Source organism: Urocitellus parryii, chromosome 4 (assembly GCF_045843805.1).
Source record: "Urocitellus parryii isolate mUroPar1 chromosome 4, mUroPar1.hap1, whole genome shotgun sequence".
NCBI classification, from domain to species: Eukaryota; Metazoa; Chordata; class Mammalia; order Rodentia; family Sciuridae; genus Urocitellus; species Urocitellus parryii.
Window position 1 is genome coordinate 142,145,439 of NC_135534.1, and position 72,089 is coordinate 142,217,527.

Here is a 72,089-nt window from a genome sequence, read left to right on the forward strand (position 1 = left end):
GGCACCTGGCGGAGGGCGTGGGGCGCAAGCGTTTGTCCCTCGGAGAGTATTTTAGGGACCCTCCCTCTACGGCCTAAGGTGACTTTGCAAGCCAATCTGCAGCGTTTTCTCCAAGGTTTAGAAACTCGTTTACCCAAACGGAGGTAAACCCACCTGCCCATCTCCGGGGGCCGCCAATCCAGCGGGCACCACGCCCCGGCCGCGGGCGGGTTGACCCGGAAGTGCTCGGCGGCAGCGGCGCGCCCAAACTGGCGCACGCGCGCGCGCTCCCCGCGGAACTCCCGCCGGCGGCTCTGCTCTCCCGGAGGCGCGCTCGAGCCGCCGCGGCCAGCGCCAACATGGCCGAGACAAGCGAAGAGGTGGCGGTGCTGGTGCAGCGAGTGGTGAAGGACATCACCAACGCCTTTAGGAGGAACCCGCACATGTGAGTCGCGCCTCTCCTCCGCCACCGGGGGTCGTCGGGGCGGGCGGGAGCGGGACCACGCCTGGAGCCGACCTCGGGCGGCGGGCGGACCGTGGGTTTTGGCCCACGCGCCCTTCCGAGGAGGCTGAGCGAGGTCGGGCGGACCCGTCTGCCCGGGGGGCCGGCCTTATGGGTGTCCGGACGCGCTGGCGGGCGAGTCTATTAGAAATGACCTGGAAAATTAAGAAGGATCGACTTTGTTTGGCATTGTGTCCCCATCCTTTCCCAGGAGTTCTCGGAACTTGAATGACTTCACCTTTAGGTTCTCAACCTACATGCGTTTAAGGTACATGGGTACACACAACAGTGTGGCTCTCTGTGTGCTTTGTAGGCACAACTCTTTCAGCTACATCCCGGCTGTTGCTAAGAGGGCTTACCTATCTTCTTATTCTTAACGGGCCAAAACCCCGTCAGTTTACTAAGTAAAGGTAGTTTGAGGCTGCTTTTGACTTCAGCTTTGCTCATCACAAGATTGTAAAGTGACTCCAATGAAACATTGGGTTTCGAAGGTTAACAGAGCTCTTTGAAGAGTGAGCCTGTAAGCATAATGTACTCTGGGATAGAACTATCAAACCTCGACACTTTTTAGCATGATCTGATTCATAGTTACAAGGAAGCATAATAACTGGTTTTTATCCTAGCACTGCTGCCCTTTTAACCGGACATTACAGGACTGACAGACAAGTTATCTCTTCCTGGAACTTCCTTTCCATTTTGCTTCCAGCACTCTGGGAAGATACCACAAGATTGTACGCGTTCTGACACTTTTCCTTTATTTAACTAGTGAAAAGGAAGCTATTAAAAAGAGTTGTCTACAACATTGTACAAGAGTGAGGGAGAAGCAAGAGTGTAGTTCCTTTTGCATCCCTCCTCATCCCCAGAGAAAGAAACAAAGAATGCAGTTTTGCATTATTTTCACTTTAATTGTTTATGGAGTTTATTTTAAATATTTTATCCTTTAAACTGGGGCACATGAATTATTCTTTTTAAGTGTTCCACCCCTTCAGCTTTTCTGCCTAAAAGAAGTACCAAACCTACATTTTAACAAAGTGTTCTTTTCCTCCAAGGTGATGCTAAAAGAATTAAGAAGCCCTCAGATGTCTTGCTCCCTTGTGGCACACAATTGGACACCTGCAACTGTGCCTCATTAAAAACAAAACACTGCTGACCTCAAAAAACACCTGCCACCTCTGACAGGACACCCTTCCTTTCGTTTATGACTGTTGCCTTTTTCAAAATCAGTATTTGGAATAACTTCCTGGCAGTAACCATAGTGGTTGCTGGGCTTTGTAAAGAATGCTTTGATGCCTGGTTGCATGTCAGCCTTTCAATCCTTATTTGAAACTGGGAGCTTCAGTACAAATAAGACACACCCTCAAAAACAAGTTGGACTAACGAAGATCCTCTTTTCTCGTCACTGGTGTTATTTTTCTAGAAGAAATTGGAGCAGAATTAGGAGTCTAATAAATACAGTATTCACCTTAGTTTCTCTTTGAGGTAGACTAAATGTATCATTTTCTATTTGAAAAAACAGACTATTTCTGATTGAGTGTTAAAGGGTTTGGCAGGTTGACAAAATGCAGTTTGGAACTTGTCCCAATTCTTCTGGATCGTATTTATCAAAACTCATAAAGGACTTAAACCCTTTAAGTCCTAAAAATACAAACCTTCCCTTCATATTTTTCTGTGAAATGTCATTAAAATATCTTGTACCAGTATGCAACTTAAAATTTTATTAATAAGCATTGGGTCATTTAGGATTTAAAAGTTAGCGATAAGTTAGGTGTGAAATAATTTGAAATAATGGCAAGTAACATAGATCTGAGACATTTATATAGCTTCATTAGCTTATTTAATATTAGCAGCTGTATTTTAGCACATATTTCTTACAGTAAAAATAACTTTAATAATATTGTAATGCATCTTTTAAAATTTCTTATAATTTGTTTTTTTTTTAAATTGCTGATACCTGTTTCTGTAATTTAGCCATTTTACTTCCTAAATAAGGGGTTATGTATTTATTTTAAAAAGGAAGAATGTTGTTACCTTTAACATTAGTATCTAATTACAATATTTTAAAAGTTTTATTCTTTTTGTTTTCCTTTTTTTTCCAAATACAAGGTAGATTATAATTTTGTTTGCTGACATCTACTCCTTTGAATATATTGACTTTTGCCTACATAGAAATAGCTAATCAGGAATAGTCAAAGGTACAGTAAATGAGATGTGGATTCATTACCCTCTGTCAGCCTCAGTTTCTTCTTGATCTTGTAAGGCTAATGAGAACACAAGAAAATCATCTCACACAGTCTTACTTAGTTGCCATTAGGCAAATACTAGACTCAACCTGAATCTCTATGTTCTTTGCTGAAAATATAGTGACCAAATGAATGATGAATATGAAATACTTTATAAAATGGAAAATAACCTGGCAAATTTTGTTTATATTCATTAGTTGACTCTTAGAGAATCCTTATTCATTCTCTGTAACTAAAGGCTTGATCTAGGGATAGGCATTAACCCAACATACAGTCCTTATATTAATGTGGAAAACAGCTGTTTACAGTTAATCAGGGTCACATTAAAGTTATGAATAAGACTATTTTTACTGTATTGATTGTTTAACAGTTTTGAGGTGCTAGAGGTACCATCTTCACTGTACGGAATAAGAAGATGTATAAAATAATATTTCTTGTACTGAAGGCACTCAGGAATTTCTGATGATGAAAATGTTCTGTATCTGTGCCATACTAGCCATATGTAACTGTCAAACACTTGAAATTAGCCTAATGTGAATGAGTAATCAAATTTAATTTTTTTTTTTTTTTTGCTTTAAGTTGATTTATGGCCTCATAAGTCCAGTGACTACTGTATTACATGGTCTAGATCTAGCTGAAGGCCTAAGATCTACAGGCTTGAACAGTAAAGTAACCTTGCAAAGCAGTTAACGGTAAAAGCTATATTAACAGTATGGTAAGTACATACTGTGAGTGTTAGAAGTAGAGGGGAGGCTGGGGATATCTGGGCTCTTAGGGGAGGTGGATTTTAAGCTAATTGAAGTCTGGTTAGGATTTAGAGTCTCAGGCTAAGATGTTCTAAGAGCAGAGAAATAACCAACAGTAGCAAAATGAGAAGCTACTGAAGAGACAGATCATGAAAGTCTTTAGCTATCAGGTTGAATTTATTTCATTCCATTCATATGTTCTGCAAAAGAGCACCTCTTTTGACAGACACAATGCTTGTTTCTGGAGGTAGTAGACTAGGAGTTGGGTGTCAGTTTGTCAACAGGCCAGATATGGAATCCTCCTTTAGTGGAACTTAAAACAAATCAGTATATACAGATTATGGAAAGAGGCAGAAAGAGTAATTATAAAGAGTGTTTTGAAAGAATAATAACAGGGAGGCCTTACTTAGGTTAGAAGGTCAAGATGCTTCTTTCTGAGGAAATAGTAATTAATAAATTGAAACGTGAGGGATGAAGGATAGTTGGTTTGGGAAAGTATACTTCTAAGCAGATCCCATTGGAAATCTGTAAGGAAATAGTAATGACAGGCACTTTTAAATTGTCTGCCAGTTGAATTGAAGAATAGGAAACCAAAAGATCTAAAGTTTTCTTTTTTTATTGCTGCCAGGGATTGAACTCAGGGGCACTCTATGACTGAGGCACATCCCCAACCCTATTTTGTGTTTTTATTTAGAGACAGAGTGTCACTGAGTTGCTTAGTGCCTCAATTTTTCTGAGGCTGGCTTTGAACTCTCAATCTTCCTGCCCCAGCCTCCCACACTGGGATTACAGGAATGTGCCACCACGCCCAGCCAGGATCTACAATCTTGTGTTAGGATTTTATATTTAAATTTTGTTTAAACAGTAGTATCATTGTAAAAGTTTGGTTATAGGGTTTGAGAGACATTTATTTACTGACTGCATAAACAAGACTGTTTTCTCATTTGTAAAATGAGAATCAATTTTTGCTGTTCAAGATTATTGTGCAGTATAAAAGAAATCATGTAAAACCTAATACAACTTTATAATAAACAATATACAGTAGTCATTTGTGTACCTTTTTTCTAAGAGTTGTAATGTAATTTTAGTGACAAAGTTGATAGTCCAATGAGAAAGTCTGGGAGGTCTCTGAAGTATCTTAATCACTAGTAGAGTTTCAGTTATCAATTGGCAAGAGTCATTAGATATTTTACTATTATTTGGTCTTTGTGGAAAGAACTCCACATTAATAAAAAAGAATAACAGAAACCAAAGTATTATTAGATTAAAAAGGTATGTGCCATTTTCTGAATACTTAGGCTGTTTTCTGTTCAGTATGCAACATTACAAGGGTTCAGATTTAGTATTTGGAGATTGTCCATCCTTTCTAAGAGGGAAGCTGGTCAATACTTTAGTGAATACTATGTGAATTTATTCTAGTTGACTTATGATGTTTCTGAAGAGTATAGACAAGAAAAACTAAGGGTGGATCAAAGTCAATAGCCATGTTATGTGAACCTTGAACTTCATCAGGAAGCCAGTGGAACCCTTAAGAAAATTTTGTGAGGAAATAACCAGAAATGTATTTGATATTTATAGTACATTCATTATAGCCATTAAAATATAATTTAATTATGTAGGAAAACGTTTAATGTGAATTGCTAAGTTTTATTTAAAAAGAATTATGTCCAGTATTTCACTTTTTGTAAAATACATAGGGGGAAAAAGGGACGGGGGTGAGTACCCAAACATTAATAGTGGTAGAGAGATGAAAGATTGCTTTTAGGTTTTTTGTTTTTTTTTTTCACACCTTTTCCTTGAATATGAAATTAGAATTTAAGCTGCCAGAACTCTAGAAGGAATTGGTCTAAATGCTATTTTGCTTTTCACTCTACTGCCAGGGGTTTGATCTAAGTATTAGGAGGCCCAGATTTTAATTTAGCTGCTAGCCTTAGGTAATCCCTTTAACCCCATTGAACTTCAGTTTCCTCATCTGATAAAATGAGACTAGAGGAATGAGGTCCCTTGCAATTTTAGAATGATTCTGGAATCCTGTTCTAAATTGTCTGAAAAAAAGTGGACTATGACCTAAGGGACTAGGCACAGAAGTCTGAAATCAAACTGTTATTTGGAAGCTGACTGACCTGCCTATAAAGTAAATTTTTTTTTTTTTAAGAAAACATCAAAATCACTGTATATAAGGGTCAGATAACTTGGCAAAGGCTTAATATTCTTTTCCTCAACTTCTCATTATCTATTAACCAAGGAACTTCACTGGCTGACCTCAGACTCTTAAATGAATTAATGATAACATACTTCATTTTTGCTTAGTACTTGGTAGTTTACCACATTCTTCACATTGTATCACTTTGTTTTTATAACAGGGAAGACATTATTTTCCCTGTATTTCAGATGAAGATCCTGATGTCAAGTGACTTAGCAGATTCACATTAATTGTCATTGGTAGACCAATTACAATCTTGGAATTTCCACTGAGTGCTTTTGTCTGTACATGTTTTCCCTATAGCTTTGCATTTAGTATGATTGTTTTCAGTCTTACATACAAATAGTTGTTTTGGGGATGGGGATGTGGCTCAAGTGGTAGCTCGCTCACCTGGCATGCGTGCGGCCCAGGTTCGATCCTCAGCACCACATACAAAACAAAGATGTTGTTTCCGCCGAAAACTAAAAAGTGAATATTAAAAATTCTCTCTCTCTCTCTCTCTCTCTCTCTTTCTTTCTTAAAACAAACAAAAAAAATAGCTGCTGACTTTTTCTGTCATAAAATTTGAAAACTGGATGAGACCAACTCATTTCCTTTACTAAAGGTATAATGCAATTCTATCTCTTTACAAATGAAGAAACTGAGGTCTGAGAGGTGAAAGTGACATTTGACCCATGCTGTTTTCATTACACTATGTTAACAATCAGGGGTAATGTTCCTTTGGAGGGTCAAGAAGTTATAACATTTGTAAATTATGTATTTGAATAATCACTGATGTGCAAGGATAATCAGCCTTTCACTAAGCAATTTTTAAGCACCTGATATCTCCAAGGCATTTTTGTGTTTTGAAAGTATTTCTTAAAAGAAGGGTAGTCAATCAAAGCAATGTGTTTTTTAATTGTGCAGATGTCTTTGTTCTATAATTTAGGTAGTTGGGCATTTTATTTTTGGTACAGCTAGTGAGCAAGGCAGGTTTTTACATTTTGAATTTAAGTTTAAAACCAAAAAACCAAAATCGCTTCCCCATAACAGATTATACCAGAAGCCAGGATTTTTTTTAATTGTTACTATAACATTTTTTTGACTCCTGCAGTTCTTTGAAGTTTTTTAAGTAGTTATTAGATCTTAACAGAATTTTCTGAATAGTTAAGATTGAAGGATTTTTTTTCTTTTACTAATTTTAGCTTATTTTTTATATTCTACTTTGTATGGTAATCCTGAGTACCGTCAATTGTCATATATTACTCCAGTATACAAGATGTGTCTAGTTGTTCTAATAATGAATTAGACACATTTTAGCTTAATATCAAGTATAAATGCAAAACATATTGAAATACTGGACGTTATCCTCAGATGCCTTTTTAGCATTGTCCCCGTTCTTCCTACGTAATTTTATTTATATAACTGGAATGACAGAGTGGTAACATTTTATTATAGATACAGTCACAACTTTTCAAAAAATTTATCTCTTTATGTCTGGGACCACTTTTTAATTCTTATTTGCATTTTCAGAATCTAACAAAGTACTCAGTACACTGTAGGTACTTGGAAAAAAGTATGATAGTATTGACATGGCATATTAGAACACCTTTGAATCTACCAAACTTATAAGTCAGGACAAAAGAATCTTAGGTCCCACAAGCTTCTCAAGAGTTAAATTAGTTAGAATTGTAGTGACTTGCATCCCCTAGGGTACCCTTGTTTATTGATATATCCCTGTGTTGCTAATGAAGTGATCAGTAGAAAGTAGGTTGCCTCTGAGCTCTCTAAGAGTTTCTAGGAGGGATTTTATTTAGATCCACAGCCCTTTACCAATTTGTGATGATGAGCTAACAAAACGGGGTTTTTTTTTTTCTTAAAACCTGCAGTTGAACAGGTTTGCCCCCTGTAGTAGTAGTCTATCGAATAACTATGTTCTTGGCAAGGGAATCCCAGGGACTTATACCATACACAAACTCTGAAACCTAGTTTTTCATTCTGTTTTTTAAAGACACATTTTAAAAATCTATAGATACTCAGGGGCTGGGGTTGTAGTGTAGTTCAGTGGCAGAGCCTAGCACGTGTGAGGCACTGGGTTCAATCCTTAGCACTGAATAAAATAAACAAATAAAATAAAGGCATTCTGTCCATCTACAACTATAAATTTTTTAAAAAAGAATTCATAGATACTAAGCATTATTTATTTCAACTACTTTTGTTATAAGAATTCTCGTTATTCATTGAATAAAGATCATTCTATTTGAGAAAGGATGCTTCATGTAGGCAAGAATAGGTTTAGCAAAACATTTTTTGTTTGCTGGTTTACTATGTTGTTAAGTTAAGTGACCTACATATTGCTTATTAAATCTCAGCTTACATTGTGGTCAAGGAGGGATATTGATGCTACCACAAATCAAAATGATCAAATTCTGAAATGTATTTTGTGTTTTGACTTTTACTAGGGTGTTTTGTTTTGTTTTCAGAAGAGTAGAAAGGGGGAAAAATGGCTTACTAACAACATAACTTTGACAATTTGTGTTTGTTCCATATACATTTATTAGCAGGCAGGCTGAAACAGTTTGTGCAGTTTTTTAAAACAGGAGTAATATAAGTAACTAAACAATTTAAAATATAAAAATAAAATTCTTTCTCAATTCCTTTCTTTCTCCAAAAATTTCTTGATATCCTTCCAAGAAAAATTTTAATGTATCTGTATATTGTTAAAGAAATTATACAAAAGGCTTTGTGCTGTACATTGTGTTTAGCATTTTTAAAAAAATTTCATTTAGTATACCTTGGCAAAAACTTTTCATATCAGCATATTCAAATCTATGTTATTTTTTAACAATTTTTATATGAATGGGCTATTCTTAGTTTACCAGTCTTACATTGATAAACATATAGATTGTTTACTGTTTTGTTGCAATGTTGTAGTGAAAATCCTATCTGTACATTTTAGAACAGGATCATTTGAGCAGTGAAGTTGTTTATAATTTTGAAGACATTTTCAAATTGCCATCCAAAGGTATCAATTTTAACTCCTGTCAACAGAGAGTAATGCAGCATACTCATTTTCCATACTCTTTTCATTGTCAACAACCCGAGGTTTTTTTGTTATTGTTTTTTATTTCTACTAGTCTAGTAGGTAAGCTAAATAATATTTTAAAGGGAAATATTTTTTAAGTATTCTGAAGAATTAGGAAATTTTTGAAAAGCCCAAAACCATCTTTATTTCTTTTTTATGTTTTACATATTAAGAGATGAAATTGGCCTGATCCCATGCCCTGAAGCAAGGTATAACCGAAGTCCCATAGTCCTGGTTGAAAACAAACTTGGTGTGGAGAGCTGGTGTGTCAAGTTCCTTTTACCATACGTCCACAATAAGCTCCTTTTGTACAGAACGAGAAAGCAATGGCTGAACAAAGATGGTAAGTATCAATCATGTGTCTTCCTCTGGTTTTTAGAAGCAGCTTGGAATATAGTGAGAAAAGGCCTCATTTGGTTGTTGATATTCCTGAATTCCAGTTTCAATTCTTCCCTTCACTGCCTGGGCATGTGTGAGGTGAGGAATTTGGACTAGATCGTTAGTTTTCAGATTTTGCAACCACAGTGATTATATGGCAGTGCCTTAAGCAGAATTCTAAGCCACCTGCTACAACTAGAACAGTTTTGATTTACCTGTTAATAATTGAGGTCATTTTAAAGATTTTATTCGAAGATCGAATCTTATGGCTTTTAAATAAAAATTTGACTATTACTGAAGAGGACTGTTACCCTACTCCTGTTACCTTTGATTTCTGATCCTTTAGCATTTCATGGGCAATAGAAATTGTTTTTGTAGCACTGCAGATGAGATAACAGAGGTGTGTGTGGTGGTGGTAGTTATACTGTGAACCAGCCCAGTGATTTATGAATATACCATTGCACTGTGAATCCCAATTGAGCTGTGGCCTTCTGAGTCCTGCTTTTGTGCTGAAATGGGGGTGGAGGAGTCAGAGCATCCAATCTCCAAAACAATTCTTTACTGCAAGAGATAATCCTTAATTACCCAACCTGGGTTTTTTTCTTAGCATTCTCTCAAATTAGCCTCTGTGTTTATCCTTTTGGTCTCACCTTAGGTCTTACTTTGGGGCACAGTAGTCACCTAACACCATGTCCTGAACTGTTTTTATAAAACTTCTTTCTCTTCCCACATACAGCAGTACGTTCAAAAGTGCTCAGTGTGCCTGTGGGCTGATTTTGAATGAGAACTTTGTTTTCTGGAGAATTTTAATTTCCAGTTTGGTAGCCATTACCAAGGGCCTACTCATACCAGAGCTATTCTAAGTACTGTGGAAGATAAAAGATGAATAATACATGGTCCCTTTATTTCAGAAGTTTACAGTTGAGTGACAGTGTCTTTGAGGGTGTGAGATGGAGAAGAGTGTTGCCAAAGGTATCATATACTGATTTTTCTAAATGCATCTCGGCATTAATATATTGTCATAATAGGTTAACCCTTTTCCTGTTAGACCATAAAAAGAGTCTGCTTTGAAGATTTAATAAGAAGTAGTTTCTATTTTGCATTTGATTGTTTCGCTTGATGTTTTATTTAGCTTTTTGTTGCTGTGACCAAAAGAACTGACCAGAAGGAAAAATTTATTTGGTGTTCAAAGGTTCAAAGGTCTCAGTCCATAGATGGCAGGCTCCATTGTTCTGTGTCTGAGGTGAGACAGAACATCATGGAGGAAGGTGTGCATGGAGGAAAGTAGACATGACAATCAGAAAGCAAAGAGATCCCCTCACCATGGACAAAATATAAACTCTAAAAGCACACCCCCAGGGGTCCACCTCTTCCAGCCATACCTTACCTACAGTTACCACACAGTTAATACTTTTACATGGATTAATGTACTGATTAGGTTAAGGCTCTCATTACACAATCATTTCACCTCTAAATTTTCTTACAGTATCTTAACATATGAGCTTTTCTGGGATACTTCATATCTAAACCAGTAGTTCTTTAATATATATTTCTCAATTATATCAACTTAGATATAAATTTTGAGGTAAAAGTTTAGACATAAATGTAAGGGTATTTGTCTTTCGGTAGATCCTCTATAATTGTTCCATTACTATATCATAGGCTTCAGTAACATTGAGGTAAAAGTTAACATCACCAATCCTTCATGTTATTTTTGCCAAACAAAGCTGCATTGTTTGTATTTTGATAAGAAATATACAATTGAGCCAATATATAACTAATTTTGCAGGTGGGGGGTGCTGGTTGAGTGGATTAGAGGGATTCTCTAGTAGAAAAGAAATAGAGTTTTTAAAAGCCAAAGGCTGTGTTGGTTTCAAAGCATTAGCTTTTGCCCATTCATGTATGCTAACTCTACCCACCTCCTTCCTGTGTCCATCTACATCCTTCTTTCCATTTCTGTTTCTTGCCCTTCTGGGCTCTGTGGCTTTGTTCTATCTCCTTATCACATACGTTTAGTCTTGATAGGCCCAGGAGGACCCTTGAAGATTAAATGGTTAAGCTCACTCACTCAAATATCTGGGGTCTTAGCTTTAAGTTCTGTATTGACTACATATGCATGGAAGTAGGTTTTGAGTTTATCCTTATCATGTGTCCTTATGGGAGCAATTTTCAATTTCACTTTTTTTTTTTTGGTGGGCAGGGAGGTGGTTTAATGTGGTATCACGTGTAACTCAGGTTTATATTATTAGTAAAAATAAGGAAGTAAATTTCTGAGTGACAGAAAAAGATCTGAAAATGTTAATATGAATATTCTGCTATTTTTATGAACTGAAGCAATTAGAGCTTTGAGGTAAATCTTGCTAAGAAATAAAATGTCGAAATTGTTTTAAAAAAAGTTATTTAATGGAAATGGCATTCCTTTAAAACCAGTTTTGAAGAAAATACTATATGTATAAAAAGAGTCAAGTGAAGAAAACTGACAACTTACAGAACAGTTTCACAATGTCAGTGTCTGGATGATTGATCAGGCCAGAATTTATAGGCATCCTTGTAAGAATGTATTCTGTAATTCAAGGTGATTTGTACTCCCAAGATAGTTTTTTCCTTCTTGACCAAACTGAATTCATGTTCTTGTTAACATGTCAAGTTCCTTAGGTATTTGGAAAACAGTTAGTTAGCGATTGGTGGGTGTTTTTTTTTAAAGCCTATAATAGTAATAGCCATATTTGCTTTGGGAGAGGAATGATACTATAATTCAGATTTTTTAGAAATCCATGGCAAATACAAAGCAAGAAAGATGAACACATTAGGAACCCTGACTGGGCAGAGCTTTCTACTGCACTCTCTCTGAATGTGCCATATTGTCATCTTTTTTCACTCTTACTTTTCTCACAACCACAACACTCTCCTCCCCCACCCCTGCCCAATCCCAATCCAAAACTGAGCTCATTTGTTTTGCTAGCTAGGCCTTCATTATTTCTGGAGAAATGTTATTACTTCATAACTGGTCTACCCCATTTTTATGCTCTTCAATAATCCATGCCCTTCATGCTACCAACTAATCATTTCAAACAATACTTCTAGTAACATTTCTTAAAAACCATTTGAGAGAATCTTTATTGAAATATATATCTGCTTATCTTATTTCATGATGCCTTCAGTCATTGTAGACTTCAGACGCTTCAGCATAGTATTTAAGGCTTTTCACAGTCTGTTCCTAGCCTACCTCACCAGACTTTTCTTCTACTTGATATTCAACATCAAAGGCTGCAGATTCTCCACCCCCAGGCTGACGCTTGTCTACAGATAGGTTATGCTTTGGCTTGTATAAAGTTTTAAAAATTGTTCTTAATTAATTGAATAAATGTGTAAAAATCAGGATGAAAATTGGGATTTCTGTCATCACTTATAAAATCAGAAGGCTTGGCTGTGCAAGTTTATGCACAGCAACAATTGGCCAAGTCTCAAGACCTCTGCTTTTCTTAACTGAGCAAGTCTTGTGGTTTAGCACAGCCTTTTTACACCCCTCAAGCATTGAGTTTTACTTTGCTGCTCTTTTGATATTCATTTGAACACTTCAGGTATTTGCATATGTAGCCATTTGATATACATGCCCCCCACTGCCTGTCTTGGTCAATTCTTTGATGTGGCTGTGTTGTTCTGCCTTACTTTTCTGCCTTTGCTGAGGCCAGTCTCCTGTCTTAATTTCATCACTGGTGTGGTTGTCAGCTTAAGCACACACATGCATATACACAGACTGAACAATGTGAAGCCTGGTAGACAGGAAACAATAATTCTTTGCACTCTTATGGATAAGAGTCCTTTATTCAGATGACTTGCATAATAGTAACACTACACTATATTCTAGTTAATTATTTGAACACTGCTTTTACCTGCTGAATAGTAAATTTGTTAGGAACAGGGAATATGGCTCCTCTTTCTTTGTTTACTTGTCAAACAAATAATGAATTTGGTAAGCAAGAGTTCTAAACTTGAGTCTGGTTGTTTATTCATTGTGTATTTCTTAGCAAGATTTACCTCAATGTCAAGTTCCTTAGGTATTTGGAAGCAGTTAGTTAGCGATTGATGGGGTTTTTATTAAAGCCTATAATAGTAATAGCCATATTTGCTTTGGGAGAGGAATGATACTATAATTCCTCTTTATAGTTTAATCTTGAGCCTCTCTTCGTGAGATCTGAATATACTTGAGGAAGAGATTAACCAATCCAAGTTGACCTTGGATTTATTTCTAGATGCATGAAAATCTTATCAGAGACAGTTTTCAAATCCAGTTACCATTATGATGTGCTCCTGGCCTTGGACCATTTCTAGAATTGCAATGCAGCAAAGAAAGCGAATGAATTTTCCCTGACTTCTGTAGTATCCTTATGTTCTTTCCTTGTGACAGCTGGAATTTAGCTACTTTCTTATGTATAGTGTGTCCTGACTAATTTTTTCCCCCTATGGGTTGATCATATATTGGAGTGTGTATAAGGAACATTTATTTGCTGGTATATGTTCTGGCATTTGGAGAGAGGTCTCTTTAACTTCAAGAGATTATAAGAATTTCAATACCTCTCACCCTTTGGATAAGGCTACAGAAGAAATGTTGATTATATACATTTATCTTTAGATCTTTGCTTCATTCCTTTGTACAAGGGCAGAATATTTGCTGATGGTGTGCTAATGTGGAAAGAGCATGTGTTTGTAGGAAGACAGACCTGGATTAAATTAAATTAAATTTAGTTCATAAAACTAATTCAAATTGAAAACTAGAAATAAATCAGAATTGCAAGGAATAAAAATAATTTCTCAATAATAACATTGAATGCAAATGGCCTAAACTCATACGTTTGCATTCAAAACGTAGACTGGCAGGTTGGATTAAGAAACAAGACTCAACAATATACTATCTCCAGGAGACTCATCTCATAGGCAAAGACATCCACAGAGTGAAGGTAAAAGGATGGGGAAAAAACATATTCAAATGGATCTCGTAAACAATCAAGGACTTCTATCCTCCTATCAGATAAACAAGCAGGGATATCTATCCTCATATCAAGCCCAAGTTAAAGAAGGGACAAGAGAAGGTCATTTCATACTTAAGGGAATTATATATCAACAAGATATAACAATCGTAAATATTTATGTCCCAAACAGTGCAGCATCCACCTACATCAAACAAACCCTGCTCAGTTTCAAGAATCAAGTAGACCCTGACACAGTAATACTGGGTGACTTCATCTCTCTCACCACTGGATAGATCCTCCAAACAAAAACTAAATAAAGAAGCTATAGAACTGAAAAAATATAATTAATAATTTAGACTTAACAGACATATATAGAATATTTCATCCACGAATGACTGAATATACTTTCTTCTTAGCAGCACACAAATCCTTCTCTAGAATATACCATATGATAGGCCACAAAGCAATTCTTAACAAATAAAAAAAAAACAAAACCAGAGAGATTATAATACCTTACATTTTGTCATCATAATGGAATGAAGTTAGAAATCACAATAAAATAAAAACTAGAAACTACTCTAACACCTGGACACTGAAAAATATGCTGTGTAATGACCAATGGATAACAGGAGAAATCAGGATGAAATAAAAAAATAATATAAATAAAAATAAATAAAAAAAATCCTTAGAGGCAAATGAGAATAGCGACGAACACTATGAAAGCAGTTCTAAGAAAGTTGATTGCATTGAGGTCATTTATTAAGGGAATAGAAAGTCAACAAATAGGTAGTCTAACATTATATCTCAAAGCTCTAGAAAAAGAAGAATAACTAAATAGCAAAAGCAATAGAAGATAGGAAATATTAAAAGCAAAGCCAAAATTAATTAAATTGAAACAAACAAACAAAAAATAATTCAAGGGGCTGGGGTTGTAGCACAGTGGTAGAGCGCTTGCCTAGCATATGTGAGGCACAAGGTTCAATTCTCAGCACCACATATAAATAAATAAAAATAAAGTTCTATCAGCAACTAAAAAAAAAATAGTTAAAAAAAATTTAAAATTTAAAATTCAGATTACTAAAATTCATGATGAAAAAGGAAATATCATGACAGAGGCTACTGAAATAGAATGATAACCAGAAACTATTTTGAAAATTTATACTCTAATAGAAGATCTTGAAGACATCAACAAAATTTGTAGAGACATATGTCTCTATGTCTTCTAGGGCATATGTCTCATATGACCTACCCAAATTAAATCAGGAGGACATAGAAAATTTAAATAGGTCAATTCCAAGCGATGGAATTAAAACCTACCAACATCAAAAGCCTACCAACCAAGAAAAGCTCAGGAGCAGATGGATTCTCAGCTGAATTCTACCAGACCATCAAAGAAAAACTAACACCAGTGCTCCTCAAGTTATTCCACGAAATAGAAAAGGAGGGAATACTTTCAAACTCATTCTATGAAGCTAGTATTACCTGATACCAAAACCAGACAAAGACACATCAAGGAGAGAAAACTTCAGACTAATGTGCCTCATGAACAAAGATGCAAAAATTCTTAATAAAATACTGGCAAATCTCATACAAAAACATATTAAAAAGATGGTGCACCATGATCAAGTGAGGTTCACCCCAGGGATGCAAGGTTACTTCAACATGAGGAAATCAACAAACATAATGTATCACATCAATAGACTTACAGACAAGCATCACCTGATTATCTCAATAGATGGAGAAAAAAAGCATGTGACAAAATACAGCACCACTTTATGCTCAAAATTCTAGAAAAACTAAGATAATAGGAACATACTTCAACATTATAGAAGCTACATATGTTAAACCCAAGGCCAACATATTGGAGAAAAATTGAAAATATTCCCTCTAAAAACTGGAAGAAGATAAGAATGCCCTCTTTCACACTTATCTTCAACATAGTCCTTGAAACTCTAGCCAGAGCAATTAGGCAGAAAAAAGAAATTAAAGGGATCCAAATTGGAAAAGAAGAGCTCAAACTATCCCTATTTCTGACGACATGATTCTATATTTAGAAGCCCCAAAAAACTCCACCAGAAAACTTGTAGAACTCATGAATGAATTCAGCAGAGGAGCAGCATATAAAATTAACACCCGTAAATCAATTCTGTTCCTATAGACCAATGATGATACAGCTGAAAGAGAAGTTAGGAAAATTATCCCATTCACAGAAGCCTCAAAGAAACTAAAAAATACTTGGGAATCAATCTAACAAGAGGTGAAAGACCTCTACAATGAAAACTATAGAACACTAAAGAAAGAAATTGAAGAAGACCTTAGAAGAGGAAAAGATCTCCTGTATTGTTGGATAGGCAGAATTAATATTGTCAAAATGACCATACTGCCAAAAGTGCTATACAGATTTAATGCAATTCCTATTAAGGTTCAGATGATGTTCTTATAGAAATAGACAAAGCAGTCATGAAGTTCATTTGGAAAAATAAGAGACCCAGAATATCGAAAGCAATCCTCAGCAAGAAAAGTAAAGCAGGAGGCATCACAATACCAGGCATTAAATTATACTACAGTATAATAAACAACATGGTATTGGCACCAAAACAGAAATGAAAACCAGTAGTACAGAATAGAAGACACAAAGATAAACCCACACAAATATAGCTATCTTATGCTAGACAAAGGCTCCATAAATGTACATTGGAGAAAAGATAGCCTCTTTAACAAATGGTGCTGGAAAAACTGGAAATCCATATGTAGCAAAGTGAAATTAAACCCCTATCTTTCACCCTGCACACAATTCAAATTGGATCAAGGACCTAGGCATTAGACTAGAGACCCTGTGCCTACTAGAAGAAAAAGTAGGCCCAAATCTTCATCATGCCAGCTTAGAAACTGAATTCCTCAACAAAACTCCTAAAATACAATAAGTAAAATCAAGAATCTATAAATGGGATAGTATTAGCCTAGAAAGCATCTTCACAGCACAGGAGACAAGAACATGTAAACAAGCCCGTGGAATGGGAGAAAATCTTTGCCACCTGCATCTCAACATTAATCTCCAGGATATACAAAAAGCTCTAAAAAAAAAAAAAAGCCCACAAATAACCCAATCAATAAATGGATAAAGGAATTGAACAGGCACTTCACAGATGTGCACAGAAGAAGAAATAAAAATGGTCAACAAGTATATGAAAAAATGTTCAGCATTTCTAGCAATTAGAGAAAGACAAATTAAAACTACACTGAGATTTCATCTCTAGTCAGAATGGCAATTATCAAGAATACAAGTAACAATAAATGTTGGTGAGGATGTGGGGGAAAAGGTACACTCATACATTGCTGGTATGACTACAAATGGGTTCAGCCACTCTGGAAAGCTGTATGGAGATTCCTCAGAAAACTTGGAATGGAACCACCATTTGACCCAGTTATCCCACTCCTCAGTATATACCTAAAGGACTTAGAATCGGCATACTATAGTGATAGCCACATCAATGTGTTTAGCAGTTCTATTCACAGTAGCTAAACGATGGAACCAACCTAGGTGCCCTTCAGCAGGTAAATGGATAAAGAAAATGTTATATACACAATGGAATAATACTCAGCCATAAAGAAGAATGAAGTTATGGCATTTGCCAATAAATGGATGGAATTGGAGACTGTGATGCTAACTAAGTAAAATAAGCCAATCCCCCAAAACCAAAGGCCAGTGTGTTCTCTGATATGTGGATGCTAACACAAAATGGTGGGGGTATGGGCGAATAGAAGTTCATTGGATTAGACAATAAGGAGAAGCCAGAGGGGTATTGATAAGAGAGTAGAATGTATTGGACATAATTTTCCTATGTTCATATATGAATACATGACCAGTGAAACTCCACATCATGTACAACTGCAAGAATGGGATCCTAATTACAATAAATTGTACTCCTTATGTGTATAATATGTCAAATACACTGTACTGTCATGTTTATCTAAAAAGAACAAATAAAAATAAAAAATAAAATTTCAATTAATCAGCCCCCTGAAGTTCCTTAACAGCGACCTTAGGCAAATTACTTAAATTCTTCATGTTTCTACACCAAAAGCAGGGAATGCTAATCAAGACCTCAGAGGGTTTCTGTGAGGATCTGTCTCTAATGATATCCAGTATTACTAAACTAGTTACTTTTCTTTAATTAGCCCTTTCCTGCTTCTGACATTCTACTTTACCCCCACCTCTTGCATTTCAATTTGAGTCATGAATCAGGCAGAGTTGGCAGTGTATCAAAGAGGGAGGCACATGGTTCTGTGTGTTACCAAGCCCATTAATCGTTGGTGGAGGCTGTTGGATATTTTAAGTCCTGAGATTCATAGAAGTTGGAAAGTATTCCTCTACTCCGTGGTCACTACTCATCCCACTTAGGAAATTCTTTTTCTTCATCTGAAGACATCTAGTCCCAGTATGACATATGGAACTGGGCTAGAAGATATACCTTCGTAACAGGATTTTTCATTCAGTGTTTACTGTGTGTTGTATACTGCCTGACACTTAATGGCTTTAATCACTTAATACCCCTCTAAGGTATTACAGTTATTAGCTTTAGTTTACAAATAAGAACACTAAAGCACAGTGAGTGACATACCCAGGAATTTCCACTAAATAGGAGAGCTAGGCTGTGTACTCAATAACTTGCTATCACTCTCCTATGAGAAAGCAAAGCTTTGAGTAAACAAAATGTTACTTTGATCAACCACAAATTGAAAAGTAGAGACTTGAGTATTTGCTGTATTTGTGAGTTTTTGCCTATTGCTTCTATACAGAGATCTCTTTTTAATGAAGGGTGAACTTGTCTTCACTTGTAGCAGTTGGGGGAAGAGAGTTATTAGAAGTATATATAGCAACTACCATTTGTCAGACATTGTCTTGAGGAAGAAGAGTCCAAGGAATGAAGTGCCAGTTTACCTAAGTAGCTTAATGGCTTTTAAAGAGTTGTAGCCATCAAAGAAATTCTGGAGACTTTCTCATCATGCATAAATCTTTCCACATAGCTACTTATTTAGTAAGTATTTGGGTTTTGATGTTGTCACTTCTCTTACAAGTTTAGAAATTTACAGTTTTACTATAGGAACAACTGACTCATCTGATTTGATTAATTGATGTTGAAAATATTCATTTCTTCGTTGGTAAGTAGCAGTAGTGTTTAGTTGAATAAATACTTATTGAGCAGTTATTTCTCCAAACTGTGAAGAAATGGGATAGATCTCATTTTATAAAATACTGTGTAATGTTTATCATCCCCATTTCACAGGGAAGGAAACTGAGGTTTTTGTTTTGGTCTTGTTTTGTTTTTTTTGTGTTTTTTGGGGTATAGGGATTGAACTCGGGGGCACCCCACCATTGAGCCTCATCCCCAGTCCTATTTTGTATTTTTATTTAGATACAGGGTCTCACTGAGTTGCTTAATGCCTCATTTTTTGTTGAGGCTGGCTTTGAACTGGATCCTCCTGGCTCAGTTTCCTGAGCCACTGGAATTATAGGCATGTACTACCGTACCTGGAAGGAAACTGAGATCTTAAAGAAGTGTTGTAGGTAGTAAGTAGAGAGGCTTGGATGCCAACCCAGGTATTGTGTCTTTTTTTTTTTTCTGGTACTGGGAATTTAACTCGGGGGCCCTTTATCCCCAGCTTTTTTTTTTTTTTTTTTTTTTTTTAATTTAGAGACAGGGTCTCACTGAGTTGCTTAGGGCCTCAGCCTCCCAAGCCATTGGGAGTGTGCACACGGGTCCTGGCAGATGTTGTGTCTTTAAGTCTTGTGCTCTTACCGCTCCTCTGTTCTGTGGACTAACATGGAATTTCTTCTGGGCAGAGACCATATCTTAATCATCGTCACCCAGCTCAGTGCCTAGGTTGTTATATATGCTTACAGAATTTTTGAGTGAATGAATAATTTGAAGATGTGTTAGGGAGGATCTGTCTCCCTGATTTATAGTTTGATTAAGAGGATAATATTTATTTAAGTAACAAAGTAAGGTACATAGAAAACAGATGAAACATTTTTTTTTCTAGCTAGGTAGGTCAGGAAAGCCTTTATGGGAAAGATACACTTCAGAGTTCCTGAGATATAAAAGGTTTATTGTTATTGGTATAAATATTTGAACACAGGAGCCCATTTCTGGTGAAAAGAATAGCAAGTAGGTAAATCTCAGTTATGTCCAGAGAATAGAAGGTCAACTGATTAGAGATATGTTCCCAGAATGATGGGGTTTGGCTTTAGGTGGAGCATGGCATGTGAAGGGAAATCATGGAAAGCCAGGCAGAAAAGAAATTGGAACCAGGTTCTAGAAGGCTTCATTTTTCTAATACATATCTCCAGCACCCTGTGGTGTAGTCATACTCTACTAACTATAGTGTCTTTAAGAGCTGGCTGTGAAGTTCATGCATCTTCTCACATGCCATACTTTTCTATGGTCTTCAGTGCCTTTATAACCATATTCATTTAGTCTCCCCTAGGTGCTCCAGTAACTATTAATTTTGCCTTATAATTATTTATATGGTCTTTCCAACTAGTGGGTAACTTTATCAAGGGTAAAATCTGGTTTCATTTACAATTATATCCATTCTTTCAGTTATAAGGGCTAATTTAATCTTTGCATATTGTCAGTACTTATAATGTTTGTACAATTAAATGACTGATGGCATAGACTAATAAATTAAAAGTGTATTTTCCTTAGCAAATATTAAAATAGTGCCTAAAACTATTAAAAGAATAAAGAAGTTAATTTACATATTTATAGGCATATTATGTTTTTGCATGTAATAACATAATAGGAAGAATGCAGGTCAAAAATAAATGTGTATTAATCCTACTGTTTGTTGTATTAAACATTACAGTGTGTTCCATAGTGATGAAATCATGGAACTCAAAATAAATGTTATTCTTTTATTAAGATAGTATGAAAATATAATAATTGATTTTTTAAAAAAAATATTTTTAGGTGTAGATGGACACAACACAATGCCTTTATTTTTATGTGGTGCTGAGGATCAAACCGGGATCCCACCCATGTTAGGGGAGCGCTCTACCACTCAGCCACAATCCTAGCCTCAACAATAATTGATTTTGTTAACTAGAATATATTTAAATGATGATAGGATACACTTAAGTGTGTTTGTTCTTAGATTTTAAAAATTTATCTATTACACACTGAAAATATCCCACTTCATGTAGACAGACATTTCAATTGCAGTATAATTGATTTGTTAAAAGCACTAAGTTGTCAGATATTAATTCAATGTCTGGGCAAATTGCTTAAACTTTGAGTATCTCATTTTCCCTGTCCATAAAGCTGAGTAAGTGTATCTTGGACCACGATTATGAGAATATAGTGAAAGAATATGAATAAAGTGCTTAATATGTCTGGTACACAGTAATGGTAAATAAGTTATAGCAATCATTTTTATTATTTTATTTGGTTGGCACTTAGATACACACTTGGTAGGGTTACCTGATTTAGAATTTAATAATCCTGATTTAATAATCTGAATTCTAGAATCTAGAATTCTCCTTTATCTAAATTTTACTGATTTTATTTTAAAAATAGGCTTATGGAGCTTATTAGAATATGTTGAAATTTTGTCAAGACTATGATTGGTAAATAGCTTATGAATATGAGTAGGCTATTCTAGGTGAACTATAAGTCACAAACAAATGAAAAAAAAGTTTATATAAATAAATATAAAAGTATAAAATTAAAAACAGTGCAGTTTTTAAAATTCATCACACTGATATTTTAAAAACAATTATATAGGTCAGAAATTAGACGGACATAAATACATTTATGTTATTCTTGTCGGTATACATAGATACAATCCACTTGGAAGACAATTTGGAAATGCTTAGTAGGAGCCATACTGGTTTTTATATTGATTCAACATGGTAGTTCTACTTCAGGAAACACATCATAAAAAAAGGATCTATAAGATACAACATCTGTTTAAAATGTTTATAGTAGTTTTATCATTGCTATAGTTATGTAAAAATATGCAAAGAGGGAAAATTTTTGTAGGAAATTTTAAATTAATTATGTTAAATGGGTTGTATTATGAGTGATTTTTTTCCTTTTGAACATTTGCACATATTTGATATTTATGAAATTAAATGAAAGTGGTTAGAAATTATTTCTTTTCCTTGGTAAATATTAGTGCCAAAACTACTGAAAGAATGAAGTAGTTAATTATTTATTGGCATATTGTAAAATTGTTTCAAGGTCTGAGTTTTAGAAAAGGTAGACCTAAGTGGAAAAAAGTCTTGGATAATCTTCAGTTTAGAGCCAGGTATCTGTCTTTAAAATTAATACGACCTGAGATATATGCTGTTATATGACAGAAAAGGAGAGAACCTTAAGATGAAGAAACCAAGATTTAAAGGTCAAGACTATTTGTTTTTAAAATTACTTCTTTTTATTTTAGAATTGATAGATGTCACATGTACCCTGCTGCTTTTAAACCCAGACTTTACCACGGCATGGAATGTAAGGTATGTAGTTTTCATCAGTGATAAGATAAAATTTGTCTAGATTTATTAAGTCTTAGAAGCTCTGTGAGTTGTTAGCTGTTTGAAAAATAAAGTGTAAACCATATGTCCAGGACATCCTAAATTTATTTCTTCAATCCCTTCTTCATAATATCTTCATAGCAATTCTAACACATAAACCATGCTCCTTTTTGCATTTCTGTGTTCAATAAACTTTTGTCTAAAATATAAATGGCCATGTTGAGTTTTGTTTGATGTATGCTTTTACTTTTCTTCCTTTCTAGGGGTCATAGGCAACTGGTATAATTGATTGGATTATAAGGTGTGTGAGAAGCTCTGCAGTACAGTAGAAAGGGCATAGGACGGGGATTCAAAGCCAAGAACTTTTAATCTCAGTTTTATCACTAATATTGAGGGGCATAACATTCAAAAATCTCTGATACTCAGTAGTTGGGTGTCACATTTTATTTATATATTACATTCTTTGATTCTGATTATTGCAGCTTTCAAACCCAAAATATTTGATAGAAATATCACAATTCAGATCAAGATATATTTCATATTTTCCCATAGAAAAGAGCCAGAGATTATAATTCTCTATCTTTAAAGATGGCTTAAGTCATACTTTAATTTTATGTATTTTAAGCAATCACATTTTGAGTTGCTACTGAATTTCATGTGTGCAATGGATTTTTAAGAAGATAAGTTCTATTATATGTCTTTTCACACTGTCCTTTAAATAATTAATAATTAGTTATTTAAAGTATAGAATAAGATGTAAGACTTTACTTTTTTTATAATTTTAAAAATCTGATTCTCTTGTGAAAAGCATTGCAGTGGTAAAGGAATAGATTAATGTTTATTGAGAGGCTACTATATACTTGGGGTTGTCCTGTGACTTTATATGTTATGTCATGTTTCAAACAATACTTGACAACATTTGTTCATTCATCAAATATTTATCAATTAACTTATATACTAGGTGTTAGGTCCTGGGGATAGAACCATGAATAAAACAAACAAAAATTCCTATTCTTGTGGAATGTTTATTTTAAAAGGGGAAGAAAAGCAATAAGGGCATTTATAAGTGAAATATATAGCAGATCACTTGGTGATAATTCCTGTGGAGAAAAAGTAGGAAAAGAATGTAGGGAAGGCCAAACACAGAACAGGAGGAGTGGCATTACAGTTTTAAATCTGTGTCATTTGAGCAATCCTTTGATTTCTCGGGTGAAAAGCCTTCCAAGGAGAAAGAATAGCAAGTGGAAAAGCTATCAGTATTGCCTGCCAGTGTTCCTGGTTGTTCTGGGACAGCAAGGAAGCCAGTGTAGCTAGAGGATCATGAATGAATGTTAGTGTAAGACATGTGCTCAGAGAAACAGGCCAGCTCTCACAAGGTTTAACTGTTGTAAGGACTTTGACTTTGGATAAAACAAAGTCATTCAAGGTTTTCAAGCTAAGGAGGGACATTAACTTAGGTTTTAAAACTCTGATTCCCGGGGGTTGGGGTTGGGGTTGTGACTCAGTGGTAGAGTACTTGTCTAGCATGTGTGAGGCACTGGGTTCGATTCTCAGCACTGCACAGTAAAAAAAGGTCCAACAACAACTAAAAAAGAAAAAAAAAGTACATATATAATATATATACATAATTGAGAAGTGAAAAATGAATTGAGAAGTGAAAAATGAATTTTAAAAAATCTCTTGTTTCCTGTGTGGAAAGTAGACTATAAGGAGTGTAGGGAGTGGTTGGGTAGTTAGGGAGTGCTTCCAATAATTAAGGTGAGAGATGTTGAAGAACAGCTCAATAGAAATGGTAAGAAGTAGTGAAATTTTAAGCTTTAGAAAATAGGAAGAAGGGAGACAAGTCTTACTCTGTTTTTTGCTCTGAGTTTACCAAAATGGAAATGTGTGGAAGACGAGTATATTTGGGAGGTAGGGGTAGGGGTAAGTGCTAGTTGGCAGTTAATAGTTTCAGTTTAGAACATGTTAGGTTTGTGTCCATGTATTTCTATATTATCTGCAGTTCAGGGAGGTGTTCTGGGCCAGATATAAATGTGGGGATTGATAACATATAGATGGTTTGAAAACCATGAAACTGTTGGCATCTTTTTTTGGAGTGGGTATAGATAGTGAAAATAAGCAGTCCAAAGATTGAGCCCTGGGACACCATAGTATTTTAACAGTTGCATACTCCAATACAGTAGCCATTGGCCACAAGTGGCCAAGTAACCCCAAAGTGAAATATATCAATGATTTTTATATTGATAACTCCTTGAAATTGTAAAATTTTGGATATACTGAATTAAGTGAAATACGTTTGTATTTATTTCTAATATAACTTAGACAATTTAAAATCTTACATATGCTTACTTTTGTGACTCATTGTATTTCTATTGGATAGTACTGTTTTAGCATTTCAAGATGAGGAAAAATCAGCAAAGACGACTTTTAGGAAGGTACTGTGGCCTTACAGTTGAGAACTTTCTCATATGAGGGGGCCATGTCTTATTTCTTTTCCCCTTATATTTCTCTAGTGCCTGGCACATAATATATATGCGATTTGAAAGCTGGGAACTGAAAATAAGTCATGTTAAGTGAAAAAGACATGAAGATAATAGGGAGAGGGGAGTATTACATTTTTATTCACATTGTGATATTCCTCATCGTTTGAGAAGAACTGAAAATCTCAGCAAAAAATTAACTAGCATAACATATATACAGATCTGTATATATGTGTATACACACATACATATATATATACACACACATATATGTGCACATACACATTATTTATTGTATATTTTTAAGGCAGTGCAGTGTAGGAGAAAGAACCTACTCTTAGAGAATTTCTGTTTCATCAGTTATCAGTCAGCTTAAGACAAAACTTTAAATTTCTCAAGAGTTTTATTTTCTTATCTGTGAACAAAAAGATTTTAAATTTTCATGTTTCTTTTGAAACTTGTTTTTTTTTTTTTTTCATTACATGTGATTGGTCTTATGAAGGGCCATTGTCTCCTGGATGAGTAGAAAGGGAATCTTGATTTTTAAAAAGTCAATTGCAGGTATGTGTTCTAGTAAATTTTATTTATTAGTATAACTGATTGATATTTAAAGACATAGAATTAAGGGTAAATTTTACATTCTGAGTAGAAATCAACCAGCTTTGGAAATAAACTGGTCTAACATGTAAGGTCTGTATTACAAATCAAATACTCTGCACTTTGTTTACTTGTTTATATATTTCTTTTGCAGTAACCCTGGGAGACATTGGGTCATTTTTTACTGTATTTTACAAACTGGTAAAAGATAATACTCCTCTAGTTCAGTTTGTAAGTGCTGTGGTCTTAGGGGGAAAATTAGGGCATGAACAAGTTTTTGAGCTAGCTCTTATAGTGAGTGATGCATATGCTGGGCTTTGTGGCACATTCTTGTAACCCCATCTATTCCAGAGGCTAAGGCAGGAAGATCACAAGTCGGAAGCTAGCCTCTGCAACTTGGAGAGATCCTGTCTCAAAATTTTATAAAAAAATAAATAAATAAAAGGGATGGGGCTAGGGATGTAGCTCATTGGTAGAGCACCCCTGAATTCAATTCCCAGTCTAATAAATTAATTAATTTTTAAAATTCTGCTAGTTATAAAAAGCTATTTTTTTCTACTTTCAACATTTGTGGATTACTTAATGAAAGAGGTTGATTTCATAATAATATCCAATTTTTTTCATTAGTTAAAGCAAAACATCTTTGAGCAACTAGAAGAGCCGACACAAGGCTCCAGGGATTCAAGTTCTTCATTCAGCATATTGATTTAAATTTGGTAACTATAATTTGAAGATTTTATGTTTGGTTTTGACACTTGGAGCTAGGAAACCTTGAATGAGTTACTGAACCTCTCTAAGTCTCAGTTTCCTCATCTGTAAAATTGAGATAATATTAGATTAAACCATATGAAATTGGTTTTTTTCTTTTTTTATTTATTTCTTACATACATGGCAATAGTAGAGTGCATTACCTTCATAATTTTTCATTCACAGCACAATTTTTTTGTAACTCTGTATATAAAGTATTTTCACACCAAGTTATGCCATTATACATGAGCTTTCTTATTTTTTTGCATACAATTCTTAATACACTTTTATACCACCATTTATCATATCTCTATTTGTATATAAGGTATGTTAACACCAAATTCACATCTTCATACATGAATTTTGTATAATGATGACCCTCTCCTTCCACCATCCTAGCTATTCCCCTTCTCCCTTTCTTTCCCTCCTACCCCTATTCTCTATCTAGAGGTAATTTTCCTCCCATGCTCTCCCTCCCTATCCCACTTTGAGTCACCCCCCCTTATATCAGAGAAAACATTTCGGCATTTGTTTTTTTGGGATTGGCTAACTTCACTTAGCATAATCTGCTCTATTGCCATCCATTTCCCTGCAAATGCCATGATCTTATTGTTTTTTAGTGCTGAGTAATATTTCATTGTGTATAAATGCCACAATTTTTTTATCCATTCATCCACTGATGGACATCTAGGTTGGCTCCACAGTTTAGCTATTGTGAATTGTGCTGCTATAAACATTGTTGTGGCTGTGTCACTGTAGTATGCTGTTTTTAGGTCCTTTGGGTATATTCCGAGAAGAGGAATAGCTGGGTCAAATGGTGGTTCCATTCCCAGCTTTCCAAGGAATCTCCAGACTGCTTTCCAAATTGGCTGCACTAATTTGCAGTCTCACCAGCAGTGTATGAGTGTACCTTTTTCCCTGCATCCTCGCCAACACTAGCTGTTGTTTGTCTTCATAATGGCTGCCACTCTTACTGGGGTGAGATGGTGTCTTAGCATAGTTTTAATTTGCATTTCTCTGATTGCTAGAGATGATGAGCATTTTTCCGTATATTTGTTTATTGATTGTATATCCTCTTCTGAGAAGTGTCTGTTCAGGTCCTTGGTCCATTTGTTGATTGGATTATTTGGTTTTTTGGTGCTTATCTTGTTGAGCTCCTTATATACCCTAGAGATTAGAGCTCTATCTGATGTGTGAGGGGTAAAAATTTGTTCCCAAGATGTAGGCTCCCTGTTCACCTCACAGATTATTTCTTTTGCTGAGAAAAAACTTTTAGTTTGAATCCATCCCATTTGTTGATTCTTGGTTTAAACTCTTGTGCTATAGGCATCTTATTAAGAAAGTTGGGGCCTAGCCCCACATGATGAAGATTAGGGCCTACTTTTTCTTCTATTAGATGCAGAGTTTCTGGTTTATGAAACTAACACCATTCTCTAAGAGAAGGAATTGGTTTTCTTGGATAAATGGCTGATTCTAGGATCAAGGTAGGAAGTATACAAGATGAGCCTAAAGCATCTTATAAAGGAAGAAATGTGTTCAAAAAATCAGCATGGTAAGGGTATGCTAAAGGAATATAAAACCTGTTGAAAGAGTTTTCAATAAGGCACTGAAATTATTTGAGCAACAAAGTAAATACATATCCACCCCCTTATCCTGGGGAGGTATGTACCAAGACCCCCCAGCACATGCCTGAAGCCAAGGAGAGTTTGCTTTTTTCCACCAAGTGACTAATGGGCATAGATAAAGGATGATTGACATCCTGAGCCATACAGACGAAATTTCATCCTGCTACTCAGAATACATGCACTTTAGAATTTGTGAATTATTTCTGGAATTTTCCATTTAAAATTTTCAAAACTACAATTGATTCTGGATGACTTAAGTTGCAGATAAAGGGGATTATTGTAATATAGCAATGGTTTAGACCCCATATCCATAAGTCCATACTGATATAAATGAATCAATTAATAAGTAGGGGACAGATATCTTGTTAATTTATCTTATTTATCTGGATGGTTCCCTCAAGGATTTGGAGCTTAATTCCAGACACCTTAATTGTGCAGTGTGCACTGAATAAAAAATCACAGTGACTTCCTTCCTAAAAGTACTAAAGAAATCTGACATATATTACCTCAGCCCAGTAATCCAAATCAGCATCAATAGCATCTTGATACTATGTGTCCCTACTATGCAGACATGAGAATGACCCTTTAGCTGTGTGGTCATCCTCTGCCAAACCCATAACACTAATCTAATCACGAGAAATACAGTATATACAATACCTGACCAATACTTTCAAAACTATCAAGGCCATTAAAAACAGTGTAAATTTGAAGAGCCTAAGAAGACATAACAACTAAATATGTGGAATCGTGGATGGGACTTTGAAACAGAAAAAGGAATTTGGTAAAAACTAAGGAATTCTGAGTGAAGTGTGGACTTCCACTAATAATATATCTTTATGAACCATCAGTTTTGATAAGTGAACCACAGTAATATAAGATGTTGTTGAGGAAAACTGGGTGCGAAGTGTACAGGAATTCTCTGTATTATCCTTATAACTTTCTGTAAAAATCTGGAAGTTATAAAATAAAAAAGTTTATTTTTTTAGAAAAGTTGAATACTAGCAGTTTCATGTAACTCAACAAATACTTACTATAAGATTGTTGTGGTAGTTATTAGGTAACATATGTAAATCACTTAAAATAGTACCTGATTCAGGAAATGTTCTGTAGATGATAATTTTTACAAGGATGGCTGTTATTATTTTTGTTGCTTCAGACAGAGTAACTGAGATTGAGGGAAAAAAGATGGCATTTATTTAGTCAATATTTATTATGTGCCAATTACTGAACTAACCAGTGGAGATCATAATCAAGATACAGTTTGAGATAAAAAATAGAAAAACCTAAAAAGTAAAATAAACTTTGTGGAAGTATAAAAAGTATAGTTATCTCCTAGAGAAGGGAAGCATGCTGCTTACTTTAGTAAACCTCTGAAGGTTCCTATGGGCCTGTTTAACTATAGAGAACTAGCTGATTTTCATAATGATGAACAGGAGGACTTGAAAGGAAAGTGATGAGTTTTTTTTTTCATATATTCTTCAGTTATTGAACGAAATATACAGCAAAGATTAAGATATTGTTTGAAAAATCTGCTTTGTGGAAAATCTCATTCCTTTTATAATTCTTTTTGTTGTTTTTTTAAAGTCCCTCATTCTTTTTCCTTCTCACCCTTTTTTAGAAGGCAGCCCTCATAATTTCTTTCCACAAAGATTATACCTAAATTATGGTACTTTCTTCACTAACTCTGTTCTCTAATCTCCAAAAAATACCAACACCTTTTCCCCTTCGAGTTAGTTCTCTCCATGATTATTTGATGATCCTAGCTTCATTCCTCCTCTGTAAGCAGTGTCTCATTTGGGAATTTTAACATTATTTATATCAGTGACTATCATCACAACAGCCTTTTTTTTTTTAAGCTATCTAGTCGTTTTCCAGAGCTTATCATATTAATATCTTAACTTGTTTGAGTTAGAGTACTTTTTGAATCCTTGAATGAATGGAAATTTTATCTCCAGCCATATTCTTACTTGAATCTCAAATTTGTTAGAGCAATTATTGTTTTTTAATTATATCTATAGGATATGCAATTGCCATAATGTAACCACTTAGTATACTTCTTTTTAAGGTGTCTTTTAAAAATTTGTTTACAACAGTATACAACCACTTACAAGTGTTCAGTCCTGCCTCTAGGAATGTTTATTAAATTGATATTTAAATTTTGCTTTCTTTTTTATGATTCTATGGCATTCATAGATATCATTGATTAAAGTTGTTTCAGACTATATTATCTTCCCCAAATGCTAATTCATTGTTCAAAAGAAATTCATTGTCCATAATTAAAGAAATTTAGTAAAGAGTTAGTTATTTATTTAGTTAGTTAGTAAAGAGATGACTCCCTCTTTTCTGAAGAAAAAATTTATTATATCTCTTATATCTGGGAATAAAGAAAAGCAGTTGCAAATAAGGGCAAGTCTTGAATTTAGCAAATGGAAATTAAGGTTAAAAAATAAATTCTCTATAATAGTGGATTTGAACTTTAATATTTCTCTCTGAAGGGCTATTAAAACACAGATTACTCGCCCACTTTTATTAAAATACAGATTACTTGCCCACTGTTTCTCATTCAGTGTGCCCAGGTGAGGCCTGAACATTTGCATTTATCCTAAGTTCCAGATGAGGACTGATGTTGGAATCACATTGAAAAGCACTGCTCTACAAAGTAGTTAAAATTACATAGAACAATCTTTTACCTCCTTTTTCTTCATAAATATTCCTACTTATTGTATACAAAAAAATATTACTGATCTCAAAACAGAAAACATCTAAGACTATAAAAGCAATTGACTTGCATTACATTTCTTTTTAATGATAAATAGGTTTCCTGTCCATTGAAAAGAAAATAGTCCATAAATCCATTTATTAAAATGACTATAAACCTTCTGGGTGTTGCTTCAAATTATAAAATTACTAACCTTAAAACAATTATAAAATACAAGTATTCATTGTCACTAATTAGTGTTTTCATTAAAAAGGAAGTTATTTTCCTTATCAAATAAAAATTTAGAAATAGTTTATTGCTACTAAAAAGAATTTTTTGTGGTATTTAGGAACCAAATCCATCTAATCCAATATAAGAGACTGACTCTGGTTTTGTTGAGTAGAAACTTCTCTAAAATAAATTAATAATCAACTCTACCCCAAGAAGGACATTTTAGAATTAATAAGTAAGAGCAAATGATTTGATTTTATTATAAAATAATAGATATATTGAGAATTAATTGGGGAGTATAATAAAAAATACCAGCATCTATTATGCAAAACTTATTCAAGAAATTAAATGTTAAATTTTATTTAGTGAAAAATATGTACCAAATACTTTTGTGATGTTCTTTATAACTGCACAGAAGCTTTGGTTGGGCTTGACCATCTTTAAAACAACAAAACCTTATATATCTATTACTTCTGTTTATATTCAAGAAAGAGTGGCCCAATATATCAGGGGCCATGCAGCTATTTCACCTGGTAATACCTCTTTTGGAAACTTATCCCAAATAATAGTACAAAAGAAACAAGTTACAAGCACAAGGGTTTTTGGTTTTTCCCCACAATTCTTTTAGAATAGCAAAAAGTTAGAAGCAACCTAAAATGTAACAGTGGGAGAAAGGACATTAAATTACATCACAGCTACAGAATTAAAATTATGATCATTCACAGTGTTCATTACAAAAATTATATGGAACTGTAGGAGAATTCTTAAGATGTGGTGAGAGCAAGCTATAAAATATATTTGCATGCAGGAAAGAAGAAACTATTCAAAAATAAAAATAATTCTATTTATTAGGATAATGATTCAACAGATTTTTTTTTCCTTACATTTCAATCATGTTGTGTTTGGGTTTTTTTTATATGTATAGTTTTTCATTGTTGTTTGGGGGATTATTTATTTTTTGATAATGAACTAGACCATATCAAGTTCTATTTAAGAAGCTAGAGCACTTCTTGAACACTGTTGGATCTGCCTTAGAGATACTGCTCTCAGGTCATGTAACTTTTAGAAATGAGATAGGCTAGAAAACACCTTTACTATCCCAAATACTTCACTAAAGTTCTGTTGTTTATTTAAGAACTTCTTTTTCTGCTTATTAGTTATTTTGAGATTATGAGAATACATTCTTGACAACTGTGTATGACATATTTATGACAGTTTTATATGCCACAGTGGTTTGAAGTATTCTCTTTCTCTCCAATTCTTAGAAATTCACTTCACAATGAGGTTATATTAAAAGTCATTCAGAATGTTTGAATAGAAGAATAAAGTAATGTTTTGTTTTGTTTTGTAATTTTTCTTTTACAGGAAAGAGCTGATTCTCTCTGGCACTTTAAATCCAATTAAGGACTTACATCTAGGAAAACTGGCCTTAACTAAGTTTCCAAAGAGTCCAGAAACATGGATTCACAGGTGTGATTAATTTACAGCATAGTATTCTTGTTTAGAATTAACAATGACTGGAGGAAGAAACAGCATTGTGAAGCAGGGTTGTGTGTTGATTCAAAGCATGAATTCTAAAGTCATGTTACCTACATTTCCAATCTAGGGCTATCACTGGCTACCCAAGTGCTTGTAAAAAATGATTTCTTTTTAATTTTTTTTTTATTGTTGGTTGTTCAAAACATTACGTAGTTCTTGATATATCATATTTCACACTTTGATTCAAGTGGGTTATGAACTCCCATTTTTCCCCGTATACAGATTGCAGAATCACATCAGTTACACTTCCATTGATTTACATATTGCCATACTAGTAGTGTCTGTTGTATTCTGCTGCCTTTCCTATCCTCTACTATCCCCCCTCCCCTCCCCTCCCCTCTTCTCTCTCTACCCCCTCTACTGTAATTCATTTCTCCCCCTTGTATTATTTTTCCCTTTCCCCTCACTTCCTCTTGTATGTAATTTTGTATAACCCTGAGGGTCTCCTTCCATTTCCATGCAATTTCCCTTCTCTCTCCTTTTCCCTCCCATCTCTCATCCCTGTTTAATGTTAATCTTCTTCTCATGCTCTTCGTCCCTACTCTGTTCTTACTTACTCTCCTTATATCAAAGAAGACATTTGGCATTTGTTTTTTAGGGATTGGCTGGCTTCACTTAGCATAATCTGCCCTAATGCCATCCATTTCCCCCCAAATTCTCTGATTTTGTCATTTTTTAATGCAGAGTAATACTCCATTGTGTATAAATGCCACATTTTTTTTATCAATTCGTCTATTGAAGGGCATCTAGGTTGGTTCCACAGTCTTGCTATTGTGAATTATGCTGCTATGAACATCGATGTAGCAGTGTCCCTGTAGCATGCTCTTTTTACGTCTTTAGGGAATAGACCGAGAAGGGGTATAAGAAATGATTTAACCTCTTCAATTCTCAGTTTTCACATTGCTAAATGACAGTAATTATTATACTCATGTCATAGGGTTAATAGTTCAATGTACGTGGGAACACTACACATATAAACACTACCAAAGTGCCTGTCGTGTATTAAATACTTAGTAAACATTAGCTACTGCTAACTGTGGTAATGTGAAGACTGCATTTAGAGATTCAACTACAATGAGCATCTTGCATTTGAATGTGTTAGGTTGCATTCCTGGTAAAGAAGTTGGTGGTGATTGTTATGGTTATTCAAATTAACTTATAAAGGAAGCTAAAGGCAGCTAAGACAAAGGGTGCATAGGCCTAGCTATAATTACTAGAATCACTAATGCAAAGAGTAATTTTAAAGACCTGAGGTAGTGAGATGGAAATAAGGACCCTCAAAATCATGGCCAGCCAGAAGCTTATTTGTCTTATTTATAACTGCTTTTATTTGACTACAATTGAATGAAAAAGGTTTGTTGCCTGGTGGTAATGGAGAAGTTACTCTGTAGTCTATTCTCACTAAGCCACTTATTTTTAATTGTGGGCATTTTTATTTATTTCAGTATAAGGAATTTAGGTATAATTGTTCCTTTGGCTAGCATTTCAAGTCAGCTCCTCTCAAACCACAGTTGTATTTTCTTATTTACTAGAAATTGGAATAGGCCTTAGAGAGTCATGGCATTGTGTAGGGGCTTAAAAAGGGATGGGGCAGGGCAAGGAAAATATTAAAAATGCATTCATCAATTATTGGGTGTCTTTAGTTTTTTAATGAAGTAATAATTTTGTTAAACAAAACCTATTATTTAAACACGATGAATTGAGTTTTCTTATTCAATTTTCTGTACCTCTGGGTCAGAAATTTTTAGTATAAAAGAATGCTTTCATAAGAGAAAAATGTTTGTACAACCAAAAGCATTAAGTAGTTAGAAATGCTTTTTACAGCTTTTGGTTTAAATGTATGCTAGTACAGATCTTAAATAGACAAAGGGAAAAATCTATGGATGAAGACATTTTAAAACATCTTCTGATGGTTTAAATTATATTGTATTCTTTCTAGATTTTATGCTGCAATATAGAAATTTTGCATAATGAAAGCTTTCCAAGTGCAGCTTCTCATTTGCACACAAATATACACAGGGGTGAGGCATGCACATGTAATTGAAGATGTGAACCATGACTCTGCTACTAACATTTACCAGCCATTAATTAATACTCCATAACCATCACCACTACACATAAATACACAGACTAGTTCTTTTTATATTTCTTGGCCAAATGGAGTTTGGGAGTTGTCATTCAAAACTGATGATATTCTTTTTTTTGACAGATTTTAAAGTTTTAGAAAGTATTTCCTTTCCTGTTTGTCCTGTTTTTAGTCATACTCCTAAATTTAATTGTCTTCAAAACAGCAAGCCCTTCTTACTTCTCTCAAAATTAGGCTTATAGATAGGACTATTTTGCATTAATAAATAAATGCAGAGAACACTGAACAAAGAATACTGTCTTTTTTCCTCTCTGGTTTATGTTCTTTCCTCGTTTTTCCCAAATGCTTCCTTAACAGGCGATGGGTGCTACAACAGCTAATTCAGGAAACTTCCTTGCCTTCCTTTGTGACCAAAGGAAATTTGGAAACAATCCCTTCAGAGAGGACACAGCGACTAATACAAGAAGAGATGGAAGTCTGTGGTGAAGCAGCAGGGAGATATCCAAGCAATTATAATGCCTGGTCTCATCGCATCTGGGTGTTGCAACACTTGGCCAAGCTAGATGTCAAGGTAGGGCTATTATTCAGTCCCAGTGGGCAGACTATCAGCCTGCCCTTTAAATTTTCCTCAAAAGAATTTAAAGCTCTAAAGGAGCGGAGTAAGTAATGGTTCAGTAGCATGAACAGATCATGACTGCTGATACCCCTAGAGAACACCTGGCAATTATGGAAGTGTTTTCATTATCCACTAGTGTGGTTCTGGGGCACCAGTAAGGCTAGTGCATTGATAGACAAAAGGAGGCTAAACCATTCAGGGAAGGTTGAGCACTCACTTTGTCCTGAAACAAGAAAAGATTATTAAGCCTTTTAGAATTTGGAACTATTTTTTGGTAGTCTCTAGTTATATGCTCACTGTGCTGAATCAACTGGCTATCTTTTCCCAATATCCTCTCCTGGAAGTTGGGGAAGAAGAGGAGGTACAGAAGATACCACCCAGGTTTTCCCACATTTGACAGAGCCTGTAAATTATCTGAAGTTTCCTAGGTTCTATTCCAGGCCTAAAAATCAGAATGAGGTTGAATCCACAGATTCAGAGAATTATTTGGATGCAGTGTGGTTGGAACCTCTCATAACCTAATTTCAGTTTTAAAATAAGGAGATGGAGGTTTCCAAAGAATTTTAATAGTTTAGAGTTAGCCACAGTTGTACCATATATTATTCATCACTGAAATCCAGGTATCGCTTGTGCTCCTTTTTATATACTACAGCATCTCAATCCCCCCCCTTTTTTTTTCTTATGGCATTTTAATGCCATAAGAATCTCGAGTACTTATCTCCTTCTTCCTACATCTCCCTTTGCATGTTCTCATTCCCTATTTTATTTCCTAGCCAGAGATTCTTCCAGAACAAATAAGAGATTTTTTACTTTTAGGAGATTTTAAGCTAACAATTTTGGAAGAGAATCCCTTTTCCTTTCAGTTTATATGGCTATGAGTTTCAGGAGTGGAGTCCACCTGCTGGAGTAGAAAAAAGATCAAAACTTAGACTCCCATCAGCCTGAGTCCAAATTCTGCCCTTACCAGCTATATATAGGAAAGTGAGGCTTTAATGTTTTTACTTTTGAAATGAGGAGTCTACTCTCTGCCTCTGGGTTATTTTGAGAATTATTGCCTGAATTAATTTGTGGAAAGTACTGGGCATCTCAGAGAGGTTTACTAAATTTTAGTTTTTTATCTGCTCTCTCATGAATAAAAAAAAATTAGGTAAAATTGGCTATCAGTTTGCTTGATCAATTCAGTGTAATGTATTCATGAAAAAGTGCCAACCCCCCCATCATTCCCAGCCACTCTCCTGTGTACTGGTTGTGATAGTAAAGACAAGAACTTGCTATCAAAAAATTGAAACTGGTTCAGGAAGCAAATCAACACTTACAAAGCAGCATGTACTTGAAGGGACTGGGGGAACTCAGGATACATGTAAGAACAGAGAAATGGCTCTTCGTCTAGGTCTTTGGAAACAGCTGAGGCTGGAAGCATGCATACAAGTTATTTGATGTGTTGTCAGTGTTATGAAGTACTTTAGAGCTGTTTATCTCAACTCCACAGTTTGATAATGGAGAGAGTAGGAGTGGAGGATAGAGTGGAGGTTTGTGGGTCCAAAGGAAGGCAGACTCCAGGTGAGCTGAGAGGTCTTTGGAAACACTCCCGCCCGCCATGTTGTAGACTGTTTCAAGTAGCATTTCATAAAATCAGGAATAAGGGACCAAGGTATAATTTTTGTTACTTGAGTCCATCATATGTTAAAGATGACAGCTTATTAGTGGACTCTGGCTGAGCTGCCTGGATTTACTCATAGGCTCACATGTTGTCAGCCTTCCTTGACCTACCTTGGAGGTGTGGAGGCCTGCTGTTCTTCCTGTCACTGCCACCACTGCAGCATCTTTTGTTCTCATTGTTTTCAGGAAAGAGTGCTGAGTTTTCAAAATTTCTTTTCTGTTGTTAAAAGCCATTGGACCCAGCTAGGATAACATGTTCTGCTATGCTTTGTCTATTAGAGGAAGCAATACCAAAAGTATTAGTAATCTAGAGCAACTTAAAAATACATAAAAATAAACTGGCATTTTTTTAATTAGAAAATTGAAAATGACTTTTTAAAGTGCTAGTATCCTGTATGACATGAGTATGAAAATAAACATTGTAAAAATTGTTATCTTAAACAGTCCTGCTTCCAGGAATTCATCATAAAGAAATAATTGGGATGTGGTATTGTGTAATGATAAAAGGTTACATTCTGTGTTCATGCAGGCTAATTTGCATCCTGACTGTACCTCCAGTTTGCTCTGTAACCTTGAGGAAGTTAGCCTCTCTTTTAATTTTTGGCTTCCTTTTCCTGTCTCATCCACTGATGCACATTGAATGGACAGATTCACATGAAGTGGCTCTTACTAAGAGCCCAATAAACATTGGCCATTATATTAAATATGAAGGTCTGATATATAAAAGTAGCATTTATAATGGTTAAAAACTTGAAAAACTAATTCTCCAAAATTGAGGGACTAGGTACACATTACAGTTTATCACAGATTAGAATATTTCATTGCTCCTAAACACAGTACTTAGATAATTATTTAAAGATTGATATTCACAGTAGGTTAAGGTCATAATAAATATGTGGGGCACTTCATATAATTTTAATCTATTAAGCATTGAATGAGATAATAAACACTTGTAAGTGTTTGGAACATTGCCTGGTATATAGTTAATGCTCCGTAGATATTTTTATGTACATATATAATTCATGGATATTATTCTTAATTTTATAATAAGGATATATTAATTTTTTAGTCAAAAAGATCACAGAATAAAGAATGGCTAATAGGGTTTTTTTATATTTCTCTATGATGTCTGTGTTTAAATGAACATGTATTTTAGTAAGTTTTAAAATCTTATTTTTGAGGGGAGAGTAGGAGGGAAACTTGTTGTCAAACAGAACTACTAATCGATTTTTTAATGCTGATGTGGTATGTCACCTGAAAAAACACATGGAGTAGTTTCTTCAGAAAAGATATACAGCTGGCCATGGTGACACATACCTGTAATCCCAGCAATTTGGGAGGCTGAGGCAGGAGAACTGCAAGTTCAAGACCAAACTCAGAAACTTAGTGAGGCCCTATCTCAAAGGACTTAGTGTGACCCTGTCTCAAAATAAAACATAAAAAGGAGGCTGGGGATGTGACTCAGTAGTTAAGTAAGACTGGTACCAAAAAAAAAAAAAAAAAAAAGATATACAAATGGTCAGTAAGGACATGAAAAGCCTTCAGGATCATTAACCATCAGGGGAATGCAAATCAAAGCCACAGTGAGTGAGATACTGTTTCAAACCAACTAAAATGGCTGAAAGAAAAACAGATAATAACTATTGTTTATGAAGATATGGAGAAATTAGAGGCCTTTTTGTTGCCAGTAGGAATGTAAAATGGTACAATTCCTGTGGCATTTCCTCACATTAAACATGGAATTTTACATATGCAAAAACGTAAGGTTAAAACCCATATATTGTATTCTTGAGGGGAAAAATAGTTACCATGGAGGACCTTGAAGTTCTACGCATAGATGTATACCCAAGAGAATTGAAAACGTGTTCATACCAAACATTTGCAGCCACATTATTCATAGTAGCTAAAGAGTAGTAGCAACCCAAAATGTGTTATCATCTGTGAAAAAGAAAAAACAAAATGTGGTATGTTCATTGAATGGAACATTGGCCATAATAAAGGAATGAAATACTGGGACACCCTGTAATATGGATGACTCTGGAAATGTTTTGCTGATTGAAAGCAGCTATGTAATACATGATTCCATTTGTGTGATCAGAATCTGCAAAGCAGATTATCGAGTGTCAGACACTAGGAAGGAGAGACTGGGGGAATGACTCATTGCTAATACGAATGGGATTTTTTGGTTTGGTTTGGTCTGGTTTGGGGTTTGCTTTTGGGGATGTGATGAAAATGGTTTACATTAGATAGTAGTGACAGCTGTACAACTCCAAGTATACTAAAAACCACTGATTTATTTTTTAACTTAAAAAATTGACTTCAGAGTTCATTTGAAAGAATAAATCTTAAGAAATAAATTGTTGAATAAAAGAAGAACACTATACCACCAGATGTTTTAAATGTTTAAATAATTAAAACTATGGTACTGTTTCAGAAACTTAGTAATGGAAAGAATACCAAGCCCTGAAACAAATCCCATTGCATACTATGTACAGATTTCATCGATGATGACTATGACATTTCTCATAATTAAAGAGTTTTTATCCAGTTTGTTGATAAAAACTTACTTTGTGGAAAATAATTGGGTTTTTACTTCATACTACATAAGCTATGTGCAAGTGAACCAGGCAAATACTTCATGATATCACTTGTATGTGGAATTTTAAAAAGTTGAACTCATAGAAACAAAAAAGTAGAGTGATAATTGTAGGAGTTGGGATGGGGAAAAGAATAGGGAGTTGCTGGTCAAAGGTACTAAGTTTCAGTTAGGATAAATAAGTTTTGGAGATAATATATTTAAAATTTGCTAATAATAGGTCTTTAGTGTTCTAACCGTGACAAATATGTGGGGTGATAGATAAATTAATTAGCTTGATCATGGTAGTCATTTCACAGTACATACATAAAACACTATATTGTACACCATAAATACATAACAGTTTTTATTTGCCAGCTGTATCTCAGTAAACCTGGTGGTGGAAAAGATTAAAAAATTAATTGCATTAAGATATTGACCAGAAAAAGTGACAAATTGAGACTTAATATCTCATTAATATATAAATATCTCAGAAAACTGTAAAACATGACTATTACAAATATAAAGTTAGGTAACTCATAAATGAAGAGAATTAGGCAAAATAGGTATTTCATAAAGAAGAATCAAAGGGAAAATAAACATACAAAAATATTTAGCCTTTATTATAACTAAAGAAATGTAAGCTAAAATGAAGCTTTTTTTTTACTTAGTGAAGATTAAAGTATTGATGAAAAATTTAGGATATAGGCATTAATGTACTTCAAATAGAAATATAAATTATATAGCCTTTTTAGAGGGTACTTTGACATTATATATTAGTGTATTATTAATATTAATACTATATAATATTAATAATACATAATATATTAGTATATATTATATATATTATAATAACTATTACACGGTTGTTCTCTGTTCCAGCAAGTATACTTGTAGAAATTTATCCTAAGTAATTAGATATGCACATGGATTTATATATAAGATTGGTACTCATGTAAGAGTAGAAATAAATAAGGGAATAGTTAAATTGTGCTGATCTTTAGGGTAAACATTATGCAAGAGTTAAAATTGTTATAGAATAGTATTTAATGTCATGAGAAGTGGAATAAACTCAGTACAAAATAATATCCTGAGTTTGTGTTAAAAATAAACTTTGAGAATGGTGTGACTGATTTGTTAACAACCAGAGACATGAAAAACTGTGCTCTGTATTTGTACTATGAATTGAAATGATTCTGCTGTCATGTATAACAAATTAGAATAAATAAATAAACTCTTTGAGTGATAATGAACTGCAGTCGATTTCCATGCATGTATGAGTTTGTTAGGATGAACCAAACTACTATATATAACCGTTAAGCTCTTAAAAAAAAAAAAAAAAAAACCTCTTTGTAAAAGCGTGAATAGGGAAAAAAACCTGAAAGATTGGTTATATATCAAAGTTTTAAGAGTAGTAATTTATGGCTCATAGGATAATAGGTAATTTTTTTGTTTTTTTAAAATAATTTTTATTATTTAAATTTTCTATAATAATCGTTATCAATTTTATAATTAGAATGAAAACCATTGTTAAAAAATTTACAAGATTGATGGCATTTGTATTTTCTGTAGTCTTTCATTTTAAAACTGTTATTCCTCTAATTCATAGCCCTACTTTAGTTTTATTTTATTTACTTACTCATTTTTTAATGTGGCAGTTAGAAAAGAATACGTTCATTTAAGGTTTATCATATAAAGGCATTCATATTGTCAATATCTTAGATTTAATCCATATGTTTATTATGTCTTCAAGATCATTTAAAAGTAGTTCATTTATTTTTGGTTATTGCCTTTATACCATTTCTTCTGGTAAGAAAATGACCCAATGTTCTCATTAAAGTTTGTTCTTTGGATTAATAATGCATCATTATATATCTTAAGGAAAAGAATATGGTAGTTTTTTTTTTTCTTAAATGGTGTAAGGTTGTTTTGTTTTTGTTTTTAAGAAATTAATCTTGGGCTGGGGTTGTAGCTCAGTGGTAGAACACTTTTCTAGTATGTGTGAGGCACAGGGTTTGATTCCTAGCACTGCATATAAATAAACTAATAAAGGTCCATTGACAACTAAAAAAATTTTTTAAAAATATTAATCTTTTTGAAAACCTTTTATATATGGTATTTTTGCCTCAAAATCAAACAATTTCATTTTTTAACATAGAAATATTCTATAAGAAATGATCTAAAGGATTTTCATGAAGTGGAGTACTCTTTTCAATCCATATTAAGATGCCAGGCTAAAAAGTAAAAAGCTGCTGTGTTTTAGCCTAATGTCCTACAGACTGATTCTTCAAAAAAAATGTAATGACCTTAAAACTAATTTTCCTGGTAGAAGTTCAACTGGCACTATTTTTGCTTACTTTTTAAAATAAAAAATATCTTGTTTTCAGAGACTCGCCAGCTATCACCTCTGTAATAAATTTAGATGGTGATTAATAAACTCATTAGAGCTTAGAGAAAATATTTAAAACACATCATTGATAAACCATGAATGTCCTACTTGGAAGTAATCTTACTCCTTTGTACTTGTCATCTCTTTTATTAAATTGTTCATTCATTCATTCATAAAATATTTATATATCCATTACTGATGACAGTGGGTATGAGGTAATGGACATATCAATTAGAAATGAATAAGCATCTTACAGAGTTTAAAAACAAATAAAGCACCTTCAGAATTTAGTGTGAATGAAGACATGCAAAGAATTTTTTAATGTGCATGCTGGGTTATAAAAGTACTGTGGAAGTTCAGAAGAGGGAAAGATTTCTTGTAGGGAAGAAAGGGATGTGTGAGGAGTGGAGAAGAGATCATAATACAGGAGAAGGTATTTGCTGGGGACCTATGACAAACAGATAAAGGCATCGTTTGGCATCGTGCTGTTTCTATTATTTACTGTTGACAAGTGTATATCTGGTGTTCTTTAGCTGGTCTGAAAATCCCCTGATGGATTGTGGTAGGCCCTTGATAATTCTGTTCATTGCTCAAAATTCTTGGACTACCTGTTCAAGACCGTGCCAAAACTTACTTTCCTTTTCTTTCTTGTCCCCACCCCGCCCTGCCCCACAAATGCTGCTTTGGTTTCTATCATTCTTTAATTTACAAGGTTGGTTATACAAAGATTTGAACATTTTACTGCTGGATTTTATTTATTAATTCACTTTAAAACCTCATTTATCATTGATGGCGAGTTGGAAACAAAAATAGTCATGAGCCCTTACAAAATCCTATATTCATGCATCATGGTTTTGTACTAAGCTCTTAGAATTAAGTAGTGAACAAAACAGGTATACTGTTTGCTTTCATGACACTTATAGATAATAGAAAAACAGATAATTATATTTAATCTATAATTGAACAGATATAGTATATTTTCATGTTAGATATAATGCATATTAAATAAAATAAAGTTTAATCAAATTAACCTGCATTTATATTTTCCTTCTATATTAACATTACTTGTAAGTGACTGTCTTAATGTTTGACATTATTTTAAAATTTGGCTTTTCTCTCCATGTGCCCATCAGAATGTGAATAGTCAAGGTCAAGGGAAAGAAAGATAGATCTTTTGGTTCTGTGGTTTTAAAACAAATTCCTGTAACTTTATAAGGGAAGAGAGAAACCAGCATGCATTAAACTTCTAAACGACAGCACTGTGCTAGACAAGGTGTACAAAATATTGGTGAGAATGGTATTGTTTAAAAAAAAATCAAAGAGAAATTAGAGGTGCTAATAGAGAAGAAAAATCTTTAGAAAATTCCTCTTCTCACTTTTCTTTTTTTTTCCTTCAAGATTCTTCTTGATGAACTATCTTCTACTAAACATTGGGCATCCATGCATGTTTCAGACCACAGTGGATTTCACTACCGCCAGTTTTTGTTAAAATCTTTAATGAGTCAAACTGTGACAGACAGTTCTGTATTGGAGAAAAACACTTTGAGAAATGAACCAGCCCTAGTTCTTCCAAAAGATGAAGAAGCAGCTGCTTCAACAGAGGAACCAAGGATGAATCTTCCCCATCTCCTAGAAGAAGAAGTGGAATTCAGCACAGATCTTATTGATTCCTACCCAGGACATGAAACCCTTTGGTGTCATAGGTAAGAGAAGAGAAAAACCCATTTCCTACATGAAATTGGCATGTCTTGATGAGAGCTGCAGAAGGTGTTAAATCTGACTTCTGCCTGTTTAGGTATTCGTAGGCATCTGATTTTGGAGCTTTGCCTATGTGAGTAAGAAAGGGTTTATGTTACCATATCATTATTATTAACATAAGTTTCTGGTGCAGTTTTTTGCCTATGGCTTAGGACAGTAGTAGTCAGCCTTTACTTTGCAACAGAATAATCTGTGTTACTTCCAAAATAAAAGGAAAACAAGACAAATAAAAGTTTGTGGACTCCCTCTTTGGAGACCGTGATATTTAGCATATCTGAGATGGAATTTTGTTATTTTTTTTGCCATTAATATGCCTAAACAAATACAAAATAGAACAAAAATCTTCAATATCAAAACAATCTCAAGTCCCAATCTACCTTCTCTTGAAAACGTAGAATAAGGGTGTCTTAATTTTAAGAGGAAAAAATAATTTTCAGCTGGGCTTGATGGTGCATGCCTGTAATCACAGTGAATCAGGAGGCTGAGGTATGAGGATCACAAGCTCAAGACTTGTTTTGTTGTTTTTAAAAAAAAAAAAAAGACCACAGGGTTTAATCAATTTTAATGCATAGTCAGAGTTAAAACTATTGATTAAAGCCTGAGGGAAAAAAGTAAGTTTTATTATTTTTTTACCCTAATGATCTACAAATTAACGAAGTGTAATATCTTGATGCTTTTTGTTTATTTAAATTTTAAAAAATTTAAAGAATTTCTCTTGGGATACAGAGAAAGACTAGTAGAAAGGTGTGAAACAGAATATAAGACTTACTTGTGTTAGTCAGGAGGTAGGTGTTTTAAAAGTTTGCATATTAATAAAATTACTGAGATCTGTCCATACTCTTGTCCAGTCTGGTTTTAGGCTGTTTGAGGAGATGGACACCTGCTAGTCTATGCTCAACCTACTCAGAAAACAATCTCTCCTTTTTGGCACATTCATGAATAGAGAATTATCTTTCACTTATGTGTTTCGTACTAGGAAATGAGCCCCTTGCCTCTGAGCTACTTCCCCAGTGCCTTTTTTCTTTCCTTCCCTACCCTGCCCTGCCCTGCCCTTCCCTTTCCTTTCCCCTTCCCCTTTCCCTTCCCTTTCCTAGTTCTCACTAATTTGTTGAGATATAACAACTTAGAAGCCATGTAGTTTATCATATTGTCTACCAGAAATGTTTCCCTTACCCCAAATCAGTGTTTTGAGATTAGCAACAGGGATTTCATTTTGACAAATAGTTCCAGGTGATTTTTTAAGGACACGAGAACTGCTCTTCTTAGAGAAAGAACAGAAACTGTATCTTTTAAAGTGTTTTTCTTAGAGTTCAGCACAGATCCACTACATATGGATGTTTAAGACTAGTGATGGATTTACAAGATAGTGATTGATTTCTAGATCATAAGACCAACTGCAACAGATGTGTTCTTTTAATTAAAAGGATTGGATAAAGGCTATGGACTAATCCTCTGGATGAACCCTTTAATTCCCCATTTCTAGAATCTCTTGTCTTCCAAGATATCAACGAGATTAGTTTTTTATTTTGTTATATATAATATTGATATTATATAAAACAGATATTGATTGAACTAAGACCTATTTCTATTTTCATGTTAAAGTAATAACTTCAAGTTGTCATCATTCAGTAAATGCTTATTGAAAAACTTTTAATAGTGTTCTTTCTCACAAAACAAACAAGTAATCTGAAGTATTTGTCCAAATACCCAGACTTCATGTCAACTGTTTTTCCTAATTCCTAATTCCTCTGTTTATTTTGGGGTTATGAAGTGGGCCACAAACTCAGCACTGTGTATATGTTGATATGATCACAATTTTTTTCCCCTGAAAAGCTTAACTTTGCCATGAGATTTTCTTTATTCTCTTCCTCCCCCTCCCCCATCATAGGCGGCATGTTTTCTACCTTCAACATCACTTAAATGGTAGGTTTCCTCACAGCATGACCCAGCTGTCACCTGCAGACAGTCCTGGAGAGACTTTGAGTGATTTGCACCTCATCCCAGCAGATCCTCGGCTGTCTCAGGCAATGGAAGTAGATGGATTGAATGACTCAAGCAAGCAAGGCTATTCCCAAGAAACCAAACGCCTGAAGCGGACCCCAGCTCCAGATTCTTTGGGCCTAGAAATGGAGCACAGGTTCATTGATCAAGTATTGTCCACTTGCCGGAACATAGAGCAAGCCAAGTATGCCAAAGCATACAGGAAATGGCTGGTCACTCTGAGTCAATGAAAGTGGATTAATCCTGTAAGGTTCCCCTTTTAGTGCAATATTGCTTTCCTTTCTTATTGACATAGTTGCATGAACTGTTTGCTATTATTGGCTAATATGTTCCTCATCTTTAGGTTAAAAGTCCATAGGAAACCTTACATTTTATTTATTTTATTAAGAACTGGCATTCCTTTGGGGATACAGTAATTGTATAGCTCCTTACTAAAAAATGAGTCTTAAATTCTTTCTTTTTAACTCCTCATCCTTTATATTTCTATACATGGGGTTTTCACTCAGTTCTTATAATTGGGTCACATATACATCCACCCACCTCATTTTGATTGCTATATAGGCAAATTTTTTAAATCAAAAATTTTTGTTGTAGTTCAGCTTAGAAACATTAATACAGATGCAGAAGAACTTAATTTATTTTCAGAATCAAATGGCTAGATGTTTGGATATGTGAAAATATAAATCAGTTCTTTTTCTAGCATGTTCTACTCAAAAGTATAGACTAATGTAACCAAAGTCAGAAGTATTGAAATTTATATTAAAAAAATGCTTCCAATGTAATCCATTTTTAAATGATTATTTAAAAACAGAATCTAATTTAAGAGTTTATGTAAGTGTAGTACTGGAAAATTATTTTTATTACTAGCTTTGATAGGTTGTTTTTTACCTCATATTTGGTATATGCCAAAACAGTCATATCAGCCCTGATAAAATAAATTTTTAAAAAACCCAGAATGCCATTTTTAGTTATTACTACTTTTTCTTTTCCAAAATCATTCATGAAAAATGGAAGAAATATACATACAAATGTATTCATACAAACTCCTTTTTAAAAAATTAAGTTATTGAGATTATACTGGATAAACTACAAAATTTTGTGGACTATGAAAAGTTTACTGGCTAAAGCCAGGAGGAAAGAATAGTTCAGGAGATTAATTCTTCAGTTTTTATTTAAAAACAGAACACTTTGATACAGGATTTTATCAGGGATGAAGTACCAAAGTATCTACATTAATGCTGTATCTTAATTTTCAATAACAAGGGCTGAGTTTTTCAGGTTGATGAAGTGGGACTAGGGAAAGAGTCAGCTAATATCTACTTTCTTATTATATTTTCTCCTTTGTAAATGGTCTGTATTTCTTCTTTCTGTATACTGTTTTCTTTATTTCACCACTCCATTCCATATTTTTTTGTCACTTTGACTTGTGTATAATTTTCCTCATTTGTCTTATTTCAGGAATGCCTACTGAAGATTTTATGTTCTCTGTTTCAGTGAATTTCATTCCCATCTAAATACACACACACACACACACACGAAATATGAATAGAAACTGCCCCTCTAAAAGTTTCTCTAATGATGAAGCTGTTTCTTTTCCTACGTGTATACAAATGTGAGTAATAGTTATAGAAATAAGTATGACCACCATGCTTTGCCTCTTCTCCTTTTTACTTGCTTAGTAATCTGTAAGGTGGGGAGAAAGATGTAGGGAAAGGCAAACCTCTCCTGTCTCAATCTTGTGAATAGCCAGGACTTGAGTTAGAAGTACTATTTTAAGGGAAATGGAATAGGTCCTTTATTTGGGCATCATGGTTTTGTTGAGCGGTGAACTGTCAAACTGAATGATATACTTGTAAGAACACCAGGAAAATTATCTAGCCTGGCCCCAGTAGACAGATGTTGCTCTTATCTCTTGGGGCAAAAATTACCATTTTTATACTTTATATAATTTTTAGGAGAGAAAATAATTGCCATAATGAACTTAATTCCATGGCCCTTTGTGTACAGAGCTTATTTTGAATCAGAATACCTCAAGGTCTATGTAGATTTCTGTGGATAAAACCCATTAGATTTATGATTTTCAACTCCTGCAGGGGTTGAGTAGAAACTGCACAGAGATGACATGAGAGGTTCAGCACATTCCAGTAATACATGTTGCCAAATTCTGGACTACTCAGTATCACTGTTTTCTCAAGCATAATTTTTAGTATCCTAAGTAATAGGGCTTCTTTGATGTGAGTGCAACTACTTTGATGTGAATACACATCAGGACATGAATATAGATAATATCCTGAGAACATTAGTTAAACTTTTATAGTGCACTATGCCTTTTTATTCCTTACACCCAATATCTTGGTCATCTTTGTTGTTAACTGCTCAAACCCACCACTTTTTGAAGCAATGTAGTGTTTTAATATACCTTGGTCTTCTTTTCTTAATAAAGTTTTAAATAGAGAATGAGAATACAAACAGTATGAGAATACAAGTCAGTATGTGACTTTTGTATGCTACTTTATTTTAAATTTGCATTTTTCAAGTGTTCATTCACAGGAAAACTTAGAATTGCCCTATATGATTATTTTTGTTTTGCCCCCCCCCAAGTGATTAACATTTAAACTGACTAGCATAATATGTCTTTGCCTAAATGAGCTCATGCAGTAGAAAAAGTAGGTCTGTTTTCAGGGGCTTGTTAGCCTTATTTTTCTTCAAATATGTCATTGTTTAAAAGGGAAAGATAGTTTAGATTTGACATGTTTCATCACATTTTCACTGAAAGAGTAATAGTTCATTATCCTGTGGATCAAGAATACTACTGACAAGCAAAAAAGCAGTAGGTAACTAACACCTTCATAACACTCTTCACCCTGCCTTTTTAATGTAGACTTATTTCAGTAATATAGTATTTCCAGACTCTACTGTGTGTGCCTTGCTCATTGTGAGGGCTCACTGACTACTTATTAAATGAATGATTGATTAACTGAAGAAGGGAAAAGATTGGTCATGAGTGATGGATAGAGTGATGATTGAGAAATTGTTTGTGAATAATACTTAGGGAGAGCTGTTGCATATAGAAAAAGTTAATTTAAATTTATTTTCTTCATTACTTTGTTTAAACTCATTAAATTCAGGCCAAGAAATGCAGCTCTAGAATTATCAATGAGCTATACCTTAATCTGCATTAAACATTTATAGAAACCCACTTGCATTAAGGATACTACTTTCTGTTTACTTATTTAAGGACACATATACAAAGCTTGAACCATTTGAGAACAGCTGAAGAAATTCTTTGATTTCAATGTCTTGTTTATTGTATCTTCATGAATAGTTATTTTATGCTTCTCCTTTTTTCCCCATTAATTTGAACTGTGAATCTTTTAGTTATTTCCTAAACCTGAAGAGTTGTTTTTTAAGCTTAAGTATCTGATAAATATTAATATCTACTATTATTTCTTTAGAAACTCCAGGCCCAGACTTTCAGTCACACTTCTTAATTCTTCTAGTACAGTTCTAATTTAAATTGAGAGCTTCATTAATTTCTTTCTTTTTTTTTTTTAAGCACTGCTAGGCTAGGGATCATACTCCACTTTATTAATAATTAGTAGGATTAAACATATACAGGTTGTCACAAAAAACACTTAGATATTCAAATAAGGAGTTTGGTGACATGTGGAAACAAAAGTTTTTGGATTTTTATGCAGCAGTCTATAAGAAAGCATATACATTTGTGTGGTTTTGATATGTTCAGTTCATACCAGTTTGTACTTGGTGAATGAATATATGTGTAAAAAGAACTTGTAATATTGCTGCAAACATAATTATAATTTTCTCTCATATAGCATCACATGGTCTATGACATGGGCTAAATGCAATTTAGGAGTAGAACTACCACTTGCTATACAACAATCTCTACCTTAGAACCCTTGAATTATAGAAGATGCTGAAGATCTAGTTGCAAAAGAAAGTAGCACATGATTGGAGGGGCAGTGTAAAAAGCTGTTTTAAGTTTACTGTTATTTTTTTACTAGGAAATTATATTTTAAAACTAAGATATTTAAAGTATGCTAAAATTTTTGAACACCATTATAACAACTTAATCTTTTGTCTTTTGAATGAATTCCTCAAATAGACCTGCAAACTCTAGCATTCTATGTGCTGCTGCCTCCCTGTGCTCTGTAATGATCTCCTATTTATTTGAGATGTGTGTTGAGGCACTGGAAAGTTTAGGCAAATTCAGTATCATAAAGGCAGAGAGCCAGAAAAATCAACCCGAAGAATTCTACTTTCTGTCACACAGTGTCTTTTTAAAACCAACTGTACATACTGTGTTAATTTGAGTGCCTTTGTAACTTGGGGTCGGAGCAGGATCATGTTACTTTAAACTCTAATATTTAGATAGAAAACAGGGACATAAAACAGCTGAATATGACTCATGATTTTATTTATTCCCTTTGTTAGACCTGGTCCTATCTTATCCTTTGATGAGATACTGATACAAGAAAGTAGAGTCCTTTATTTCTATTTCATTAGTTCTCTTTTTTCCCCCTAAATCCATATTCGATTTTTTTTTTCCATTTAGTGGTGTTGGGGATTGAACCCAGGGCCTTGTGCATGCAAGGCAAGCACTGTACCAACGGAGCTATGTCCTCAGCCCTCATTAGTTCTCATTTTTAAGCACCCTATAAAGAATTAGTTCTTTCTGCAAAGCAACTAACATTTTGGGGATTACATGCATTGCATTCAGAGGTTTGTGTGTGCACAATTTTGAGACAGCCTGAAACCTGTGCAGACTGAGTCCAAAGGGAAGCTGGAACCTCTCCCTAAAATAAATGCCAGATGATTATCCTAAATGAATCCTCTGCCTTACTCTAAGGACCTTCTTTCCCATCCACATTCAGGCTTAATGTAGGATAGTTGAAAGGGGGAAAAGTAGGACTTTTTTTTTTTTTTTGTCACATATAAGAAGAAAGGAAGTAAATTCTAAGATGAAATCTAAAATGTGTCATTTATGTATTTGTTTTTGGGAGTAGGAATTTCACATTTCATGATAGCAAATAATTCCTCATAATTTCAGAAAAATATATAAGTAAACTTTCAAAGTGCTTTATAGAGAATTTTTCAATAATATATTCTATAGGCAGCAGTATGCTATGTTCAGAGTAGAGTCAGAAAACCAGTGTATCCATTGTGGATCTGGGATCAGAAGGAAATCTCAGGCTCCCAACTTAGAATTCTCTACTCTTACCAGGTTATGTTAACACTGTAAAACCAAACTCTCTGCTGAAAAACAACAACAAAAAACACCAAACCAGCTTAGTCTGCTGGTAAAACATGCTTCCAAGAATATTAGCTATATGTAGTTTGGACTTTCTGGATAATAATATCCATAAAGCTAACTCTGATTTTTCTTATATTAGTCTATTGTTGATCCTCAGGGCATAGAAGATTTAGTTCAATTTAGGATATACTTTTTTTATTCAGTGGCAAATAAAAAAGGATAAATATATTACTAGCTCTTAAAGGTTTAGTATATATAGTATTTTTTATAAATCACTACCAATGCAATAGCTAGTAGATGATCTGTGACTGCCTCAATTCATCTCTCTGCTTTAGTTCTTGTGGCTGTGTTATGAACATTCTTTTATATATGTCTTCTGTAGAAATGATTTCTGAATTATATTTTCATGTTTGAGGAGGTGGGGGAGACTATTTTGCATTAACTGACATCATTCTCAATTTTTAGAAATTCTGTTGAGGAAACTGATTACTGTTGGCTTTCAAAACCATGACTACTTTGCTCTCTTAGACATCTGTTTCCCTGAGAATGTTTTATGTGCAGAACCTATGCATGTTCAATACATTGCATAATACCTAAAATGTTATGGGAATTCAATAATTGGTATAGGCTCGATCGGTAAAACTAGCTCATAGCAGTCTTATTGTCCACATTGTTAGCTTTTGGTAAAATACACCAGTTTGCGTGAATACATAATCATATTCAAATATACAAGATAAATATAACAGTTGTACACCATTGCAAGTGAGGTTTAGATACTTTTGAGATTATCTAGGTGTGTATACAGATGTACATGTATATGAAGGATTTGCAGCTTGAATTTATATGGTGGCTTTTACAAAGAATTTTATCCAAAGAATTGTTATTTTTGTATTTGCTTAAATGCTACTAGTTCAGGCACTTTTTAAAATTAGACCAACTCCCTCCAGCAAAGCTGGAAATCTAACAAAACAAGTGCCCATTTGCCCTAATTAACCAGATATTTGTTTGGGTAAACTGTTTATGTTAAGTTTTTGATGGTCTACAAATTAAGACATTGTTTTTTCCTCTCATACTTATAGGGAAATTGGCCTTAATTTCATGTCTGGTAATCAGTTTCCTCAAAGTACTATGCAGCACACAGTAGATTATTTATTTATCTTTATAAGGTGGTAATGCATTGAGATTTTTCATTCTGTTTTGGGTCATAGGGATGTACCATTGTATGTAACTAAATATTGACTCAAGCAGCATTCTACCAGAAATGTTCATATGTTGTCCTCCCTCATCAAATGTCATGCTTTTGAAGGAGGTATTTTATACTATTAGTTAAAGAATGGGCCTAGACTGAGTGCAATCAAAGTAAGTGCTCAATAAACACCTAGTTGATTATTAGTCTGTCATATTAACAATGAACTTTCATCAAGGAAACCAGCATTATCTTTTCATTGAGAAGTATATATTTAAAATAATATATGTGTGAAACTGAAAAATTATATCATTTCACATTAATTATTAAGCTTATTTAGGCTAGAGTTAGTGATTTGTAATAAAAATATTGTTTATATAGAACATGGTCTGAAGATAGGAGATGTAAAAAGATTAGATAATATCTGAGGCATATTAATTGATTAAAAAAATAGGTAGCTGGACTCTAAGGAGAACTACTGTAGTCTTCTGTAATCATTTTATATATTGGTATATATAGTACTATCTGGGTTAGTTTTATTTCTCCTTAAATTTTAGTTTCATTCCAATATCTTAAAAGTGGTAATGGTAAAATACAAATTTATGCTAAATAACTCCTACTTAAACATCTTTGACATGAGGAGGAAATTTTTATGAATAATATAGTAGTTTCACTATGTGTATTGTGGCTTTCAGAGCATTTTTGTCAGAGTTCACCTGATGTAAAAAAAAAACATTAAAAATTTTGAAACAAACATTCCTATGTGAGCTATGAGGAAACAAATGTATAGTACAAGTGTAGTTAGGCATTGATGTTTGGTGAGATTCTTGATGCATGACTATAATGCTGGCTTCTGACTGAAATGACCGTGTCAGTATTGTATTTTGGGTTTATCTTGTTCTAGGAGAAAAATGGAATGTATACTAGATTAACTTAATGTTTTTAAGTTGGAAAAAATATGAGGTATTATAAGTATGCCAAATGTTTATACACTCTACTACAATAGGAGAGGAAGGAAAAAAATTTTAAAGTAGTAATTTTTTTTTAATAGCTTCTAATTTCTTTTTTAACCCAAGATCCTTATACACTAGTCACTTGCCTGGTTTAACACTGAGAGACTGTAATTTAAGGGAAAGATTTTAGATACTATTCTGCTATTAGAATATCGTGCATGTTAATATTACAGTGCTTGTAGATTTCCCAAGAAGAATATTTCCATAAATTGACGTCAATATTGTTTTTTTCTTGTAACTTATGTTCAAATGGACAAGTTACATATATGCTCTGTGGTACAGAGTCAGATCCTGGGCATTAAAGATTAGTTTGGCTAACTTTACTGAAGATACTAATTGTCTTCACTGATTGCACTGCTGTGTTTCTTAATCCATTTTCCCCCATAGAGCAGTCTGTATGGAAGTTTCTTTTGCTCCTACCATATACTAATTGATTTTTGTTTAAGGCTTAAATATTTTATGAATTCTTTTTACACTTAAAATGTATACCTTACAGAGGGATAAGGATAAGATTTGCAGTAAGGTATGTGCAGAGTGTGCTTTCACTGTTTGGGGAATTAGTACCACAGAGTACTTAAGGCTAGTATAATGATCATAGATTATATATACTTGAACTCTTCAATAGAAATATAATATGTGGGCTGGGGTTGTGGCTCAGCAGTAAAGCGCTCACCTACCACATGCTAGGTGCTGCGTTCATCCTCAACACCACATAAAAATAAATGAGTAAAATAAAGGTATTGTGTCCAACTATAACTAAAAAAATAAATAAATAGATAGACTTTTTTTTAAAAAAAGGAAAGAGAGATGAGCCACAAAGTAATTTTTAATTTCCTTGTAGTCAGTTGAAAGAGGTGAAATAAACTTTAATAATATATTTTATTTAACCAGCTATTAAAAAAATTACCATTTCAACATATAATCACTGTAAAAATTATTAATGAAATATCTTACCTTTTTTTCTATATTAAGTCTTCAAAACTCAGTGTGTAATTTACAGTCACTACATCTCAATTCTGACTAACCATGTTTCAAGTTCTCAAGTCATGTGTGGCTAAAGGGTATTTTATTGGACAATTCATGTGTACATGGTACAAAGTGTGACTATTTTAAATTCAGAGATGATGAGGCAGACATAAAATTATGGTACTTCAAAATAATTTAGAAAAATGTCTACTAGAATTGTCCACTTGTTTTCCTTCATCTTCATTTAAAATTTGCTCTCAACATATGATCAGTTGATTCCAATTTGCCAGGTGTTATTTAAGGAGAAAGAAATTCTATGCCATGTAAGATGCAATGATGTACTGATTATAACAACACATTTTTTCAGTTTTAGTCACTAAATTCTGTCTTGTTTCTTCAAAATAATACCTTAAATTGCATGTTAATTGTGTATTTGCACCTATTTTGGTTTTGTATTATTCTTAATGTATAATGATGTATATTAACAAACAGCCCTAGGATTCTTTCTATGCAGTGGTCTTCCAGTATCTTATTGGTACACTTATTTATGATAAATGGCAGAGAAGTAGAATGAGCCATTCTTTTTTCCATTAGATTTATTTTTAACATGTGACCATGTACCAAGCAGCTACAAATTATTGTATTTCTGTAGAATATGGAAAATAGTGTTTGTCTTATATTTGCTAAATATCTGCAATTTCTAAGTAAATTTTTCATCTCCTAAAATGTGTTAGATGTGATTTTATTTTTACTTCTGGTGGTTGATGCTTTACACTTTGATTTAGCCCACCATACTGCCTAGTTAAATTGCTTTGATGTTGGTTAAGAAGGAGTGGTATGAACTGTTATCTTAAGTGAAACCAGTGATTTGATTACCTATATTTGTAGAAAGAAATTTAAATGTTACCATGTCTAGAACATAAAAGAAACATTAGAAATTAGCAAAATTGCCATTGTTGTCTTTAAATTGCATTAACAATGACTAATTGTCCTGACTATTTATGCTTTTCCCCATGCATTTCAAATGAAGGTACAAAGTAAGGAACTAACTCAGTTTAGTGTTACATCCTTTGTTTTCTATGTCTGAGTCTCAGGTCTGTATGCTATGAACCAGAGTAGTAGGGTTACTTAACACTGTATAATACGTAGACAGACTCTATAAAGTATTTATTGGATACATTTACTCAGATTTTAAATATTTCAAGAGTGTTTTGTGGGGAAGGACTTGATTCCTTTGTCCCTTGACTATTGGATTATACTTTAAAGAAATTTTTTTTAAGTTGTAGATGGACACAATACCTTTATTTTATTTATTTATTTATTTTTATGTGGTGCTGGGGATCAAACCCAGAGCCTCGCACATTTGAGGCAAGTGTTCCACTACTGAACTACAACCCCCACCCTAGATTGTACTTTCAATAATACAATTATCATTGTATATTTTGAGTAGGAAACAGAATATGGAGTTTATTTTGCATCAATCATGTCAAAGCATCAGAAACAAAATTTAAAATTGAGGTAGTGTTTTTGCACTAATGCCTAGGGAAGGAAACTAGTTTACTAATGACAGACTTAATTTGAATTAGTAAGTGAATTATCTAAGTTTGGCAAAAATTGATATTAGCAAAGTGCTTCCTGGAAAATCACTTTGCTTAATGGCATGCTTCTTGAAATGAAAGATTAACAGCAATAATAGATTTAGGATAACATACAGCCCAGTTGAATTTAGTAGTATGGTAACCTTTTTGTCATTGGTCTACATTTACCACATATCACCATTTCCCTCATGGTGGAAACCCAGTTTTCCTTTTTCATGCTGTATTAGTTAAAAGAAGAAGAAAGGATATGTTTTTTTGAATGTCATGTGCCTGTCTACTAGTAACTCATCCCAAATGATCAGATTGGGCATCAACTTCAAGTAAGTACAATGGCATTGTGTCCTATGATGATAGTGATAAAAGTGGAAGGCCTCCCCACTTTGAGCTTTATAAAGAAGCAGCAATAATTGGCATAGTACCTTTTCTTTCACAGAAAGATTTTTAGAGTAATTTTGGCAGCCACAGTTCGGACTTCCATACCTCCTGTAAAATGATATGAACAACAAAGTAGTAATTCTAAATTTATGAATTTAGTTTTGAAGTATTCTGATATACAAATATCTTTTGTCAGATTCCTCATAAATCTCTCAGAGTAATTATAGCATAATCAATGAAAGTTCTACTTCTGTGTAGGGGGGCTAACTGGATACAGTGGCCCTCATCATTTTACTGTTATATTCCTATACTTCTTAAGTTGCTAGTGATTCCACCAAACACTATTCAGAGAGTACTCGAAGATGGATAAACAAATGGGATTGGTGGAGCACCAGTCATTCCAATGGTCAAAAAATTTACAAAAAGTAAATTTTGTAATCTTAACCATGTACAAAGGTTCCTTGAGACTACAAGTTGAGACACATCTAACTTGTGGCATTAATTTCACACAAGCCTTGGTGTTGTTTTTTTTTTTTTATTTGTTTTTGAGGTGTGGGGGGGATGTTACTAGCAATTGAACTCAGGGGCACTGGACCACTGAGCCACGTCCCCAGCCCTATTTTGTATTTATGGACAAGGTCTTGCTAAGTTGCTTAGCACCTCACTTTTGCTGGCACTGGTTTTGAACTCTCAATCCTCCTGCCCCAGCCTATCAAGGTGATGGAATTACAGGCATGCACCACTGCACCCAGCAATGTTAGTTTTTTCATATGGGAAAAAAATAAATCATCTTGTGCTACACTTATTATAATAGAAAATCACTAATGTGCAACAATAAATTGTGTAAATGTTTCCTTCCTACAGTAGTATACCATGTACCCTTAAAAACAAGAGCATGTAATTACATAGAAGAAAATGTCATAATATAATTTTGTAGAATAGGTTATAAAGTAGTATGTAAAGTCCTAATTTCATTAAAATGAATTTTAAAATCTCATTTTCAGCTATAGTAAGACTAACCTTTTTACTGAACACAACTAAAAATGTTGGAAAAAACAAAAGTTTTATTTTTTGTTTTTCAAAGCAGGATAAGTAGAAAATCTACATCATACTGAAACTTAATTTTTCTAAGTTAGGAAACATTACTGAACTAGAAAAGGGAATCAAACCCAGAGCAAGCAAGAGAAAGAAAATAATAAAGATGACAATTAAAATAGAGTACATTAAAATATAATAGAGAAAAAATCATTGTGACCTTTAGAAGATGAACAAAATTGAAAAATCTTAAATTTAAGATGAAGAAAATAAATACACTAATTACTAATTTAGGAATGGAATAAAGAGATATTACTACTAACCTTTTAGAAATAAAAAGGAATTTAAGGAATACTGTGAACCGAAAGTTGTATGAATTCCTTAAAAACACATACACAAATTACTTGACACTTGCTCAAGAAGAAATAGATTTATTTAGACTAATAAATCTAAGTAGCTAGCTGAGTAGTCAAAAAAACCGTCAGATGACTTTACTGATGAATTCTACCAAATGTTTAAGAAATTAAAACCAATCATTCAAAAATACACATCCTAACTCATTCAGAGGCTGTTAGTATCCTGATAAATCAGGCAATCTTTTATGAATAAAGACAAAAAAAAATTCCAGTGGCAAAATAAAGCAAAGTGAATCCATCGACATATAAGAAAGTTTGTACTCAATGACCTGTGAATGCAAGGCTGCTCAACATACAAAAATAATCTATGGGTATAATATATCCTAAGAATTTAAGGAAGGCGGAAATTATATGATCATTTCAATAAAGAAAAACAACTTTACTAAATCCAAAACTTTTACCTGATAGAATAATCAACAGGTAGGCCTAGAAGAGAAATTCCTCAAGCTAATAAAAGGAGTATGGAAAGCCACTGCTAACATAGTTACATGAAAGCTTGAAATCTTTCCCTGTAAGATTGTAAATACAACATGTTGCTCTTGCCACTTCTTTGACATTGTGCAAAAGGTTTGGGTTAGGGCAGTTGGCAAGAAAAAGAATTAAAAGTCATCCCAGTAGAAAAGGAACAAGTAAAACTGTATTCACAGATGACATCATCTTAATAGAAAATTTAAGGAACTTCCTAAAACACTACTACTAAAAAGTGAATTCAATGGGCTACAGGATACAAATTAATTGTATTTTTAAACCTTTGCAAAAATACAAATCAATTGTATTTTTAAACATTTAAATAACCAAAAGTGAATTTAGAGAAAGTTCTTCACAAAAACATTAAAAAGAATGAAATACTTAGGAATAAATTTATTAAAATAAGTGCAAAACTTATTCTATACTATAAAATCTCTAAAACATCACTGCAAGAAATCACAGAAGTTCTCACTGAATGGAAAACCTTATCATGTTCAGGGATCAGAATACTCAACATTGTTAAGATAACAATATATCTGCTATGGTATGAAGATGGTTTGTCCCCCTTGAGTCATGTGGGAGTTTAATCCCCAAAAACATACATTAATGGTGGTGGAAATCGGATTCTATAGTGTTTACAGGTGCAGCCTTTGGGAGGTGAGGTTAGGTAAAGTCATCAGCGGGAGTTCCCATGCTTGTATGCAGTGGTGTGAGAAAAGAGAAACCACACATGTCTCTTGCCATGTGAGGCTCTGCACCACCTCAGGATTCTGCCTACAAAAAGGGACATCAGGATAAAGCCCCTAGATGTCCCTCCAGAACTATGAGGCCAAATAACCTCTTTGCTTTATAAAGTAGTATATCTCAGATATTTCATCATAGAAATTTGAAACAAACTGATACACTGGGTGCAGAGACACATGCCTGCTATCCTAGCCGTTCAGGAGGCTGAGGCAGGATGATTGGGAATTCAAAGCCAGCCTCAGCAATTTAACAAGGTGCTATGTAACTCAGCAAGACCCTGTCTCTAAATATGTGGCTTAGTGGTTAAGTGCCCCTAGGTTCACATTTCTCAGTTTCAACACCTACTACAAAACTATAGTATTCAAGATAGTATGGTACTGGCAAAAGAATCGATATACATACAGATCAGTGGAATGGAATTGAGCCTAGAAATAATTTCACACATCTATTATCAAGTGATTTTTGACAATAATTAATTCAGAGAATTGAAGAGTTAAAACTGTAAACATTTTCCACAAAAACAGATATAAACTTTTATGCCCTTATGTTAGGCACATTTTTCTTAATTATGATAATATAAGCTCAATTAAAAGAAAAAAATAGGTGATCATAAATCTTTTTTTAAATTTTATACTTAAAAGGACACTATCAAGAAAGTGGAAAAACAGCCTGTAGGATGGGATAACACATTTGCAATTCACGTATCTAATAATCAATTTCCAGAAAATATAAAGAACTTTTACTACTCAACACTAAAAAGGAAATGACCCTGTCTAAAAATGGGCAATGGATTTGAACAGATGTTTCCCTAGAAGATATATCAATATCTCTTAACCATATCATTAGTCATTAAGGAAATGCAAATCAAAACCATGCTGGGATACACTTCATGTCTCCTACAGTGGCTAATTTTTAATGTTTCATCAAGTCAGGGGCAGTGGTGCATTCCTATCATCCCAGCAACTCAGGAGGCTGAAGCAGGAGGATTGTTTTAAGGCCAGCCTCATCAATTTAGTGAGGTCCTAAGCAATTTAGCAAGAAATTATCTCAATCTAACAGTCTGGGGATATAGCTCAGTGGTACAACGCCTCTATGTTCAATCCCCAGTACCCCCCCCCCAAAAAAAGTCATTAGGTACATGGAAATGTGGAAGTCTTTACATTTTATCTTTCTTGTGATATTCATTCATTTTAATGAACATGTATTTAACCAATTTTTTAAATGTTCTCATTTTAGAGGATAGGACGAAAGTTTACTACCACTAACCAAATTGAAAGCTGATGTGTCACTCAAAACATAACAGGATTTTATTTCCAAAAATACTACAAATGGGCATAGTATACCCAAATTGGATATCAGAGAGAATGATGAATATTATGGCTTGGCTGGAGAACTTCATTACAAGTTCAAAATATAAATAAGAATAAACATACTTTGTGATTTTATTGAATCATTTATGCTGTGCCAAGTAGGCAAAAGAGCATAAATAAATATGTAACAAAAAAAAAAGAAGTAAAAGCCCAGAGCAAAAAATGTCTAAATCAAGGAACTGAGATCACTTTTCCTAATCTTGGTTAAGAGATTAATATCCAAGTACTGTAAGATGCAGTCCAAATAAGACTACCAAGACATAACAGGACTGTCAAAGTTCAATGACCCTAGGGAGAGGACATCAGTATGTCTGGTTTCAAGCCATATGTCATTGTTGCAGTAGGGACTGTGAGTTATTTAGTCATTGAATCACATTGGCTTTTGTAAATGATACTTTTCCTACCTTTATCTGGATGTGTTTTGTATTCATTATATACTAGCCTGTCATTTGTATAGATTTGCTATTTTTTGTCATTAAAAATGACATTTCCATGATACCAAAAAATAAATAAATAAACAAATCAAATATAAGGGCATTTCAATAAGGCTAGTAGTGGATTTCGTAGCAAAAAACCTTACAGACCAGGAAAAGTGGGATGACATAGTCATTGTGCCAAAGAATCACCAAAGAAGCAAAATGTACCCAGCGAAGTTTTCCTCCAGCAATAAAGGGAGATAAAGACTTTCTCAAACAAACAAAAATTGAAGGAGTTCATCACCAAGCCTGTCTTATAAGAAATGTTGAAGAGAGTTTTCCATGTTGAAAGAAAAGGACACTGATTGTTAACACAAATACTTATGAAAATATACAACTGGTAAAAATAAGTACATAATTAAATTCAAAATACTACTATAATGCTGTGTAAATAATGTCTTTATTATGAAGGTTAAAAGATGAATCTATTGCAATAATGCCAATAATCTATTAAGGGATACACAATATAAAATATGTAAATTTAACATCAAAAACATGAGATGTGGAGGGGGGAAGTGGAGCAAAACTGTTGAGTTTTTTTGATGTGATCAAAGTTAAGCTGCTATCAGCTTAAAATAGTCCCAAAATAAATACATGCTTTTATGGCCAACTGATTTTCAATAAAGGTGCCGATGACAAACAACAGGGAAAAGACCATCTATTTAATAAATCGTGTTGGGAACAAGAAGAATGACATTAGACCTTTATTTCACACCATATGTAAAAAATGTTCAAAATAGATTAAAAATTTAAAAGAAACATCTGCAACAGTAAAGCTACTAAAGAAAACAGGGTAAAATCTCTGTAACATTGGTCTGGATGATTTTTTTTTTTTTTTTTTTTTGGTATTACCCTGAAAGCACAGGCAACAAAAGTGAAAATGGACAGTTAGGATTAAACAAACTAAAGAGCTTCTTCACAGCAAAGGGAACAGAGTGAAAAGACAGCTTGTGGAATGGGAGTGCTATGGGTCTGAGTGTTTGTGTCCCTTCAAAATTCATATGCTGAAATTTCACCCCCACAGTAATGCTATTAAGAGATAGGGCCTTTAAGAGATAATTAGATCATGAGGATTCCATGGTTCCACAGTCATAAATAGGATTACTGCCCCCATAAAAAGGCTTGAAGGAACCTGTTTGCCTCTTCTGCCCTTATATCATGTGAGGACACAGCAACACAGTGTCACCTTTAAAGCAGAGTGAAACTTAACCAGACACTGAATCTGCTAGTTCCTTGGACTTCCCAGCTCCAAAATTGTGAGCAATACATTTAAATTGCTTGAAAATTATTTAGTCTAAGATTTTTTTATGGCAATCTGAATGAATTAACACAGGGAGACAACATTTGTAAATCATGATTCTTACAAGGGGTCAATATCCGTAATAGATAATGGAAATGCTCAATAACAAGGAATCAAATGACCCAATTAAATACTGGCAAAGGACTTGAGTAGATATTTCAAGACATACAAATGGCCAACAGATGTGGGACAAAATGTTCAACATCACAAATCATCAGTTTAATGCAAATTAAAACCACAGTTTATCACCTCACACCTGCTAGAATGATTATTTCCAGAAAGACAAAAGAAATGTTGGCAAGGAAATGGAGAAAAGAGGACTCTTGTATATCTGCTGGGAGAAAGTTATTACAGCCATTGTGGAAAACAGTGGAGATTCCCTAAAAATTAGACCTAGACCTACCTATTATCTAGCACTCTCACTTCTCGGCATATATCCATCCAAAGGATGTGAAATCAGCATGTCACAGTCCCGTATTCACTGTAGCATTATTTGTAACAGCCAAGATATGGAACCAGCCAAAGCGCCCACAAATAGATGAGGGAATAAAAAAAAAAAAGTGTAAAACAGACACAATTGAATACTCTTCAGCTTTAAAAAAGAAGGAAATCATTTCAGATAACATGAATGAACCTGAAGGACTTTAAGTGAAATATGTGACAGATAAATACTGCATGGCCTCACTTATATGTAGAATCTAAAAATTTCAGACTGAAAAGCTGCTGTAAGGGCTAGGGTGAAGAGACATTTGTCAAAGGATACAAAATTTCAGTGTGACAGGAATAATAGCTCAAGAGATCGAATGTATAACACATTGGCTATAGTTAACAGCAACGTATTTTATTCCTGAAAAACAGATTTTGAATGTTTTCACCCCTCATAAGTGATCAGTATGTGTGGTAAGACAAATCCCAATCAGCTCAATTTAGCCATTTCATAATGTAGATATATTGGCTCTCCAGATCTGTTGAGTTCCTTCCTCACAGATTCTATCAACTGTGGATTGAAAAAAATTAGGAAAAACTATTGCATCTATACTGAATATGTACCGTCTTTTTTCCTTAACAATGCAGTACAACTGTTTACATACAAAAAATTGTATTAGGTACTTTGTGGAATCTAGATATGATTTAAAGCATTTGGGAGGTATATGTAAATGCTATGCCATTTTATATAAGGGGCTTAAGCATCCTTGAACTTTGGTGTCTGTAGGAGGTCCTGGAACCATTCTCCATGAATTCCAAGAGATAACTGTATATGTTTCAAATCATCATGGTGTACATGATAAATGTATATTATTTTTCCTTGTTAATTCAAAATTTAATTTTCTGTTGCAGTACTTGGGATGGAAACCAGGGTCTCATGCAGGCTAGCAAGTGGTCTACCACTGAGCTACATCCCCAGTCCAAAAATTAATTAATTTTCAATGGAGCATTGTGGTAAGGTAACAAATGAGCCAGTGGCCTCCATAACCTCATAAAGACAACCTGTAGATTTCAATTTTCAAACCTTGGTCAAGTGTACAGTAGATTCCTGAGGAGGCAAAACATACAGAGACCAATTAACAGAGCTTGACTTAATTTGATTTATTATTTTAAAAGGCATTTGACAGGCATTCACACATACAGGTAGGCGAAGAATATATAGTAAATTGGAATTGTTACATCAAAGTGAAGCTAGCCAATCCCTAAAAAACAAATGCCAAATGTCTTCTTTGATATAAGGAGAGCAACTAAGAACAGAGCAGGGAGGAAGAGCATGAGGAAAAGATTAACATTAAACAGGGACGAGAGGTGGGAGGGAAAGGGAGAGAGAAGGGAAATTGCATGGAAATGGAAGGAGACCCCTCATTGTTATACAAAATTACATATAAGAGGATGTGAAGGGAAAGGGGGGGGGGGAAACAAGGGAGAGAAATGAAGTACAGTAGATGGGGTAGAGAGAGAAGATGGGAGTGGAGGGGAGGGGAGGGGGGATAGTAGAGGATAGGAAAGGCAGCAGAATACAACAGACACTAGTCTGGCAATATGTAAAAAAGTGAATGTGTAACCAATGTGATTCTGCAATCTGTATACGGGATAAAAATGGGAGTTCGTAACCCACTTGAATCAAATGTATGAAATATGTCAAGAGCTTTGTAATGTTTTGAACAACCAATAATTTAAAAAAAACTATATCACCTTTGCCAGGCATAATAGCATACATGCTATAATTCCAGTGGCTCAGGAGGCTGAGACAGGAGGATTGCAAATTCAAGACCAGCCTCAGCATCTTAATGAGACCCAGTTTCAAATTAAAAAATAAAAATAAAAACAGGGCTGAGAACAAAGCTCAGTGGCAAAGCACCCATGGGTTAAATTCCTAGTACCAAAAAGTGATAATTGACAACATTGATAAAAACCAAAAGAATTTCAGTGTGACTTCTTGATCTGCTTATTTTGATTGTATTTCAGAAATAGTTAAGTATATTTTTGTGCACTAACATTCTTTTAAACATGCATTTTAATTAATAAAAATAATAATAACAAAATGTTAAACTTTTGCTATTTATCACTTGACATTACATCACATATTTTTTTCTCATAATATAGTCTTTATAAATAGCAGAAAATGAATTGCAAGGGTAGGCTGTGGAACCCTTAAAAAACAATCATAGATGAGGTTCGGAAAAAACACTTAAAATCTTTTGAGGTTGGAAAAATGAACATTTATTTTAACCTGGAAATAGGTTTGGGATGTTTTTGACATTTAAAAAATTTATTTTGCTAGCACATTTGATAAAGTTTCATTTAAGGAAAAAATATATTAAAGAGATACTACATTTATTTCATCAGGATTGTTGTTTAAATATTTTTCTCAGTGAATTCTTTTTGTGTGTGTGTGTGTGTGTGTGTGTGTGTGTGTGAATTTACTTCTTAATAGACCTAATCTACTTAGCACAGATTTTAAATTTGGTAAATATTTTAAAAAATAAAAATTATTTTTTATTATGATTATTTCACCTTAATCTTTTATTGTACTGTATACTATCACAAAGAGAAATCTCAAGGGATGTCATTAGGTTATGAAGTTTATTACTGTGCCCTGACTTATTCTACAGATGGGAATCAGTTCTAGGCCAGCTGTATGAACATAATCTAGCTCTAGTGAAGAACCACACCCTATGTTGTACCACTGTAAGAGTCAAACTATTTTTCCAATAGAATAAGATAGGGTTGCTTTTAGTTTGTTTTTAAATGAAACTACCATTTGGGGATGAGTGATGCAGCCACATCGATGTTTATAGCAGCTCAATTCACAATAGCTAAACAATGGAACCAAACTAGGTACCCTTCAAAAGATGAATGGATAAATAAAATATGGTATACATACACAATGGAATATTACTCAGCCATAAAGAAAAATGAAATTATGGCATTTGCCAGTAAATGAATGAAACTGGAGAATATCATGCTAAGTGAAACAAACCAATCCCAAAAAAGCCAAAGGCTGAATGTTTTCTCTGATATGTAAATGCTAATTCACAATGGGTCCCCGGGGGTAGGGAAGAATAGAAGTACTTTGGATTAGACAAAGGGGAATGTGGATAAACAAGAATGAGAAGTTATACTCCATTTATGTATAATATGTCAAAATACGTTCTACTATCAAATATAACTAATTAGAACAAAATTTTTAAAAAGGAAGTGTGGGCCCAGACCTGCCTTGCTGAACTGTGTGGGAGCTCTGGCCCAGGGTAGGCCCGAGTCCATCCTGTCACTGGCAGACACCACCAGAGCTCAGGCTGGGCCCAGGACCACCTCCGACCACTGGCAGACACACACTGGAGTCAGGCTCAGCCCACACCTGCCTCACTGACCTGCACCGGAGCCAGGGCCCAGGGTAAGTTTCAGTCCATCCCCCCCACACCACCACCTGGGAGCCCAAGTCTAACCCACTTCCATCTTGAGACATTGCAGCAATCCCCATAGTCTTCCCCATGCAGTAGCCTCTACCTTAGGACAAATACAGGGCCTAGAAACAGCTGTATCTTGGAGCAGGCATCCCAAAGCCAGTGTAAGGCCCACCCTATCAGCTACATCTCTGAAAGATATTTCATCCATCTTGGGGCACCTCTACTGCTATCTCGGGTTATCTCTTGCTATTGCCACCACCACGTATTGTTGCAATAGCAACTATCCTGGGACACCAGCAGGGTCTGGAAGCCCAACACCAAAGTGAGGTACAGATAATCTGCACAATTACTACAAGATTATGTGGTAGAAAATGCAATACCTCAGATCCACACTGCAAGAAAGGAAATCACATAGACAACATGAAAAAACAAGTGAGGAAAGTGCCCCAAACAAACCAGGATAGTATAATAACAGAACCCATGGACAGTGTAGTTGATGAAATGTTAGAGAAGGAGCTCAGAACATTCATAATTAAAATGATCTGTGAATTAAAGAATGATCTAAATGAGCAAATACAGGTAAAAATTGATCACTCCAACAAAGAGATAAGAGAGCAAATACAGGCAACCATTGATGACACCAATAAACAGACAAGGGAGCAAATACAGGCATCCATTGACCACACCAACAAAGAGATAAGGGAGCAAATACAGGTAGCAAAAGATTACTTCAAGAAAGTGAGAGAGATTCTGAAAAAGAAAAAATCAGAAATCCTTGAAAGGAAGGAACAATAAACCAAATAAAAAACTCAATAAAAGCATCACCAAGAGTCTAGATCACTTGGAAGATAGAACATCAGATAATGAAGACGAAGTATACAATCTGGAAAATAAAGTTGACCACACAGCAAAGATGGCAAGGAACCATGAGCAGAACATTCCAAGAATTATGGGACAGCATCAAAAGACCAAATCTAAGAGTTATTGGGATAGAGGAAGGCACAGAGTTTCAAACCAAAGGAATGCACAATCTCTTCAATGAGATAATATCAGAAAATTTCCCAAACATGAAGAATGAATTGGAAAATCAAATACAAGAGAATTACAGGTCACCAAATGTAGAAAATTACAACAAATCTACACCAAGGCACATTATAATGAAAATACCTAGCATACAGAATAAGGCTAGAATCTTAAAAGCCACAGGAGAGAGGAATCAGATCACATATATAGGGTGACCAATTCGTGTATCAGCAGATTTTTCAACCCAGATGCTCAAAGCAAGGAGATCCTGGAACAGCATATACAAGCTCTGAAATAAAATGGAAGCCCAACAAGAATCTTATACCCATCAAATTTAAGCTTTATATTTGATGATGAAATAAAAACCTCCCATGATAAGTAAAAGTTAAAAAGAATTTACAACTAGAAAGCCTGCATTATGGAACATCCTTGGCAAAATATTCCATGAAAAGGAATAATAAAAAAAAAAAAATGAAAATCAGCAAAGGGAGATATTACACTAGAGGAAAAACTAATCAAAGGAGAAACCAAGTTAACACAAATGGCTGGGAATACAAATCATGTCTCAATAATAAACCTGAAGATTAATGGCCTAAACTCACCAATCCAAAGACATAGACTGGCTGATTGAATTTTTTAAAAAGGCCAAACAATATGCTGCCTCCAAGAGACTCATAGGAAAAGACATCCACAGACTGAAGGTGAAAGGTTGGGAAAAATCATCACTCCCATGGATTGTGGAAGCAGGCAGGGATTTCCATCCCCATATCAAAAAAGTAGACTTCAATCCAAAGTTAATCAAAAGGGATAAAGAAGGATATTTCATATTGCTTAAGGAAAACCATTCATCAACAGTACATAACAATAATACATATATATGTCCCAAACAATGGAGCATCTACATTCATCAAAAAAACTCTTCTCAAGTTCAAGAGTCAGATAGACCATAACAGTAATTCTGGGTCACTTTAACACACCTCTTTCACCACTGGATAGATCTTCCAAACAAAAGCTGAATAAAGAAAATATAGAATTCAATAATACAATCAATAACTTAGGTTTAACTGACATATATAGAATATTTCAACCTGCATCAGCAGATACACTTTCTTCTAAGCAGCACATGTATCCTTCTCTAAAATAGACCATATTTTATGCCACAAAGCAACTTTTAGTAATTATAATAGAGATACTACCCTGCATTCTATCAGACCACAATGGAATTAAATTAAAAATAATAAAATAAAAAATAAAAGCTACTCCAACACCTAGAGAGTAAATAATATGCTATTGAATGAACAATGAGTTACAGAAGACATCAAGGAGGAGATTAAAAAGTTCTTAGAAGTGAGTGAGAATACATATACAACTTTTTTTTTTAAAGAGAGAGTGCGAGAGGAGAGAGAGAGAGAGAGAATTTTTTTAATATTTATTTCTTAGTTCTCGGCAGGCACAACATCTTTGTTGGTATGTGGTGCTGAGGATCGAACCCGGGCCGCACGCATGCCAGACAAGTGCGCTACTGCCTGAGCCACATTCCCAGCCCCTACATATACAACTTATCGAAGTCTCTGGGACACTATGAAGGCAGTTCTAAGAGGAAAGTTCATTGCATGGAGCTCATTCCTTAAAAGAAGAAAAAGTCAACAAATAAATGACTTAACATTACATCTCAAAGCCCTAGAAAAAGAAGAACAAAACTACACCAAAAGCAGTAGAAGACAGGAAATAATTAAAATCAGAGCTGAAATCAATGAAATTAAAACAACTGAAAAAAATTGACAGAACAAAAAGTTGGTTCTTTGAAAAAAATAAATAAAATTGACAGACCCTTAGCCATGCTAAAAAAGAGGAGAGAGAAAATGCAAATTACTAACATATGTGATGAAAAAGGAAATATCACAACAGACACTAGAGAAATATAGAAGATGACTAGAAATTATTTTTAAAACTTGTACTCTAATAATATAGAAAATATCATAGGCATCAACAAATTTCTAGAGTCATATAATTTTCCCAAGTTGAATCAGGATGATATACACAATTTAAACAGATCAATTTCAAACAATGAAATAGAAGATGCTTTTTGAAGCCTACCAACCAAGAACTGCCAAGGACCAGATGGATACATACATATCCAAGTTCTACAAGACCTTTAACGAAGAACTAATCCCAATACTCTTCAATTTACTTCAGGAAATAGGAAAAGAGAGAGCACTTCCAAACTCATTCTATGAGGCCAATATCACCCTGATTTCAAAACCAGGCAAAGACACATCAAAGAAAGAAAACTTCAGCTCAATATCTCTAATGAACATTTCGGATCAATATCTCTAATCAACATAGACGCAAAAATTCTGAATAAAATTCTGGTAAATCAAATACAAAAACCTATCCCAGGGATGCAAGGATGGTTCAACATATGGAAATCAATAAATGTAATTCATCACATCAATAGACCTAAGGATAAGAATCATATGATCATCTCAATAGATGCAGAAAAAACATTTGACAAATATAGTACCGCTTTATGTTCAAAACACTAGAAAAACGAGGGATAACAGGAACATAGCTCAACATTATAAAAGCTATCTATGCTAAGCCCCAGGCCAACATCATTCTAAATGGAGAAAAATTGAAAACATTCCCTCTAAAAACTGGAACAAGACAGGGATGCCCTCTTTCACCACTTCTATTTAATATAGTTCTTGAAATTCTGGCCAGAGCAATTAGACAAAAGAAATTAAAGGGATATGGATAGGTGAAGAAGAACTCAAATTAGCACTATTTTCTGATGATATGATTGTATACCTAGAAGACCCAAAAATTTCACTAGAAAACTTCTAGAATTAGTAAATGAATTCAGCAATGTAGTAGGACATAAAATCAACACCCATAAATCAAAGACATTCCTGTATATCAGTGACAAATCCTCTGAAAGGGAAACAAGGAAAACTACCCCATTTCCAATAGCCTAAAAAAAAAAAATACTTGTAAATCAACTTAACGAAAACAGTGAAAGACCTCTACAATGAAAACTATAGAACACTAAAAAATATATTAAAGAAGACCTTAGAAGATGGAAAGATTTACCTTGTTCTTTGGATAGGCAGAATTAATATTGTCAAAAGGACCATATTATCAAAAGCACTATACAGACTTAATGCAATTCCAACCAAAATCCCAATGACATTCCTCATAGAAGTAGGAAAAGCAGTCATGAAATTCATCAGGAAAAATAAGAGACCCAGGATAGCCAAAGCAATCCTTAGCAAGAAGAGTGAAGTAGGTGGCATCACTGTACCAGACCTTAAACTATACCACAGAGCAATAGTAACAAAAACAACATGGTATTGGCACCAAAATAGATTTGTAGACCAATGGTACAGAATAGAGGACACAGAGAGTAACCCACATAATTACAGTTATCTTATATTAGACAAAGGTGCCAAAAACTTACATTAGAGGAAAGATAGCCTCTTTAACAAATGGTGCTGGGAAAACTGGAAATCCATATGCAACAAAATGAAATTAAACCTCTATCTCCCACCATGCTCAAAAATCAACTCAAAGTGGATCAAGGACCTAGGAATTGAACCAGAGATACTGTGCCTATTAGAAGAAAAAGTAGGCCCAAATCTCCATCATGTTGGATGAGGCCCCAAATTCCTTAGTGACTCCTATAACACAAGAATTAATATCAAGAATCAATAAATGGGATGGATTCAAACTAAAAAGTTTTTTTTTTTTCCTCAGCAAAAGAAACAATCAGTGAGGTGAACAGAGAGCCTACAATTTGGGAACAAATTTGATAGAGCACAAATCTCTAGGATATATATATATATATATATATATATATAAAACCTCAAAAATCTTAACACCAAAAAAAAAAAAAAAACCCAAATAGCCCAATCAGTAAATGGGCCAAGGGACTGAACACACACTTCTCAGAAGAAGAGATACAATCAATCAACAAATATATGAAAAATTTCAACATCTCTAGCAATTTGAGAAATCAAAAATACTCTAAGATTTCAACTCACTCCAGTCAGAATGGCAGCTATTAAGAAAACAAACAACTTACAGTACATCTTGGCGAGGATGTGGGGGAAAAGGCACAGTCATACAGTGCTGGTGGGACTGCAAATTGGTGCAGCCAATATGGAAAGCAGTATGGAGAATCTTTGGAAAACTGGGAATGGAACCACCATTTGACCCAGCTATCCTACTCCTCGGTCTACACCCAAAGAACTTAAAAACAGTACACTACAGGGACACAGCCACATCAATGTCTATAGCAGTACAATTCACAATAGTTAAACGGTGGAACCAACCTAGATGTCCTTCAATGAATGAATGGATGAAGAAAGTGTGATGTATGTATATACAATGGAATATTATTCATCATTAAAAGAGAATAAAAATCATGGCATCTGTGGGTAAATGAATGGAGTTGGAGAATATAACGCTAAGTGAAGTTAGTCAATCCCAAAAAACAAAATTCTGAATGTTTTCTCTAATTTAAGGCTGTTGATTCATAATGGGGGGACATGGGAGGATTAGATAAACTCTAATAGGGCAAAGGGGAGGGAGAGAAAGGAAGGGGCATGAGGGTAGGAAAGACTGTGGAATGAGATGGACATCATTACCCTACGTACATGTATGAAGACACAAATGGTGTGACTCTATTTTGTGTACAACCTGAGATGTGAAAAGTTGTACTCTATATGTGTAATGTGAATTGTAATGCAGTCTGCTGTCATATATATCAAATTAAAAAATTTAAAAATGAACAAAAAAGAAAGTGTGGGGACAGCCCAGAATGAGTGTATAAGTATGTGGTAGCACGGGCTGTGCTAGGAATTTCTGGGAGGAGAGGTGGAGAAGGAAGCTGTATCCATAAATGGGAGAATCTTTAAAACAAGGCTCTTCCTTTTTTCTGTACTTTAAGTGCAATTCTCAGATACCTTCTTGTATTGGCTTTGATTCTGATTCCTTAATAGTAGAACAGGGATAAGGTGTACTAAATATTATTCTCAAAGATGACATGTAAACTACTTGTTACTATTTGTGAACATGATTTGAAGATCTGAAATGGTAAACTCTCAATGGGTAAAAAATTTAAAAAAAAAAGGAAAGAGGAGGTGAGGGGAAGGAAGGGAAAGGAAAAGATGAACATTCTTATACTTACAGACACTATGGTTTTATTATCTCAAATCAAAAGTGGTTTAAAGGACAACTGACCCTATTCCCTGATTATTGAGACAACAAAAGTTCTATAGATGAATTGCTCTGGAATAAAGTATGTAATTATAGAATATTTACAAAATTT

At 34.2% G+C, this 72,089-nt stretch overlaps 1 protein-coding gene across 1 annotated transcript; it reads left to right on the plus strand.

The window, feature by feature from the left end:
• The first annotated feature begins 290 nt into the window (after nucleotides 1–290).
• On the plus strand, nucleotides 291–54,771 carry Ptar1 (protein prenyltransferase alpha subunit repeat containing 1). Its single transcript, XM_026389248.2, has 7 exons — nucleotides 291–424; nucleotides 8,908–9,077; nucleotides 22,531–22,597; nucleotides 32,359–32,463; nucleotides 34,976–35,189; nucleotides 43,256–43,560; nucleotides 45,504–54,771. Exons 1-7 carry the CDS (start codon nucleotides 339–341, stop codon nucleotides 45,844–45,846), a joined length of 1,290 nt encoding a protein of 429 aa, XP_026245033.1. The 5' UTR covers nucleotides 291–338; the 3' UTR covers nucleotides 45,847–54,771.
• Nucleotides 54,772–72,089: the final 17,318 nt, after the last annotated feature.

Coding starts and splice junctions, on each gene's coding strand:
- Ptar1 (XM_026389248.2), top strand. CDS start 339: ATGGCCGAGACAAGCGAAGAGGTGGCGGTGCTGGTGCAGCGAGTGGTG. Junction 425..8,907: donor TTTAGGAGGAACCCGCACAT/GTGAGTCGCGCC, acceptor TTACATATTAAG/AGATGAAATTGGCCTGATCC. Junction 43,561..45,503: donor GAAACCCTTTGGTGTCATAG/GTAAGAGAAGAG, acceptor CCCCCATCATAG/GCGGCATGTTTTCTACCTTC.